Genomic DNA, 72089 nt, shown 5'->3' with positions numbered 1-72089 from the left:
GTTATCCGGAAATCGTAATACATGTGTGAATACATAGACCACAACATGTCCCTAGTGAGCCTCTAGTTGACTAGCTCATTGATCAATAGATGGTTACGATTTCCTAACCATGGACATTGGATTTTATTGATAACGGGATCACATCATTAGGATAATGATGTGATGGACAAGACCCAATCCTAAGCATAGCAAAAGATCGTGTAGTTCGTCCGCTAAAGCTTTTCTAATGTCAAGTATCATTTCCTTAGACCATGAGATTGTGCAACTCCCGGATACCATAGGAATGCTTTCGGTGTGCCAAACGTCACAACGTAACTGGGTGGCTATAAAGGTGCACTACGGGTATCTCTGAAAGTGTCTGTTGGGTTGGCACGAATCGAGACTGGGATTTGTCACTCCATGTGACGGAGAGGTATCTCTGGGCCCACTCGGTAGGACATCATCATAATGAGCTCAATGTGATCAAGGAGTTGATCACGTGATGATGTGTTACAGACGAGTAAAGAGACTTGCCGGTAACTAGATTGAACAAGGTATAGGGATACCGACGATCGAATCTCGAGCAAGTATCATACCGATAGACAAAGGGAATTGTGTACGGGATTGATTGAATCCCCGACATCATGGTTCATCCGATGAGATCATCGTGGAGCATGTGGGAGCCAACATGGGTATCCAGATCCCGCTGTTGGTTATTGGCCGGAGAGATGTCTCGGTCATGTCTACATGCCTCCCGAACCCGTAGGGTCTACACACTTAAGGTTCGATGATGCTAGGGTTATAGGGAAAGTTTGTACGTGGTTACCGAATGTTGTTCGGAGTCCCGGATAAGATCCCGGATGTCATGAGGAGTTCCGGAATGGTCCGGAGGTGAAGATTTATATATGGGAAGTCATCATACGGTCACCGGAAGTATTCGGGGGTTTGCCGATATTGTACCGGGACCACCGAAGGGGTTCCGGGGGTCCACCGGGAGGGTCCACCTGCCCCGGAGGGCCCTATGGGCTGTATGTGGAAGGGAACCAGCCCCTAAGTGGGCTGGGCGTCATCCCCCCTAGGGCCCATGCGCCTAGGGTTGGGGGGAACCCTAAAGGGGGCGCCCCCCTTGGCTTGGGGGGCAAGCCCCCTGCCCTTGGCCGCCGCCCCCCTCTAGATCTCATCTAGAGGGGCCGGCCCCCTTCCCCCTTCGCCCTATAAATAGAGGGGGTGGAGGGAGGGCAGCCGCACCACATCCAAGGCACAACCCTCCCCCTCTCCAACACCTCCTCCTCCTTCCGCGGTGCTTGGCGAAGCCCTGCTGGAGTACCACGCTGCTCCAACACCACCACGCCGTCGTGCTGCTGCTGGAGTTGTCTTCCCCAACCTCTCCCTCTCTCCTTGCTGAATCAAGGCGTGGGAGACGTCACCGGGCTGCACGTGTGTTGAGCGCGGAGGCGCCGTTGTTCGGCGCTTAGATCAGAATCAACCGCGATTTGAATCGCTACGAGTACGAATCCTTCATCCGCGTTCTTGTAACGCTTCCACATCGCGATCTTCAAGGGTATGAAGATGCACTCCCCTCTCTCTCGTTGCTAGTCTCTCCATAGATTGATCTTGGTGATGCGTAGAATTTTTTTAAATTTCTGCAACAATCCCCAACACCAATTTCCGTTAAGGAAAGGCATGGAACACTTTCCTAGAAAGAAAATTAAATTGCCTTATGAATCAATTATGAGAGCCCCTTATGGATTGCATACCAAACATGACAATACTTAGATCTATTCTTGCTTTATGCCTAGCTAGGGGCGTTAAACGATAGCGCTTGTTGGGAGGCAACCCAATTTTATTTTAGTTCTTTGCTTTTTGTTCCTGTTTAGTAATAAATAATTCATCTAGCCTCTGTTTAGATGTGGTTTTATGTTTTAATTAGTGTTTGTGCCAAATAGGATCTTTGGGAAGACATGGGTGAAGTCTTTGCAATCTTGCTGTAAAAAACAGAAACTTTTGCGCTCGCGAGATTAGATGCCATTTTTTACTGGAGAATGCTTTAGGTTGATTCTTTTTGCAGATGATTAATAGAAAAATTAATCACGTCCACCAATTTATTTCAGAATTTTTGGAGTTCCAGAAGTATTCGTTTGATACAGATTGCTACAGACTGTTCTGTTTTGACAGATTCTGTTTTTCGTGTGTTGTTTGCTTATTTTAATGAATCTATGAGTAGTATCGGGGGGTATGAACCATAGGGAAGTTGGAATACAGTAGGTTTAACACCAATACAAATAAATAATGAGTTCATTACAGTACCTTAAAGTGGTGGTTTATTTTCTTATACTAACGGAGCTCATGAGATTTTCTGTTAAGTTTTGTGTTGTGAAGTTTTCAAGTTTTTGGGTAACGTTGATGGATTTTGGAATAAGGAGTGGCAAGAGCCTAAGCTTGGGGATGCCCAAGGCACCCAGGTTAAATTCAAGGACAACCAAAAGCCTAAGCTTGGGTATGCCCCGGAAGGCATCCCCTCTTTCGTCTTCGTCTATCGGTAACTTTACTTGAGGCTATATTTCTATTCACCACGTGATATATGTTTTTCTTGGAGCGTCTTGTATGATTTGAGTCTTTGATTTTTAGTTTACCACAATCATCCTTTCTGTACACACCTTTTGGAGAGACACGCATGAATCGGAATTTATTAGAATACTCTATGTGCTTCACTTATATCTTTTGAGCTAGATAATTTTGCTCTAGTGCTTCACTTATATCTTTTTAAGAGCACGGTGGTGGTTTTATTTTATAGAAATTATTGATCTCTCATGCTTCACTTATATTATTTTGAGAGTCTTTTAGAACAGCATGGTAATTTGCTTTGGCTATAAAATTAGTCCTAATATGATCAACATCCAAGATGGGTATAATAAAAACTATCACATAAAGTGCATTGAATACTATGAGAAGTTTGATTCCTTATGATTGTTTTGAGATATGAAGATGGTGATATTAGAGTCATGCTAGTTGAGTAGTTGTGAATTTGAGAGATAATTGTGTTAAAGTTTGTGATTCTCGTAGCATGCACGTATGGTGAACCGTTATGTGATGAAGTCGGAGCATGATTTATTTATTGATTGTCTTATGAGTGGCGGTCGGGGACGAGCGATGGTCTTTTCCTACCAATCTATCCCCCTAGGAGCATGCACGTAGTACTTCGTTTCGATAACTAATAGATTTTTGCAATAAGTATGTGAGTTCTTTATGACTAATGTTGAGTCCATGGATTATACGCACTCTCACCCTTCCACCATTGCTAGCCTCTCTAATACCGCGCACCTTTCGCCGGTATCATACACCCACCATATACCTTCCTCAAAACAGCCACCATACCTACCTATTATGGCATTTCCATAGCCATTCCGAGATATATTGCCATGCAACTTTCCACCGTTCCGTTTATTATGACACGCTCCATCATTGTCATATTACTTTGCATGATCATGTAGTTGACATCGTATTTGTGGCAAAGCCACCGTTCATGATTTTCATACATGTCACTCTTGATTCATTGCACATCCCGGTACACCGCCGGAGGCATTCACATAGAGTCATGTTTTATTCTAAGTATTGAGTTGTAATTCTTGAGTTGTAAGTAAATAAAAGTGTGATGATCATCATTATTAGAGCATTGTCCCAGTGAGGAAAGGATGATGGAGACTATGATTCCCCCACAAGTCGGGATGAGACTCCGGACAAAAAAAGAGGCCATAAAAAAAGAGAAAGGCCCAAGTAAAAAAATAAAAAATGAGAGAAAAAGAGAGAAGGGACAATGCTACTATCCTTTTACCACACTTGTGCTTCAAAGTAGCACCATGATCTTCATGATAGAGAGTCTCCTATGTTATCACTTTTATACTAGTGGGAATTTTGCATTATAGAACTTGGCTTGTATATTCCAATGATGGGATTCCTCAAATTTCCCTAGGTCTTCGTGAGCAAGGAAGTTGGATGCACACCCACTTAGTTTCTTTTGTTGAGCTTTCATACACTTATAGCTCTAGTGCATCCGTTGCATGGCAATCCCTACTCACTCGCATTGATATCTATTGATGGGAATCTCCATAGCCCGTTGATACACATAGTTGATGTGAGACTATCTTCTCCTTTTTTCTTCTCCACAACCACCATTCTATTCCACCTATAGTGCTATGTCCATGGCTCACGCTCATCAAAAGTATGAAACAATTGCTTGGCCTGTCATCAGGGTTGTGCATGATTTTAAATATTTTGTGTGATGAAGATAGAGCATAGCTAGACTATATGATTTTGTATGGATAACTTTCTTTGGCCATGTTATTTTGAGAAGACATGATTGCTTTATTAGTATGCTTGAAGTATTATTGTTTTTATGTCAATATTAAACTTTTGTCCTGAATCTTATGGATCTGAACATTCATACCACAATAAAGAGAATTACATTGAAAATTATGTTAGGTAGCATTCCACATCAAAAATTCTGTTTGATCATTTACCTACTCGAGGACGAGCAGAAATTAAGCTTGGGGATGCCTGATAAGTCTCCAACGTATCTATAATTTTTTATTGTTCCATGCTATTATATTATCTGTTTTGGATGTTTAATGGGCTTTAATATGCTCTTTTATGTTATTTTTGGGACTAACCTATTAACCGAAGGCCCAGTGCCAGTTTCTGTTTTTTTGCCTATTTCAGTGTTTTGCAGAAAAGGAATACCAAACGGAATGAAACCTTCGCGATGATCTTTCTTGGAACAAACGCAATCCAGAAGACTTGGAGTTTAAGTCTGGAACTCCGCGAGGCGGCTACAGGGCAGGAGGGCGCGCCCAGGGGGTAGGCGCGCCCCCACCCTCATGGGCCCCACGGAGCTCCACCGACGTACTTCTTTTGCCTATATATACTCTTATACCCTAAAAACATCAGGGGGAGCCACGAAACCACTTTTCCACCGCCACAACCTTCTGTACCCATGAGATCCCATCTTGGGGCCTTTTCCGGCGATCTGCCGAGGGGAATCGATCATGGAGGGCTTCTACATCAACACCATAGCCTCTCCCATGAGTAGTTTACCACAGACCTTCGGATCCATAGTTATTAGCTAGATGGCTTCTTCTCTCTCTTTGATCCTCAATACAAAGTTCTCCTCGATGTTCTTGGAGATCTATTCGATGTAATACTCTTTTGTGATGTGTTTGCCGAGATCCGATGAATTGTGGATTTATGATCAAGATTATCTATGAATAATATTTGGTTCTTCTCTGAATTCTTATATGCATGATTTGATATCTTTGCAAGTCTGTTCGAATTATCGGTTTAGTTTGGCCTACTAGATTGATCTTTCTTGCAAGGGGAGAAGTGCTTAGCTTTGGGTTCAATCTTGCGGTGTCCTTTCCCAGTGACAGTAGGGGCAGCAAGGCACATATTGTATTGTTGCCATCGAGGATAAAATGATGGTTTTTTTATCACATTGCTTGAGTTTATCCCTCTACATCATGTCATCTTGCCTAATGCGTTACTCTGTTCATATGTACTTAATACTCTAGATGCATCCTGGATAGCGGTCGATGTGTGGAGTGATAGTAGTAGATGCAGAATCGTTTCGGTCTACTTGACACGGACGTGATGCCTATATTCATGATCATTGCCTAGATATTCTCATAACTATGCGCTTTTCTAGCAATTGCTCGGCAGTAATTTGTTCACCCACCGTAATATATGCTATCTTGAGAGAAGCCACTAGTGAAACCTATGGCCCCCGGGTCTCTTTTTTATTATATTGCATCTCTTTTATTTACATCACATCTCGTTTTACTATTTTGCAATATTTACTTTTCAATCTATACAACAAAAATACCAAAAATATTTATCTTACTATCTTTATTAGATCTCACTTTTGCGAGTGACCGTGAAGGGATTGACAACCCCTTTATCGCGTTGGTTACAAGGTTCTTGATTGTTTGTGCAGGTACTAAGTGGCTTGCGTGTTATCTCCTACTGGATTGATACCTTGGTTCTCAAAAACTAAGGGAAATACTTACGCTACTTTGTTGCATCACCCTTTCCTCTTCAAGGAAAAACCAACGCATGCTCAAGAGGTAGCGAGAGCTTGTCTATCGATGTAGGAAGCAATAATAGATCGTGCATAGGATATCACAGGTTTGACAATAATGATGGCAATGCAATATGCGAATAGATGCAGTAGCATGAGAGAAAACAAGGTTAGAACTACGAAGGAAAAGCACAAGACAATGGTGACGAGGTGAAAGAAAGCGACAGAGGGAAATCACGCCAGCCTAAAAAAGATAAGTGAGAAGAGAAATTTATACAACTTGGACGACTAAACTGAAGGATGAGAATGCAACAAGGTTAGCTATGAACTAAAATAGATAGGAACGACAGAGATGACATAAACGAATGATATGCAACAGTCAAATATTGATCAGATAAACTATCGTCACAGAGCACGAAAGTAAATTGCTGAAGGTAATACAGCAAGGTAAAGTGAACCAGTGGTGCTCGATGGCGACACATGGATTTGGTAGACCAGTTCGCCCTTCTGCCAAAGGACTACGTTTGGTTGGAGGGGTTGTGATTTAACACATAAGATAAACTCTCTTAGCCCTATTCTCCTTCAACTCAGAGCTGATCAAACTCTAGTTGATTTCACTCATGGTAGATACTCGTCGGTGACCTCCAAACCTTCGACAGACCTCTTCGCGAACCACAGTGACTCTTGGTTGCTGAAGATCTTGCTCGATGAAGACAATAACTCTTCAACACTCGAGCCGACACCTATCCATCTAGAGAGTGCACAACTCTCAAGAGTAATAGGTACAAGAACTCTAAACTCAAAACTACTATGATTCTCAACCACTGTCTAAGTTTCGGCTCTTGATTTTTCTCTCGGTAGATTTTAAACTCAAATCACTCGGAGAGGGATGCTCAATCAATCTTCTCAGGAATCTTAAGCGGAGCAGCCACCAGACAATGCCGGTGCAGGGTGGCTATATATAGCCGCAGCCTTCCCTGAAGGGAAAATGACCAAATTGGACATGTGGAGCAGCCAATGGACGAAAGACACGAGTCCAATGGTCGGAAATTGAGCACAACGGTAATATTCCTTGCGGAGCAAGTAATGTTAACTCCTCAGTTCGAAAGATAGATCCTGTAGCACGAAGAACAACGTCTACTGCTGGCAGGTAATCGTTCAAAACATGAAGAGATTTCTCTCACTCTTGCATAGGTTTTGGGCTAAGCATCACAACGAATCTAAGCTTTGAGAACCTATACCCCTCTTAATCGTACGGAGGTCCTATGACTCAAATGGATGAAAGAAGAACAACGAAATGAATACTACGTCTTCACTTGCATTCGCTGCAGTCAATTTTCTCGGGACAGAATCTCTGAACTAATTGCGTCACATCAGCAATAAATTCTCGAGGGGTTAACTCCTTCACATCAATATTCTCTTCTACATGTTTCCAATAGATGTAGCTCATTCTTCTCTGCAACGCAGATATTCTTCGGTGAAGCTCCTCGAACTTGGCACCAGAGACAACATTCTCTTTGGTTCTGCATGGATTATTTCTCTCTGTGTGCACTAGTAAACAAATCAGTTCATGCTTGTTTCTGTCAGCAATCTCCAAAATACAAGAGGGCAAATATTGCACCAACACGGTGTTTATGCGGTTGGATCAGGTGGTTAAAGAGGGTTTTCCGAACATGGATGGCATGATAACCTCTGGATTGATCTACCACTTCCTTCTGGTTAAGCCGGGTTTTTCCTTTAGTTACTTGGGTTAGAATAGTTGTGTTGGTTGTGTGCATCCTAGTTATGTAGAGGCCGGGTGCTGGTCATTATGTGTTATATTCGCTTGATGCTATATTTTAAGTTAATAAATGTGTCTTAGAAAAACAGATATAGCAGTTGCTCCAAAGTCCAAACTGATGAAGAGGCAGACGATATATTTCAACACTCCATGTCTAGACTATTTTAGTTCTTGGATGTGGGATCAATGTAGACCGCAAAATCTTTTATGTTTGATACTATGTCGGTAGGGCCTTGAACTTGAGACCTCTTAGCTCAGATACCATATTGAATTTATGCTCCAACCAGTTGCTCCAAAAGTTCGAACTGATGGAGAGAGGCGAACAATATATTTCAACATTTTGCTACTCTCTCCTATCCATAATATTTGTCTTAGATTCGCCTAGATATGGATGTATCCAGACACGTTTTAGTGTTAGATACATCTGTATCTAGACAAATCTAAGACAAGTAATATGGATCGAAAAGAGAGTGCGGCGTTTCTGCTCCCGAGCTCATCTGCACCCCCCCTAACAAAAAAATTCAAAACAAATACTACAAAAATTCAAAAAAAACTATTTTTTTGTGTGGTAGATAAGTTTATGTGTGAGGTGCGCTCCAAGTTTCAACTCATTTGGACATTTGAACAACTATCAGCAAAAAAGACAAATTCAGGGTCTGTAAAAAAGTTTACTGTTCACACACTGTTCTGACCCAATTTTATTTTTTGCTGAGCTGCTCAAATGTCCAAATAAGTTCAAATTTGGAGCGAACCTCACGCATACAATTATCTATCACACAAAAAATGGATTTTTTTTGAATTTTTTAGTATTTGTTTTGATTTGTTTTCTGACCAAGTGCAGATGAGCCTGGGCACCGAATTGAGTTTTCCTCGAAGAGAGTACTTTTTGTTGGCGGAAATCATCATGGAGTTCTATCATATTAGGTTGTGCTCTTCTGTCCATTGAAGAGAGTGAGACTTTTGTTTGGTTATTTAAACACTGGCTATGTTGTATGTCAAGCAAACGACCAAATGCTATAATCATCGACTAGTGCAGATCAATGGAGAATGGTATTGAAGAAGTCTTCCCTCAAACTCATCATAGATGGTTATGTAGCCCCTTATGAAATTTCCGCATCCTAGGACAAGAGAACTATGGTGTTTCTTGTGAAATTTCTGAGGTCCAAACATGCCAAGTAGAGCAGTACATGTTAGGTTGATCTCTCTCCCGTTCGAACCCAACGGGTCGAACGGGCCCCTGACTCGCGCCCTGATCGGGGGCGCCCAACCAAACCATGGTTGGTGGGCCCCTGTGACCCGCGCTATATAAACAGAGGTGGGGGCCGGGGCATGACTTACGAGGTCAATCGCTGCCACAATCCCTACCTACAATCCCTACCGATCTAGGGTTAGCGCGGTGCTCACGGGAAGCTCCACCACCGCCGCCATCCACTCTCTGCCATCACCGGCTACCGTCACCGTGGTCGGCACCGGGAGTTCCTCGTCTGGACATGCAGAAGGTAGGTTCACCGGATCTAATCCTACCCTACACGATCCCATGGATCTATCAATGGTATCAGACAGGTTGGGTATAGGATTTTTTCGGTTGAAATAGATCACAAAGAAAAAAGTTCCCCTCCCCAAAGAACCCTAACAGCAAAACGAGGGCAAAGAAATCTCAAAGAATGAATCCTTAAGGGAAAAAGTAGCACCGCCGCAATGGCCGCGCCGTTCCTCTCGATCCCCACACGCATCGGCAAGCAGAGGTGCGGGGAAGAAGAACACAGCCTCTCCAAGGGGGCAAAAGGGCACCACCACCGCACCGCTTGACGGCGGCGCGCTCTCCTTCGGGAGCTCGCGCGCACCGGCAAGGGGACGGGGGAGGCACCGCTGCATCGGATGCCGTCGACACAAGGGGAATAGAGGAGGGCTCGACCTCGGATCTCTCTTTCTCTCTGTCTAAAGAACAAGATGGACGGAGGAAAGGAGAAAGAAAAGCGCGTCGCGGCGTGGCGCGGTGGTCACCAGCGCCCTGGTCGCGGTGCGGTCCCACGGCGAGCAGGACAGAGGCAGAGAGGCGGGGGAGCAGAGGATCGCTCTCTCTCTCTCTCTCTCAAAAAGGGGAAGGGAAAGGAGGCGCGCGCGGCGCGGTGGCTTCCGCCGCCGGCGGCCGGACCGGGCGACCGGGGCGAAGCCCGTCTCTCCGCCGTCAGCGGAGTGCGCGAGAAAGGCGCGGGGGCTGGGGAGGAATGGCGCTAGGTTTTCGGTCGATGGGGATCGACCCCTGTTTTGTTCGGGCGAGATCGGCGTTGGACCGTCGGATCGCGACGGACGGCCCCGATCGAAAACCTAAAGCGGATGCGGGCCATTGGGCCGAAAGAGAAGGCGCAAGCTGGGCCGAGGCCGCCAGCTGCGGGCGCCGCCGCGCGCGCTGGGCCAAGGCGAGCAGCCACGCGAGCTGGGCCGAGGCCGGCTGTGCAGCAGTTTTCCTTTTTTCGTTTTTTAATAGTTCTAGTCCAGTTTCTGGGCAGATTTTAAATAGCTTCCCTATGCAATTTTTTCCAACGAAATTTTTGCCTAGAAAATAGAAAAGTGATAGAAAAAGTTTCTAAAAATGCAAACAGGAAATTTTCAGAAAAGAAATGTTCATGAATTTTATAAAGAAAATTAAAAAAAGTTCATGATTTCTTATTCGGTCAAAGAAAAGTTTCTGTAAAGCTTAAAAAGTTCATGAATTTTTATTCATGTTTTTCCGCTGCGTAAATAATTATTAGTGCTCTTTTACAAAGAAAATAAAAGTTTAGAAACAATTATGTTTTTAAGAGCATGTTAAAGTGATTATTAAAATGAATATGATTATGTTATTTTTTATGACCAACGTTGTTAATAACATGATCATGTTTTGTTATTGAAATTTAAAGGTGCATTTATTTCTAATTTTTGCCCAACGGTAATATAGATTTAATTGCATAGACAATTATATGTTTAATTTGACCTACGTTAGATTAATGCATATGATTGTTATATTGATGTCACTTAAATTGTGATTTCAGGAGGCTTTCACTTGATGAGTTGCCTAAAAGATGTTCCGACACTCAAAGGTGACAATCACACTGAGTGGAGGAAGAAAGTTGAACTGGCATTTGTCTGTGCTGATCTGGACTGGGTTCTGGATGAACCACAGCCGGTCAGACCTACAGAGCCAGTAAGAGAGGCCACTGATGATGATGCTGCGTGGACTAAAAAGAGGGGGATTATGCTCCTTTGGAGGTGTCCTACATCATAGAAAACCAAAAGTGGGTCAATGCAAACAAAAAGTGCAAGGCCTTTATAAAGAATACAATTGAGAGCGCCATTGTGGGCTCCATTGCAGAGTGCACTTCCGCAGGGGAGTTGCTTTCAAAGATAAAGAGCCAGTTCACTGGCTCTTCAAAGATATATGCCACCCAGGTGTTAGAGCAACTGGTGACAGAACGCTACACAGTGGTAGTCATGGAATAAGAGAGCACATCCTCAGGATGAGCAATATGGCAGCAAAGCTCAATCCCATGGATGCGGATCTGGAGATCAAACCAGCGCTCCTGGTCCACCTTGTCATGGCTTCACTGCCGAAGGAGTTTGAAGCTTTTGTTGTGAACTACAATATGTCACCTGGAATATGGGACATTGAAAAGACAATAGCAATGTGTGTCCAAGAAGAGGAAAGACTCAAAGCCTCACATGGTGGTACACTCAACTATGTGAAGGGTCACAAGAAAAAGAATTACAATCAAAACAACAAAAGTTCTCCTTCAAAGCCACAAGGAAAAGTTTCCTATCAGCATCAGCATCAGCAACAGCCTTTCCCAGTGGACAAAGACACTTTTCTCCACTGTAAGAAGACCGGGCATTACAAGAAAGACTGTCCTGATTGGCTAAAGTCAATCATGGCAAAAAGAGGTAACAATATAGTTTCATTTGTAAATGAATCCCTGTATGCACAGTTTTCTAAATCCACTTGGTGGATTGACTCAGGAGCAACTGTTCATGTTGCAAATTCCTTACAGGGATTCCATTCGACGCGGACTACTCTAAGAAGCGAAAGACACATTGAAGTGGCGAACGGAGTTGAAGCAGAAGTTGAAGTTGTCGGTGATATCTTCTTGGAGTTAGCTGATGGATTCAATCTTCTACTTAGAGATGTTTTATTTGTTCCATCATGTCATAGAAACTTAATAAGTGTTTCTTGTTTGGACAAAGATAATTATGAATGTTATTTTGGACATGGCAAGTGTGCCATTTGGTTAAATAATGCTTATGTGGGTGATGCTTTACTACATGATGAGCTTTATTTGTTATCACTTCATGAAAAAGTTTACTCCGTTTGCAATGTGAAAGAACATGTTTCCGCGTCGAATAAAGAACAAAAGAAAAGAAAAAGAACATTCGACTCATCAAAATTATGGCACTGTCGCTGTAGGAGATATGCCCTAGAGGCAATAATAAATGATATTATTTATCTCCGAGTTCATAATTATGTTTATGTCCCATGCTATAACTGCAATGATTCTCGAGTCTACAATATCCACGAGGCTTGGAGGAAGAATCATATGCATGTGTGGAATAATAAACGGTAAGAAGTATTCCTAGTCTGGCCTCTAAGACTAGCTCAAGTGTTGCATGATGGTTCTGTTTTCCTGATCATGGGCATGTCTATGCCAGCAATTTTGAGGGCACAATGTTAAGAGAACATTTGTGTTGAATCGACCCGGATTGATGTTATGCTATGAGATACATTCGTCACAAGTTAATGGTTTATAACACAGAGATAGTTAATGTTTGCATAATTCCTTAGACCATGAGAGTATCAAGTTTCTTCATGCTTGCTTCATGAACTTTGGGGTTTGTTAAACGTCATCCGTAACTGGATGGCTATTACGGCGGCTTACGGGTTCATGGGAAAGTATGTGAAGTAACTTGATAGCTCGAGATTGGGATTTGCTCCTCCGACGATGGAGAGATATACTCGGGCCCTCTCGGTGTTATGGTGTCCATCATCGTCTGGCCAGACACTTTGTGATTTGATCACAGCGATGCCGGAACACGAAACGAGAAAAGAGAACAAAACAGGTAACGAGGTAACTAGCATAGTGGACAAGTTGTTGATCCATGGGAATGCCAACATGTCTCACCTTGGGTATTTGTAACATATCGCGAAGCAACAGGAATAGCACACGGCAACTGGAGGTTCACTCGAATATTTATTCGTGTGGGTATAGGGGTCAATATGGGTGTCCACAGCTCCGATGTTGATCATTGATCGGAAGGGGTTCCGGGTCATGTCTATACTTCACCGAACCTATAGGGTCACACGCTTAAGGGTCATCTATCTGCTGAATACTAGACAGGGAGTCTGAGAGAAAATCACCGAAAAAGTTTCGGACACCGAAAAGTTTCGAACAGCGGAAAAGTTCCGCAGAGAGAGGTCACCGGATGAGTTTCGGTGAAACCAAAAAAGTTGTTTCGGGGTATGCCATTAAGTCAAAATGGTTTCGGCACATGCCTGATAATTCTTGGAGGGTGCGAGAATCATTCTGGAAACTTTTTGGAATTTTCAGAAATAAAAACCGAAAATGTTTCGGAGCTGCGGGTACCGCTTTGGCTGTTTTTCGCAGATGAAATTCACTAATCTGAAATTGTTTCAAATGAATCCAAAATCATTTTAGTGGGTACTGGAATTATTCTAAGACCCACAAAAATATTTTCGGAATTAGTGGACGCGAAAAATTGTCTTCATGAATAGTGAAAACGCATTCTTGTTTGCTTTTCGCAGATGAAAATCACTAAACCGAAATTGTTTCGGAACGCGTTGAAAATTATTTTAGTGGGTACTGGAAATGTTCTGGGCCCACATAAATATTTTTAGTTCGAACGGACGCTGAAAAATGTCGTCATGAATAGTGAAAGTGCTTTTTGCTTGGCTTCTTGGAGAAGCCACCTTGAGGGCCTTTTTGGTATTTCCCCCCTTGGCTTCTTGGAGAAGCCACCCTTCGGCTTGGCCTATAAATAGGGGTGGAGGGGGCTGCCTAAAGGATCATCCCTTCTCACATACAAGTGCCATGCATGATCTGGCTTCTCTCTCCCTCCCAGCGAAATAGTTTCGTAGAGCCGAAAGGCTGTCTGGGTTCCGGTGGGAACTAGTTCTGGACGGCGAAGCCCTGCCGGATAGATGACACCGTATGTGTGCAAATCTGTAGAGAGATCGTAGTTTCGGTCTTAGTTCGTGAGTGCCTCCCGAAGGGCTGTCCGTGTGACCGTCCGAGTTTCGAAGGTCCTCCTAAAGGGCTGTCCGAGTGACCGTTCGAGTTTCGAAGGTCCTCCCGAAGGGCTATCCGCGACACCGTCCGGGGGGCTGTTCGACCGCCTCCCGGAGGGCTGTCTGAGGAGCAGATGAGGGTATACATCCTCGCGGTTGGGAGGTTGTAAATCCTAGCTGCGGGGCTCTGCACCGCCGATCGTCATCGACTCTACTTCCCGCTGCGCTACGAGTCGGTAACGAAAAAGATCAAACCTTGTATGCAGTCTCCATAGTGGTCCTGGGTTGGTGCGTAGGTCGGAATTTTTTTTTTCTGCTGCGTTCCCCTACAGTCGCTTGGGCCATATTTCGAAGGGGAGAATAGAAAGATTAGTCAAAAGTGAAATTCTTCCTCCGTTAGAATTTTCAGACTTGGAACAATGCATAGATTGTGTTAAAGGAAAGTACGTAAGACAAATCAAAAAAGGTGCAATCCATAGCACAGGCACACTAGAAATCATTCACTGTGGACCATTTCCGGTGAAAAGTGTGGATGGATATGACTCGTTCATAACATTCACAGATGATTACTCTCGCTATGGTTATATTTATCCAATCAAAGAAAGATCGGAAGCGTTGGATAAATTAAAAATATTCAAAGCTGAAGTTGAAAATCAGCACGATAAAAGAATAAATATAGTAAGGTCCGACCGTGGGGGAGAGTACTACGGTCGACACACTCCATATGGCCAAGTCCCTGGACCTTTTGCGAAGTTCTTGCAGGAGACTGGCATAGTAGCCCAGTATTCAATGTCGGGCGAGCCTCAGCAAAATGGAGTAGCTGAAAGGCGCAACCGCACCCTTATGGATATGGTGCGCAGCATGATGAGTTATTCCAACTTGCCATTGGGATTATGGATGGAGGCGCTTAAAACCGCCATTCACATTCTCAATAGAGTACCAAGCAAGTCGGTGCCCAAAACACCGTACGAGCTATGGACAGGAAGGATGCCCTCCCTACAACACTTCAGGGTGTGGGGGTGCCCTGCTGAGGCCAAAATGTTTAATCCAAACATTGCAAAGTTAGATCCCAAAACAATAAGTTGCCACTTCATTGGCTATCCAGACAGATCAAAAGGTTTTCGTTTTTACTGCCCTGACAGATATACAAAGTTTGTAGAAACGAGACATGCAGTCCTCTTAGAGAACGAAATGATGAGGGGGAGCTTGGTAGCTCGGAAAATTGATCTTGAGGAGAAGAGGGTGCATGCACCTAATCCGATGATTCAGGAGCCATTTTTCTCCCTACCAGTTGCAACTCGACCCATGACAGCTATTGGGGAAGACCCGGAACCTGTCCGTCAGGAGCCGACTGAACCCGATGTTGAGTATGAAAGGGATGTAACGCCCACGATGCGGCTATATCTCCCACGTGTCGAGGCACGACTTAGAGGCATAACCGCATAGTGGTTTTGTCGCAAGAAGGGTCATCTTCACACAATCCCATGTAATGAACAGGAATGGGATAAAGAGTTGGCTTACAATCGCCACTTCACACAATACATAAATATAATCCATACATCATCCAAAATACAAACATATAGACCGACTACGGTCAAAATCCAAATGAAAAATAAGATAACCCCAAATGCTAGATTCCCGATCGTCCCAACTGGGCTCCACTACTGATCATCAGGAAAAGACACATAGTAACGACCACGTTTCTCGTCGAACTCCCACTTGAGATCGACCCCATCATCTGCACTGGCATCGTCGGCACCTGCAACTGTTTTGGTAGAATCTGTGAGTCACGAGGACTCAGCAATCTCACACCCGCGAGATCAAGACTATTTAAGCTTATAGGAAAGGATGGTGTAATGAGGTGGAGCTGCAGCGGCAATAAGCATATATGGTGGCTAACATACGCAAGAAAGAGCGAGAAGAGAAGCAACGGAACGGTCGTCTTCTAGAAATGATCAAGAAGTGATCCTGAACTCCTACTTACGTCATACATAACACAGACCGTGTTCACTTCCCGGACTCCGCCGAGAAGAGACCATCACGGCTACACACGCAGTTGATGTATTTTAATTGGGTCAAGTGACAAGTTCTCTACAACCGGACATTAACAAATTCCCATCTGCCTCATAACCGCGGGCATGGCTTTCGAAAGATAATACCCTGCAGGGGTGTCCCAACTTAGCCCATCATAAGCTCTCACGGTCAACGAAGGATAAACCTTCTCCCGGAAAAACCCGATCAGTCTCGGAATCCCGGTTTACAAGACATTTCGACAATGGTAAAACAAGACCAGCAAAGCCGCCCGAATGTGCCGACAAATCCTGATAGGAGCTGCACATATCTCGTTCTCAGCGCACACCGGATGAACACTACGTACAGCTAAAACCAATCCTTGGGGACAGCTAAAACCAATCCTCGGGTTTCCCCAAGGTGGCGCTGCAAGTGGCTCTAGTTTGGACCAGCACTCAGAGGAACACTGGCCCGGGGGTTTAAATAAAGATGACCCTCGGGCTCGCGAAAACCCAGGGGAAAAGGCTTAGGCGGCAAATGGTAAAACCAAAGTTGGGCCTTGCTGGAGGAGTTTTATTCAAGGCGAACTGTCAAGGGGGCCCATAAATCACCCGACCGTGTAAGGAATGCGAACTCAAGGAACATAATCCCGGTATCTCAGTAACTAGGGCGGCAAGAGTGGAACAAAACACCAGGCATAAGGCCGAGCCTTCCACCCTTTACCAAAATATATAGATGCATTAATTAAATAAGAGATATTGTGATATCCCAACATATCCATGTTCCAACATGGAACAAACTTCAACTTCACCTGCAACTAGCAACGCTATAAGAGGGGCTGAGCAAAAGCGGTAACATAGCCAAACAACGGTTTGCAAGGAAAGGATGGTTAGAGGCTGACATGGCAATATGGGAGACATGATATAGCAAGTGATAGGTAGCGTAGCATGGCAATAGAGCGAACAACTAGCAAAGCAAAGATAGAAGTGATTTCGAGGGGTGGTCATCTTGCCTGCAAGGTTCTCAGAGTTGTCGAAAGCTTGATCCTCGTAAGCGTACTCGACAGGTCCCTCGTTCATGAACTCGTCTCCCGGCTCTACCCAAGACAAGAACACAAGCAAACGGAACCACAATCAACCACGAGAAATGCACAGACAACATGATGCAAAACATGTATGATATGCAAGATATGATATGCGATGCATATGCGTGCTCCGGAAGGAAAATGATGAACAAGGCAGTAACTTGGCAAACCAAGCATGCCACTGAAAAGATGAGATGATTTCGGTCGAAATCGATATAAATTTCACCGGAAACGGATGCACGGTTTGCAAATGGCAAGCAAAACAAGAATGACATGAATCTGCGATAAACAGCATGATAGCACTTAAAATACAATAAGTAACAATGCTACAGCACTCCAACATAGCAACAAAGCACATTGCAGTAATCTATAGGAGATGCTTGACAAAAGATGAACACTGTGCTACGGCTAGATCACAACATATCAAGCTCAAACAAGCATGGCAAAAGTGCAAAAGATAACAGGGTCACAGACTTGGTGAAAATCTGGACATGGCAGAAAACAGCATCAGGTAGAAATATTCAGAGCACGAAAACAACATGCTACAGGAACTTAACATAGAAAAACAAGGCATGGCAGTGTTCTACTAAATGCATATGACAGAAGTCCCTTACTGACCATAAGCCAAAAAGGACCAGAAGATATGATGGCAAGCATGTAAACATAGCAAGTTTCGTTATCAGGTTTCAGACTTGGCAGAAAACAGAGCATGGCAGAAATAATAATATGTAGGCCTCTTTGTGAGCTTGATGCACTCACTACAGAGCAATGCCTGACAAACCAAGCATACCTACAGCAAGATGGCATGTTTAAGAAGCTATACATGGCAAGAACAAATGCATAGCATGTATGTATCAACTACAATAAGCTTGGCAAAATTGCATATCATGTTAAGAATCTGCCAGAAATATTTTATAGCAAAAGTAGAGCAAGATTGAGTCATGCTATGCACTCCATAATTGCAAACAAGGGCAGGAATGGATCAATTACAACTATAGCTACAAAACATCCTTACTGAACATCTCCAAAATATGCATGGATCTCTCTGTAGCATCAAGTTAACATGGCAACAAAATAACAGCAGGCAAGAAATTACTGTCTACGGAGCCTACTTTGCATGCTTGTGCTAGTCACCACAGAGATCACAAAAATACATGGCATACACCCTTGGAAAGATGGCATGGCATACAACAAAACACATATAGAGCTCATGCTCATAAGATGCACAGCTTAAATGATACAAAAATGACAAATCTCCAAGTTCTGATAAGAACCAGCAGATAACAGCAACTAGCCCTCTTGCAACAGAGATTTGGGCATCAAGATGACCTCTAATGAACATGGTGCAATTGAACAAAATGTAGAACATCACGAGAAGAACAATTTGACATATTACACGCGCAAATCGGAGCTACATGCAAGGAGTTATGGAGCTATGAACAGGAGCATATGCTGTAGAAAATTAATGACTTGGTGAAAAATTTAGGGGGTCGAGGGAAAGTCAACGCTACAGTGTTCACCAGATCGGATCGAGGCCGAGCCGAGGAAGCTCACCGGGGCAGCGGCGCGGCTCGCCGGCGGGAGGAGAGGAGAGGAAGGAGGCGGTGGCCGGAGGGGGAAGAAGAGGCCGGAGGGGACGCCGCGGGCACGGGCGGCGACGGGTGGCCGGGGCGGCGACCGGAGTGCGGCGGCGGAGCTGCGGAGGTTCGACCGGCGGCGAGGACGGCGGGGCCGGCCGGGGGTGGCGAGGACGGCCGGCGGCGGCAGGGCGAGGCGCCGGCGCGGAGGAGAGCGCGGGCCCGCGGGGGCCGGCTGCGGGCTCCCCAGGCCGCGGGCGGGCCGGCGGCGACGGCGAGTGGTGGCGCGACACGTGGCGGCGGCGGTGAATTCGGACGTGTCCGTCGGTGGCAATTTTGTCCGGCGGCGCGCGGTGGAGAAATTTTAGGGTTCGTCTGCGATTCGTATACAAGAGGGGATGCTCTTTTATAGCTAGAGGGAGCTAGGAGGCTCCAAATGAGGTGCGGTTTTCGCCCACACGATCGTGATCGAACAACCTAGAGTATGGAAGAGAGTTTGGTGGGTTTTGGGCTGGTTTTTAGGGGGGGTTTTGCTGGACACTCAAATGGACTTTGCGGATGCCCGGTTAACCGTTGGAGTACCAAACGACCTTCAAATGGAACGAAACTTGACCGGTGGTCTCCGGGTAGTGTAATAAGGCCACTTGACAAGCCTCTGTCCATTCCGAGAAAGTTTGACACCCGCACACGAAAGAAAACAAGAGGGGTGCACTGGAGGAGATAGGAGCGCCGGATTGCAAAACGGACAACGATGAAAATGTTCGGATGCATGAGACGAACACGTATGCAAATGCAATGCACATGATGACATGATATGAAAATGCATGACATGACAAAATGCAAAACGAAAGACAAAACCCGACCACGGAGGGAATATCATAACACATAGCCGGAAATGGCAAGAGTCGGAGTTACAAATATGGCAAGTTACATGCGGGGTGTTACAAGGGAGATGCAACAGCAAATTTTAGAAGAAGTGCCAGAAGTTGAGGCACAAAATGTGCCAGAAACTGAGGCCCTTAGAAGGTCTACAAGATCAAGAAAGTCAGCTATTTCTACTGACTTTAAAGTTTATAACACAGAAATGGTTCATATGGAAAAAGATCCCACCTCATATGAAGAAGCCATGAGAAGCCCTCATTCATCGAAGTGGATGAAGGCAATGGAAGATGAGATGAAATCGATGAGTTCCAAAGATGTTTGGGACTTAGAGGAAATTCCTAAAGGAGCCAAAATAGTAGGCTGTAAATGGGTCTACAAAATTAAGTATGACTTTAAAGGGAATATAGAAAAGTATAAAGCACGACTCGTGGCAAAAGGATTTACACAAAGAGAAGGGATAGATTACAATGAGACATTTTCTCCAATCTCATGTAAGGATTCCTTCAGAATCATAATGACATTAGTTGCTCATTTTGATTTAGAGTTACATCAAATGGATGTTAAGACGGCATTTCTGAATGGTGATTTAAAAGAAAAGGTCTACATGAAACAACCCAAGGATTTTATCATGGAAGGCAAGGAAAATATGGGATGCCGCCTAAAGAAATCCATTTATGGATTAAGACAAGCCTCTCGGCAGTGGTATCTAAAGTTTAATCAAACGATTAAAAGTTTTGGATTTAAAGAAAATATTGAGGATAATTGCATTTATGCAATGTTTAAAAATGGGAAATATATTTTCCTAATCTTGTATGTGGATGATATCCTGCTTGCTAGTAGTGATGTTAGTCTACTACAAGAAACAAAGAAATACTTATCCTCAAATTTCGACATAACAGATCTTGGTGAAGCATCATATGTTTTGGGCATAGAAATTCACCGAGATAGGAACAATGGAGTCTTAGGACTATCTCAGAAAGCATATTTAGAAAAGGTTCTTAAAAGGTATAATATGCATGCGAGTAAAGCCACACCTGCTCCAATAGTCAAGGGCGATAGTTTTGGGAAATTTCAATGTCCCAAGAACCAGTATGAGATCGATCAAATGAAAGCAGTACCATATGCTTCGGCAGTTGGCAGCTTACAGTATGCACAAGTGTGCACTCGCCCTGACTTAGCTTTTATCACCGGGGTACTCGGTAGATATCAAGAGAATCCAGGCCTAGAGCACTGGAAGATGGTAAAGAAAGCATTGCATTATGCGCAAGGCACGAAGGACTACATGCTAATATACAGGAGAAGTGATTCCCTAGAGATAAAAGGGTATTCAGATGCAGATTTTGCGGGGGACAGAGATGATAGAAAATCCACGTCAGGATACGTCTTCACTCTCGCTGGGGGAGCTATTTCGTGGAAAAGCTCCAAGCAGTCGATAGTTGCATCATCCACGATGTATGCAGAATTTATAGCATGCTTCGAAGCCACGGGGCAGGCGATATGGCTAAAGAAATTTGTACCCGACTTGAAAGTGGTAGATTGCATTCACAAACCACTAAAGATGTACTGTGATAACCAGCCCGCAGTATTCTATGCTCACAACAACAAGTCGAGTAATGTTGCCAAAACAATAGAGATAAGGTATTATGTTGTGAAAGATAAAATCCAGGATCAAACTATAAGTCTCGAGCATATAAGGACAAAGGATATGCTTGCGGATCCGCTAACAAAAGGCTTACCACCCCGTGTGTTCAAGGAACACTTAGCCGGCATGGGTTTTGTTGAGGATATAGACCTTAGAGTCACCCGCCAGGAGTGGCCGGGTTACTCGTATGGTCATTGCCAGAAGCCCGGAGCCAAGCTTGAAGACGATGGGCCAGAGATAGGCTAAGACCCGGATATGGCTTAAAGCCCGTAGTTACAATTAGTATTATGGTAGAACTTGTAGTGTAAGGCAAGTATAGTTGAGAGTCCGAGCCGGACACTCTTATGAACCGGCCGGGACTCTAAGGGCTGCTGGGCGTCGGCCTCCCTATATAAAGGGACGACCCGGCAGCGGTTTCAGGGCGACAACAAGATCATCGAGAGCCGGGCATAGCTGTTTAGCTCCCTGGCGATCGTAACCCTAATCAATATCACCTCAAACTAGACGTGGGCTTTTACCTTCACCGCAAGGGGCCGAACCAGTATAAACCCTCGTGTTCCTTGTCCCGCATAACCCCTTCAAGCTTCCTAGTTGCGATGGCTCCACGACTAAGTCCTAACCCTAGGACAACTGCCGTGACAATTCCACGACAGTTGGCGCCCACCGTGGGGCCAGCGCACGGCGGATTTGAGTTCTTGAAGGGCAGCTTCGAAGGGCTCAAGGGATACGCTGTGGGCCGGATGACCAAGAGTCGTCGCGGCAAGCTCTACATCGACGATGCGGACTGGGGCCCCAACGCCGGCTCAATTGAGTACGAGCACCGGGTCCCCTTTGGCGGAATTCATGTCTTCATTGGCAAGATTGGTGAGCCGGGCCCCGAGCCGGATCTCTGCGCCGACCTCATCGAAACGGCTCAGCGTGCATGACCCGCCCGGGCCCGGCCTGCCTTAAGGCGCGCCTTTGTGGGGTGCATCCATGGAGGGCCCTCTGATCCATCTGGGTCTGGTGATGAGGCGGCCGCCGGCTCTGACGGCGGGTCGGCCACCGATGAATCAAACTCGTTGTAACAACTTCAAGATGGCAGGCTCATGGGTGGTTCCGATGGTGACAGTATTCCGGACCTTTTTGAGCCGCCAAGTCAGGTTGGAGTTTTTATGGCTGGTGTGCAGCCTGTTCAAAACCCCGCTGCTGGATCGGGAAACCCGGTGCTTTCTCCGGCTCAGGTGCTGATGGATCTCACGGACAAGATGACGGCCCTGTTAACCGCCACGGTTGACCCGGCGAATCAAGCTCAGCACGATGCGGAGGTGGCACAGTTAAAATTGGATTTGATAAAAGCTAAAGAGGATCTTGCAGCGGAAGGGATCAGGCTGGCTGCGGAGCGGGCGGCTCTCGACGCCCGGACTCAGCTGATTCAGGCGCAGTCCTTCCAACTCACGATGGATCAGAACGCGGCCAACGAGGTCATGAGAAGGAGGCATCAGAAGGCCCAGTCTCTACTCCCGCCGGTTTACGATCCACGCAATCTCTTCAACACGCCAGGTGCAGGGTCCAGTAACCCGCCCGGGGTCATTGCGCCCGGGTCTGGACCCCTCATTCAGCCACGAGTAATGGGGCCTCCCCAGGTGCCCCCTGCCCCGCCTCAATACGTGCCAATACCCCCGGGTCATTATGATAACCCACTGGAGAACATGGTAGCTGCGGCAGCACGACTGGCGGCTCTCCCCGTTGACGGCGACTCTCCGGCGGCCATCAAAACCCGCCGGGTCAGGGAGCTCCTGCAGACGGCACTGGCACAGCAAGAGGCGTACTCCTACAGCCGGGACAGGATCCACTCGACCCCTCGTCCAGGCCAGAGCCCGAGTTACAGCCGGCACATGGTCTCGGCAACCGGCTCAAGTAATGTCCGACGCCATGACCCGCCCCCTGGCCATGGCCCGGCTCATAATGGAGCCTTTTACGCAGCAGACCAAGCACGGCAAGAGGCGGAGCAGGTGCCTCAATTGACGGTTCACCAGACCCCCCCCCCCCCGGCTTATCCGACGACTTCCGTTGATGTGGGTATCCCTACCAGGACCGGGGGTGTCCCTTGTTTGGTGCCAGCTATCCGTAATGAACGTCTACCTAAGGACTTCAAGGGCCCTAGGAAGGTACCTAACTATACAGCTGACTTACAGCCTGCAGCCTGGATTGAGAGTTATGAGATGGCTATGGAATTGCTGGAGGTCAGTGAGGCGGCCATGGCCAAATATTTCACCATGATGTTAGATGGAACTGCCCGCATGTGGTTGAAAGGGCTACCACCGAACTCCATTGGTTCTTGGGCTGAGCTGAAAGCCCGGTTCATTCAAAACTTCAAAGATACCTATAGGCAATCTATGTCAATTGTGGATCTGACTAACTGTAAGCAGCAGGAGGGTGAATCCACGACCCATTGGGTTCGCCGGGTCAAGGAGATCATACATTCATCGGATAAGATGGATGTCGTCTCTGCAGTCTTAATGTTGGAGCAAAACTGTCGCTTTGTGCCCCTAAAGATGAAACTCGGGCGGCTTAAACGTGACTGCACTGATATGGGTACACTAATGCGGCTCTTGTCAAGTACGCCGATTCCGATGGTACCAAGGATCCCCCTTCAGACGATGAAAGGACAGGGAAGGGAAAGAAGAACGGCAATGGCAAGGGTCCTCAGTTTAACCCGGGGAACCAAGGAGGAGGCAAGCGTAAGGCCGATGGCAGCCTAGAGTTTGTAGCCAACACCAACTCCCAAGGTAATAACCAGCGACGCAAGGGGAGGCCCCCTCCCCGAGGCGGCGGGTCAGGTCCAACGCTGGAGCAGCTGTTGAATGAACCCTGTCCAAGGCATGGCTCTAAGAGAAGCCGGCGACTCATCTGTGGAAGGATTGCGCGATCATGAAGGCCTTTAAGAGCTACAATGGCCCGGGCGGCGGCTCAGGCGCCGGCGGCTTTCATGGCCCGGGCGGCGGCTCAAATTCCGGTCCTCAGAATGGTCAAGGGGGCTTTAATCAACAGTCTGGCCAGGGTCATCAACAGCAGCAGGGGGGTTATCAGAACAATCCAAAGCAGCTTAGCGGTGGACAGTATCATGCGTTTACCACTAGTTTGTGCAAACGAGATCAGAAGCTTCACAAGAGGGCTGTGAATGCTATTGAGCCGGCAGTTCCACGCTACTTGCGGTGGTCTGAGCAGCCTATAGTATGGAGTAGGGAGGATCACCCTCCCCGGGTGGATAACCCGGGCCACTTGGCCTTAGTGGTAGCTCCTCAGGTGGGAGGTTACAAGTTCACAAAGGTACTCATGGATGGAGGCAGCAGCATCAACATCCTTTATTATGAGACTTTTCGCCGTATGGGGCTGGTTGATAAGAACCTCAGCCAGTCAAACACTATCTTCCATGGTGTGGTACCTGGTAAGTCGGCTTATCCAGTTGGCAAGATCGAGTTGGAAGTGGCTTTTGGTGATGAGAACAACTACAGGGTGGAAAAATTGACCTTTGAGGTGGTCAAGATAAGAAGTCCATACCATGCTATATTTGGACGGCCGGCTTACGCCAAGTTCATGGCACGGCCGTGTTATGTGTACTTACAGCTCAAGATGCCGGGTCACAATGGGACCATTACGGTTCACGGCAGCCGGAAGGTGGCTCTGGAGTGTGAGGGAGGTGATGCAGCTTATGCAGAGTCTGTTTGTGCTACAGAGGAGCTGAAGTTTTACAAAGACAATGTTGACCCAATAGACATGACCTCTCTGAAGAAGCCGACTACGGAGACCGAGCCGGCGATGAAATTTAAGTCGGCTGATGAAACTAAGCTTGTTGATTTTGTTCCAGGAGATTCATCTCAGCAGTTTAGCATCAGTGCCAATCTGGATCCAAAATAGGAAAGCGCGCTCATCGAGTTCATCCGTGAGAATAGGGACATCTTCGCATGGAAACCTTCTGACATGCCAGGTGTACCTAGAGAACTCGCTGAGCATACTCTCAATGTTGATCCAAAATTTAAGCCGGTCAGACAGTTCCTTCGACGGTTTAATGAGGAGAGGCGGAAAGCCATTGGTGAAGAAGTGGCCCGGCTCTTAGCGGCCGGGTTTATTGTTGAAGTTTTTCACCCAGAATGGTTGGCTAACCCGGTGCTCGTACTCAAGAAGAACGGCACCTGGCGGATGTGTGTGGACTACACGGATTTGAACAAGGCGTGTCCGGCTGATCCTTTTGCCCTCCCCCATATTGATCAAATCATTGATGCTACGGCAGATTGCGCACGCTTAAGTTTCTTGGATGCTTATTCTGGGTATCATCAGATTAAGATGGCAGTTAAGGACCAGGAGAAGACGGCGTTCATCACTCCCTTTGGAGCCTTCTGCTATGTGTCTATGCCCTTCGGACTCAAGTGTGCACAGGCGACTTACCAACGTTGTGTACAGAATTGTCTTCATAAACAGATCGGGCGCAATGTTCACGCTTACGTGGACGATATTGTGGTTAAATCCATCAAGGAAGAAACCCTGATAGATGACTTAAGGGAAACCTTTGATAATCTCCGGGTCTATAAGATGATGCTTAACCCGGCCAAGTGTGTTTTTGGTGTTCCGGCAGGCAAACTGTTGGGCTTCTTGGTTTCTGACAGAGGCATTGAGGCTAACCCGGAGAAGATCAAGGCCATCACCTCCCTAGCTAAGCCGGCGTGTATAAATGATGTTCAGCGTTTGGCGGGTCGCATCGCTGCTTTAAGCCGGTTTATAAGCCGTTTGGGTGAGAAGGCTATGCCCTTATATCAGTTGATGAAGAAAACTGATAACTTTGTCTGGAATGATGCAGCTAATACCGCTTTTGAGGATTTGAAAAAGCAGCTGGCAGAGCCCCCGGTCCTTGCTGCTCCGGTTGACAAGGAGCCCTTGCTACTATATGTGGCGGCAAACGCGCGGGCCGTCAGCGTGGCTATTGTGGTGAAGCGCAAGGAGGCGGGTAAGGAGCATCCGGTTCAGCGGCCGGTTTCTTATGTCAGCGAGGTACTCATTGAGTCCAAGCAACGGTACCCGCATTGGCAGAAGCTTGTATATGGTGTGTTCATGGCGAGCCGGAAGCTTAAGCATTATTTTCAGGGTCATCCCATCACTGTGGTCAGTTCTGCCCCTCTTGGCGATATTATTCAAAACAGAGAGGCCACAGGGAGAATTGCTAAGTGGGCTATAGAGCTTGGACCGCATGGCCTCAAATATGTGCCGCGCACTGCTGTTAAATCTCAGGCTTTGGTGGATTTCATCAATGATTGGACAGAGTCACAAGTACCCGAGCAAAAGCCGGATAATACATATTGGACCATTCACTTTGATGGGTCCAGGCAGTTGGAGGGCTCGGGGGCTAGCGTTGTATTGGCTTCCCCTAAGGGTGATAAGTTTCAGTATGTGCTACAGTTGATGTTTCCTTGCACTAACAATGCGGCTGAATACGAGGCTTTGCTCCACGGTCTTCGGGTGGCTAAGGAGATGAGCTTAAGCCGGGTAAGGTGCTTCGGTGACTCCGACTTGGTGGCTCAACAAGTGTCAGGCACGTGGGATTCTAAGGACCCTCTCATGGCGGCTTACCGCCGCGAGGTTGATGCCATTGCTGGGCATTTTCAGGGATACCAAGTGGAGCACATTGATCGCAGGAAGAACGAGGCGGCTGATGCCTTAAGCCGGTTAGGCTCTCAACGAAAGCCGGTGCCGCCTAACACTTTCTTGGATGTCCTGTATAACCCTTCGGTTAAGTTGCCTACGGAGGAGGACTTGGCTATCCCTGACCCAGAGGCACGACTGGTGGCGGCTCTTCATGTCATACCAGATTGGACAATGCCATATCTGGCTTATATAACCCGGGGAGAGTTGCCTGAGGATGAAACTTTGGCCAGGCAAATAACCCGGCGGGCTAAGTCAATGATCGTCATCGATGGCGAGTTATATCATCGCAGTGTTTCAGGGGCATTTCAACGTTGTATCTCCCCTGAGGAAGGCCAAGAGATCTTGCGGGAGATTCATGAAGGGGATTGTGGCCATCATGCCGGCTCAAAATCCCTTGTAGCTAAAGCTTTCCGTCATGGTTTTTATTGGCTGACGGCTCATGCTGATGCAGAGGACTTGGTCAGTAAATGTGATGGTTGCCAAAGGTTCTCACGACGAGCTCATGTGCCGGCTCAGGAGTTGAGGATGATCCCAATTACTTGGCCCTTTGCGGTCTGGGGGCTTGATATGGTTGGGCCTTTTAAACGGTCCAAGGATAAGAAGACCCACCTCTTGGTGGCAGTTGACAAATTCACAAAGTGGGTGGAAGCTGAGCCAGTTAGCAAGTGCGATGCAGCCACGGCGGTTCAATTTATGAAAAAGGTGATTTTCCGCTTTGGTTTTCCGCACAGCATTATAACTGACAATGGCACCAATCTCTCCAAAGGCGCCATGGAAGAGTTTTGTCAGCGAGAGCATATCCGGCTTGATGTTTCTTCAGTGGCTCATCCTCAATCCAATGGTCAAGCTGAGAGAGCTAACCAGGAAATTCTGAAGGGCATCAAGCCCCGGCTTTTGGTCCCTTTGCAACGGACGCCGGGTTGTTGGGTGGAGGAGTTGCCCTCCGTCTTATGGAGCATCAACACTACTCCTAACAAGTCTACAGGCTTCACGCCTTTCTTCATGGTTTATGGAGCAGAAGCAGTCCTACCCAGCGACATCCGTCACGATTCACCTCGCGTGGCGGCTTATGTTGAGACGGGTAATGAACAGGCGTGCCAAGATGCTCTGGACTTGTTTGACGAACAGCGTGATGTGGCAGCAGCCCGTTCAGCGATTTACCAACAAGACATGCGCCGTTATCATAGCCGCCGGGTCAAATCCCGGGTCTTCCAGGAAGGCGACCTTGTGCTCCGGCTCATCCAGGATCAAACAGATGCACATAAGTTATCCCCACCTTGGGAAGGGCCCTTTGTGGTCAGCAAGAACTTGCACAACGGGTCATATTACCTCATTGATATTCGGGAGCACAAAGATTCGCGTAAGTCTGAGGAAGAGACCCATCGGCCGTGGAACATAGCTCAGCTTCGGCCTTACTACACTTGAGCTACCGGCTCTCGTGGTGTACATATCTATCTCAACCATGTATATATTACGATAAGCAATAAAGCAGGACCTCTGTCCTTTTTTCTCCTCCAAATATGCGTGTGTTGTTTTTTACAAGATTACATGCTAACTTAAAGGAGGATCCGGCTTATGATCGTATTCGAATCTAGCCGTAAGCAGTAAAGTCACTTGGGGGCTTCCTGTTCAAACATGGGTCGTATTCGAACCAAAGAGAACATAGCTGTCGATACCCATTTGATTGGCAAAGTGCCGAGCTCATTGGGCGGTTGCCTTTGGTCATATTTGAATCATAGTTTAACCCCTTTGAGAACCGACGTGGATCGTATTCGAATCAGCGTCGTTAAACAATTTTAAGAATCACTTGGGGGCTTCCTGTTCAAACATGGGTCGTATTCGAACCAAAGAGAACATAGCTGTCGGTACCCTCTTGATTGGCATCGCCACACCCACTGGGGGCTATATGGTCGTATCCGAATCTTAGCTTAACCCCTTGGGGCCGGGTCTCTGGTCGTATTCGAACCGGAAGCCCCTAAGTTCTTCTGCTTCTTCACAAGTTTGCTCTGAGGTATGCAAGGCCGGGTTTCACGTGCCGGCTTAATTTTGGTATCAACTTACTGCACCGGGTTATTTAAATCGGAAGTATACTTACAGGCTGTTAAGTGTGATTGTTACAGCTATGTTCAGAGTATAATTCAAGACCAGTGTTTTTTGATTCATATCCCGGGTTATTTATCTCAAACACCTGAATCTCAGGGCGGTAAGCCATCTCGAGACTTGTGATTTGCCTTTATACACAGATACTTAAAGGCACCTTTTGAGGATAAGAAAATCAATGGAATAATTATGACCCGGAGAAACATCAAAGAGACAAATTCAAAGGGCTTTCGCATTCAAAACGTGCACGATGGCACGGCAGAGATAAATTGTTGCACCTACTCTATTACAATAACTCTTCAAGTCTAAAAGGTGGAACAATGTTTGGTAACCCGCCAGCTAAACTATGATGCCTGCTGGGTTGAAGTCCCCGGCTCATTCCTGTCTTCTCCGCCGGCTGATCCCAAGACCTCGAAGGTGGATGATTTCCAGTCGATGCCGCTGAGAGCTTCGAACTGGGCTTCTTCGTCAATTAACCCGGCCGGGTCAATCTCCGGGGCGAAGGTGTGCTGACGAGCCGGAGGAATCAGGTTGAGAGCTTCATAGCGAGGGGTTGGAATCCTCTGATTCTCCGCATTGTAACCCGGCTGGTACTTGGTTAAATCGGTGTCGTTCCCGATGATGGTGGCCACCGGGCGTACAGCCTTCACACACGCCGCGAAGTCCCTCTGGTCGAAAGCTGAACCGTCTTCTTTCAGGCTTGGGTAACCCAGGGCGATGTCTGCCGGGTCTAGCTCCGGCAGGAATGCTTTGGCCCGGCTCAGCGCGGCGATTGCTCCGGCTCTCGCGGAGGCTCGTCGTAGCTCCTGGATCCGCTGCGGCAGAACAGCGAGCCGGCGCAGGACTTCGGCCAGATGAGTTGGCACCTCGTTGGATAAGGCCACCACAGCTAAGGCACGCTGTGACCCGGTGTAGAGCTGTTCCACCAGGGTGTACACGGCCTTTAACTTGGTGACCACGCTCTGGTTGAGATTGGCGCTCCTGGGACCTATTTAACAGAGTCAGATAAGCCGGGAACAAGGATGAATCATGATATATATAGACTTGATGAAAGCCGGTAAGGCGACTTACCGAAGATAGCAGCCACCATTTGGGAAACCTGGCGCTTTAGGCCGGAGAGCTCGGCGGTCTTCTCAGCGAGAGCCTTCTCCGCCTGTTCCGCCCGGGTCACCAGTGCGGCCTTCTCTTTGACCCAGGCTTCCCTCTCAGCATCAAACTCGGTCTTCAATTTTTCGTGAGTGGCGATGCTGGAGACAAACTTGGCGTTTGCCTTCCGGGTCTCCATCTCCTGCATTTTCAGTCGGCTCTTGAGATCCGCAAGATCCGCCTCTAATTTCTTGCCAACAGCCTGCATATATTTCCGGGTTATTACAGTCATTATATAAGTCCCAAGCGCTTTCCAAGTAAAGACACTTGGCACTTGGGGGCTAATGCATATTGAACGTATCTATCTACATATTGCCGGCTCAGTTGAGTAAGCCGGAACCTAAGTCTACAACATATTCAGGCATAAGTCGTCGACTTGGGGGCTAGCATGGCAAAGGTAACTATGCAGTAAGGTAAGAAGACAGCAGAAGGGTACCTCGGATTTTTGTTGGATCTGGTTGACCATGGCAACCTCGGCGTCCCGGCTCTTGTGGACTTGGCTAATGTAGCCAGAGACGAGCTCTCCAATGCTCAAGTCGGTATAGCCGGAGAGGTCCAGGTTCACCCGGTGGGGCTGCAGTAACTCCCCCTTCGCGGAGCATTTGGCCAACGCGGTCGGTCTCCCCGGCTCAACGAATTCCGTCCGGGTGATTACCACGTCCGGGTCGTCTGCTGGTGGAGCTGAGCCGGAGGCCTCCGGGTTAACCGAAGCTTCGGTCGTTGTCTTGGTAGTCGGGGCAGGGGCCTCAGGCGCCGTGTCCATTGGAGTGGTGGCTTCGGGGGCGGAGGTAGCTGGCGGCTCTTGAGCCGTCACCTCCGGGTCAGGTAAGTCTGGCACTCCGGCTGACCTGGTCTTCTTCGCTCTTTTGGTGAGCTTTGCCTGGGCACTGAAAAGACAGAAGTGTTAGGCACACAAAGAGTAAGTACAGACAAGATAATGTAAGGAGATTGTTATTACCCGGGTGCAGTCTTGAAGGCCGGCAGACTTGACTGCATGGAATCACCCGAAGAGGGGGAGGTCTCCTGATAATTGGAGTCAGAAGAGTTGAGTGGCTGACGGATAACACCCGCCAACGGATGAAAAGGGTACAAGTGAGAAAAAACCTCAGTCGACGCTTCCTTGTTGCGTCGGGTAACCCGGCGGAGAGGTCGGTGTCCTTGCGGGCCCGGGTGTGACGCCGGCTTTCGTGAACCTGCTGCTTCAAAAGAAATTGAGGGTCTTGATGAGCTAAAGGATGTGAAAAGCTTACTTTCCGGGTTACCCTTCGGACTTTCAGCTGTGGCAAGGGCTCCGAGCCGGAGGAAAGTGATGTTACCTCTTCAACCACCGGGTTACTGGCGCCGGTGTCATCCTGTCAATGAGCAAGGTGTTGATAAGGAGGACAGCAACAAACAACAAATATAACAAAAATTTAAAGGTTTAAGATTTACCTCTGACTCGTAGCTGTCGCTTAATTGCATTAGCTCCGAAGCAGTGGGTCTGCTTCCCTTTTTGCGAGGGGCGGCTTTCTTGGCGGCTTTCTTCGCCTTCCTGGCCTTCTTGGCCGCTTCATGGTCATATTTGACCCGCCAGAATTTGTCATCAGCCTGAAAGATACAATGATCGATTCTTAAAACAGTTCAGATCAAGGTTACATGTAGAAGAAATTGAAAGGTTAAAGTCAGCGGCTTACCGCTGGGGCTGGATTGGTCTTACAGAAGGGCGCTAGCCCGGTCCTTCCACAGTCTGCCAGACTCTCGTTTAATAGAGCCTTGGTCTCTTCCTCAGCAACGTCTTCTGGAAGATCATTGCGACTGTGCCTCTGCGGGTCATCTTTTCGCCCGGTGTACTCACACATTAAGCCGGGGCGGCGGCTCAATGGGATCACCCGCCATGAGATCCAGACCCGGACCAGGTCAATCCCGTTCAGACCGTTGCCTAGCAGGGCCTTGATCTTATTGATGGTTGGAAGCAGAGGCTGGCGTTCTGCTGCAGTCAGTTTGTCCGACAGCGGATGAGTCGGCTCTAGACGTGTTGGGCGAAAGCCGGGCAGCGGATTCTCGTCAGCCGGGGACGTATCTTGGCAGTAGAACCAAGTCATATTCCAGTCCTTAGGGTGGCTTGGCGGCTCTACGTAAGGGAACAGACAGTCCCTACGCCGCTGGATGGAGATGCCGCCTAACTCCAGACTTGGCCCATTGGCGCACTCATTTTGGCGGTTTAAGTAGAACAGTTCTCTGAACAGCAGCAAACTGGGCTTTTCTCCAAGGTACACTTCGCAAAAGACTTGGAAGTTGCAGATGTTGGATACAGAGTTGGGTCCTATGTCCTGAGGCCGTAGGTCAAAGAAGTTGAGCACGTCCCTGAAAAACTTTGAGCCGGGCGGTGCGAAGCCCCGGCTCATATGGTCTGCGAAGATCACTACCTCCCCGTCCCTTGGCTGTGGTCTCTCTTCCGACGGGTCAGGGGCACGGTAGGACATGATTTCTTTCTTAGGCAGATATCCGGACTTAACGAAATTGGCCAGGGTCTCGTCAGTGACGTTGGATCTCATCCAGTTGCAAGTGATGGGGGCCTTGGGAGGCATGGTGAAGGTTGGTGGTCTATGATAAAGAGAAAAGTGTCCGGGTTAATTATAAGCCGGAGATCTATCTTTCAAGCTAAGATGGCGGCTTATGAAGGGGACTAATGATATATATATTCAGGTACGGTTGATTGTTTAAGCCGCAGGGGGATTCAGAGTAAATTGGTTATTTACTACAGTTAAGCCGGAGGATTCTACAGAGCATGGTTTTCTTTAAACCGGAAAGTTCTACGGCGTGTGTTTTCTTTAAGCCGGAAATGTAAGCCGCCAAGATTCAATAGTTGCAGTTTTTACTAAGTGTGGTAAAACAGGTTTCACATATGGCAGTAATTTTTTTGGATCAAAATGGTCGGGTGAAATGAAAACTTTCTAGACCTAGAAACAGAGGAGCGGATATTCTTGAGTTCGAACGAAGCATCTATACAGTGGAAGGAGATCTACTGGTACTTGAAATGAGGCCTAAACAACTACCGCACTAGTTCTATGCAAGGCTAAAGATCAACCGAGTGCAGTGACTACGAGAACTACCGAGGCTTGTGGCAATGGCGATGAACGCGAAGAACACAGATGAACCCTACGGTAGATCTATCTGACAGGGCAAAGGAGACTCACCGGAGTTGAAGAAGAGCGGAAGTCGCCGCCGTTTATCTGGTCCGAGTCAGGGTGATGCAGCGGCCGGGTTGATGAAGACCAGGGGCGCGACGGCGGCGGCAGTGGCAGAGCTCGGGCAGAGGAGCGACGGCGCGAGGAGGAAGAAGAGAGCGTGAGAAGAACCTGTTGGGCCGGCCTATTTATAAGGCAAGGTCATAAGTGGGCGCGAGATTCAAGGAGACCACGGCGTGGTTATCCCCCCCCCCCCCCACGACGCCTAGATTTTCGGAATGACAGTAAAAGCAAAGATCCGTTGCGGATCTGGCGGAGTAAAAAACGGACTTAATGGAGGATGACGTCACGGCGGATTATCCGGAGTCCAGAGGATGACGTCACTCCGGGTTATGGCCTTCACATGAATGGTAAGCCGGAGATCTTTCCTGTCGGCAGAGTTGAAGATTGACATGAGCCGGCTCAAATCAATCTGGGGCCCAATGTTGAGGATATAGACCTTAGAGTCACCCGCCAGGAGTGGCCGGGTTACTCGTATGGTCATTGCCAGAAGCCCGGAGCCAAGCTTGAAGACGATGGGCCAAAGATGGGCTAAGACCCGGATATGGCTTAAAGCCCGTAGTTACAATTAGTATTATGGTAGAACTTGTAGTGTAAGGCAAGTATAGTTGAGAGTCCGAGCCGGACACTCTTATGAACCGGCTAGGACTCTAAGGACTGCTGGGCGTCGGCCTCCCTATATAAAGGGACGACCCGGCAGCGGTTTCAGGGCGACAACAAGATCATCGAGAGCCGGGCATAGCTGTTTAGCTCCCTGGCGATCGTAACCCTAATCAATATCACCTCAAACTGGACGTGGGCTTTTACCTTCACCGCAAGGGGCCGAACCAGTATAAACCCTCGTGTTCCTTGTCCCGCATAACCCCTTCAAGCTTCCTAGTTGCGATGGCTCCACGACTAAGTCCTAACCCTAGGACAACTGCCGTGACAATTCCACGACAGGTTTAAGGGAAAGCCTTATGATTCCTGAATAGGCCCAAAAGGAACAGAATTTGTTTCTGAACATAACGTATGTTGTAACTGTATGATTCTAACGGCAATTAAGCCGTGACGATGAAACATGCTCTATGTACCAATATGTGATGAAACAGATAAACTAGAAAGTATAAAGTTAAAAGTAAAGTTGAGATCTAGGGGGAGAATGTTAGGTTGATCTCTCTCCCGTTCAAACCCAACGGGTCAAACGGGCCCCTGACTCGCGCCCTGATCGAGGGCGCCAACCAAACCATGGTTGGTGGGCCCCTGTGACCCGCGCTATATAAACAGAGGTGGGAGCCGGGGCACGACTTACGAGGTTAATCGCTGCCACAATCCCCACCTACAATCCCTACCGATCTAGGGTTAGCGCGGTGCTCACGGGAAGCTCCACCACAGCCGCCATCCACTCTCTGCCATCACCGGCCACCGTCACCATGGCCGGCACCGGGAGTTCCTCGTCTAGACAAGCAGAAGGTAGGTTCACCGGATCTAATCCTACCCTACACGATCCCATGGATCTATCAGTACACACTAACAAGAATGTGTTAGGAAAAGGAAAGCACATTTTGTTTCCTCTATTGAAACTGTCTGTCATCTTTAGATACATCGTACAACACACGGTGACTAGACCAAAGTTGACACGGACGGGGGATCAAGCAACGCAAAAGCGTTCGCTGAGCTTTCCTCCATCTGCACATGCAGCAACTCCCTTGTCGCCATCAAAATTTCACGAGGCAAGCTCAGGCCTATCAATGGTATGGAGCTGAGTGATTTCCGTGTAATAGATCAGATCGCCAGATCACGGCTGCAGAGGGCTCCCGAGTTCAAACTCAAAACAGGGCTGCTACTCGGCTGGTGGTTGGAGCGCAGAGTTCCCGTTCCCGATTTGTTTGGCTGCAAGAACCCTGTCCAAGGTCTCATCCAGGACCTTAATTCCATTTGTCTCCATTTCTGCGACCACGGCGATGGCCGCATCCATCTCCTCCAGATCAAGGCACAGCAAGATTACCTCGTCGTACAATGGGCTGATTCCAGTACAAAAAAAGTAACGGAAGTTATATTAGTACACCTTGCCACATATACACAAAATATTTCAGAGCTGCAGTTCACTGGATTATGTGTGTTTTGCAGTCCATGAGATAGTAATGTCCTTGAAATGAAAATACTCCCTCCGTCCCATAATATAAGAGCGTTTTTTACACTATGAACGGAGGGAGTATTAAACTACATGCACGGTGCAAAGGTGCAGTGGCCTATACACTTATTTCTGGACGGCGAGAAAAAAAGCTGTAGTGCTCGTCGGACAGATACAGAGCTAAAATTCCAACATGAAATGGGCAAGAAAATCATGGATGTAACCTGTTTAATGCAGCAATAGCCATAACAATTTAACATTTACCTTCCAAATTTATGGCCCAGGCTATGTGTTGTTTGCAATATTGTAATAAAAGCAGAGGGGACTGGAGCTCTCATTGCTGCGCGCAGTATAATGGCACAATCTCCAATAGTCGGACTACCACCCAGCTCTATTACCTGAAATTCAACAAAACAGTAATATGGCACAGTTTGAATGTCAGGCCTCTTTAACTTTTGTGCAAGCCCAAAGCACCAACACAACGCCACATCACTAATCAGGCTAACCTAGAAACCAACAAAAGCAATGTATAATTAAAAGGAAACTATGTATCCAACTGGAAAATATTCAAGTAAAACAAAGCATATGTGTTTGGCGTCTTTTAGTCTGCAAAACAGTGGAGATCCACAGCTTTGTGAGAGAAAATGGTTAACCAAAGAAAGCAATAGTCAACGAGACAACATCATACCAGGAAAACAACTCTTAAGAATTTGGCTAGAGAACTAAGAATACCTTATTCATTATCTTGATAGCTAACTCAACCTCCCATTCCTGTGACCATCTGCGTGGCATCTTTTTCTTTAGCTCTCTCTCCCATGTCCATCCCCAGGCATCCGCGGTAGTATACATATCTGCCACGTTAAACATTCTTGTCTCGCGCATAACCTTGAAAGCTTCAATTGGATCTTCAGGAAACCAATCTTCGTCATCATCAATCTGCAGATACAGCAAGAAATATGCTTCAAAATCTGTAAGAATCTTACAAACTTAGCTCTTATCGCTATATCCACCTGACATAACGACTGGACACAATTTATATCTAACAAAGGTCACTAACATGAATTTTCAAATTAGAGGAAACAACGAACATAGTTTTGCTACGATCTGCTAACTAAAGCCTACAGATTCCTCAAGAATATATTCCAAACCTTATCTTAATTCTCGACAATTTAAACAAGAATACAGATACAAAATTTAACACCTATGCAATTTGTTGCCATGGTAGTCATTTGATGCTATTTAGATGATTGGAAAGTTTCAATTCACTAGCCAACAAAAAATAATTAATTGCGTTGGAAGGTCCAGGAAAGTCTTAAATTTCCTAGAATGAAAGCATATGCTCTATATAGATAGACAAAGATATCAAAAGCTTTAACGGACTTATAGTGAAAACAAGTTAAGCATCTCTTAGAGCACACCGTCAGATTAGTTCCATACCTCAGGTATTTTTTTTAATTTCTTTGTTGAACCAGATGTCTTCTCTAGATCCTTCAATAACTGGACTCCTATCATTTGAAGATGCTGATTGGGTCCTTTCGCTGGTTTGTCCTTGGTCTCGTCATCACCAGCTTGATTTTCCGTTCGGTCAATGACCTCATCATCTATCTCATCTTCATCTGCTTCTTTGGCGGAATCGTCGTCATCATCATCGTCGTCGTCCTCATCTAACTCATCATCAAAATCTGGGTCTTCTTTGCTATCTTCTTCACAAAGATGGTTTCGAGTTTCTCCCAGAAAACGCCGTTTCCAGAACTCTGTATTTCCATCTTCTAGCTTGATTCGTGAGATCATTTCATCTAACTCTTCGTCGACCTATCAAGAGTGTTGTGTGTGATATTAAGGAACTGTATATAAAAAGTAACACAATTTACTGATAACATTGTTACCTGTCACATGGTAAAGTAACAGATGAAAAACAATTATAGGAAGTATTGTCACATTGCATACCACTTCGTCATCTTCCACAGGAGGAACCCAAAGCGGTATACCACGTGAGCGATTAATTCGCCTGGCCTTTTGAACTCGCTGGTAAAGTACTTGTCTAGTTCCATCTGTAGGTAACCCTTGCGCCTCCAGCTCGATTTTCAATTCAGCTACTACCATTTTGCTCGCTGCCTTGGGCTTAACAACATTCTTCTTTGGCCCTACAACTAATTTCTTTAATCTTTCGACTACTCTTCGTACATCATCTTCAGATACATCACCTAAAATACCAGGGCCTTCATTCCGCAGTGTAATTAAGAGTCTTCGGTGATATAACTTCAATTCCTCAAAACACCGCAGTTTAAAAGATGTCTCTATTGGATTTGAATAGGCAAAACCAAATTCATCTGGATCTAGAGGAGTTTTCCCTCTACGAGGCACCCAACGTTTGCGCTCACCTGTAAGACCTCCTTCTTCAATATACCTGCAAAACCAACACAGGTGGAACAAATATTGTAAACAATAATACTATGGAGGAACAAAACTTGCAGTTGCATGTACGAGATCTCTCTAGAGTTGCAATACTTATTATTAAAGTTTTGAACCGCTATTCGATCATCTTGTGTTCTCACTCATTGGCCCAAGGCTTAGTTTTCCATCAACATGGGGCTGTTTGGTTGCTACCCTGAGCGAAATTTGCCTGGCCAGGAGCAAGCCGGGCATGCACATGCGTCTTGTTTGGTTGGTGCCTGAGTGCTATTTGGACCAGTCTGACCAGAGCTGTCCGGCAAGTAATTAGCCTGACTCAGGCCACCGAATTTGCAGGCCTGACTCAGGCAGAAGCAATCAGGTGCGTCCATGCATGTACTCTATGATGCTTGATATTATTTTAATATTTCTCAGGCACAGGGAAAGCTCAAGGACTGAACCAAACAACACCTATCTAGGCTGCCTGAGCAGGCCAAAGTCATGCGAGCCGCGGCGGCCTGTCAGGCGCCCATTTTTTTCAGGCAGAGTGCTCAGGGCACCATCCAAACAGCCCCATACTTTGTTACTCATGCAGAGTGAACTTTGGAACCGTTAGAACACGAAGGCACACTCCATGGGTACACTTGGACTTGACATTCTGGCGTCAAGCAAGTATTCAGTATGGGCAAATTTAGAGTCTCATATTGGTTTATGAGACCACAGTGAATGGTTTTTTAACCGAAGACTGTAGGGCGGGCCCTGACAACAAATTTATTAGAAGAGAACAATTCGTGCTGTCAATACCAGTGTAGTTTCTTCTGATTAGCAATGTCACTGGTGTTGAGACGATCCTGTAGCATCAGCCAGATGAAAGTTTAAGCTTGCTTGGGTATGCTTTTGCATTTCCAGATAATTTAAGGCGATTAGGGGCATATGTTACTCTTTTTTCGAACCATGCAGGAGAACTGCATGTAGATTAAAAAGAGAAAAGAGGAGGACAAAGAGCCCATACAAGGTCCTAGTACACAACATCAAGTGTCGAATCTTTTGGCATGGTATGTATTGCTGCCTCAGGTGTAACTCCAGATATCAATGTTATTCTCATCACACTGGAAGTTCTAGAGGCTGTATCAGATCTTGAAGCTCGCGGAAAGCTTGTCATCCCACAGTGAATGGTATATGTATTTTATATACCAATAGGGTACGAAAATATATCAATAAGGTTTTTGTATTTTCTATATATCAACAGAACACGATAGTCAACCAGCAAAAAGCGAGCATTCAGCCATTGATCTGGCAGATCCTCTTGTAATTAACGGACCACAACTGATAAATCTTGATAAGGGGGCTAGGCTGGAAAAAAATAATAAGAACCAAAATACTAGCCCACGAGTTTGGCACATAAATAAACTAATGTTGCATGTTAGGACCCGAAGCCGCAATGTCACTATGTGCACCAAACCCTTCACAACCCAAACCCTTCACAAAAACTATGTACAAGCCCATCACCAAAAAAGAAGAAAATAGTTGACAATTAGGCATATCATGACTGGTTAATCATCCTGAATTGTAAGAACCTAAGACCACTTAATGTTTTCCTCAAAACAAAAACTTTTCAAGGTCATACCTGGCTACATAATCAATGTCGAAGCCAACATCAGCTTCTTCTTGTAATGGTTCTATCCAGGAGCTCACCAATGTGCGGTATTTTCGGTTTAAAATCATTGCTCGAGGTGCAATAGTCTGGTTATCGTCAGCCATTGCTTCTAAGGCCTCAAGCAACTCATCAGCTCTTCCTGGTTATAAAAATAAGTTACCTGCTCAGGAAAGTACTAAATGTTCACAATAATGCAAAAGCTCCTAAAAGTATAAAAGACAAATGCTAGTTGATATTTTGAGCACAGAATACATAGGGGTGAAACAATGTTGTGTAAAACTAATCAACAGAAGGGTGAAAGCTCACCGTCGAGGCACAGTGAACGTAGATAGAGAGAAAGTGGATCGCCGCAATTCCCTGCATTGTACAGAACTTTTGTTCCTCCAGGAATTCTCCGTAAAGCACGAAAATGCCTGATTGCTTCATTGACCATACAGTACTTTGTAAAGCATTCCACTAACAACCTGGGAACAGTAGCTGGGTCATCCATCGTTGCTTTAGAAAAACACATATTACAAGAAAAATGAGAGTTGGCAAACTAGAAACAAGAACATTTCTATTGATTTTCAGAAATCAAACATAGACACAGCATACTCGATCCCTTTGAGAATCATAAGCTCTTCAAATAGTGACTACTCTACAAGGGAAGTTCTTACGCATAAGTTCTTGCATTAGGCTGAACACGTTTGTAGTCTTCCACCATCATCCCGAGTAGCTCTGCCACATCTGGTGCCCTGCAGACAATAAAACACCATAAATGAAGACAAGATATAACTCAAACATGGATCATAGTGTAACATGTTCTCACACAAAAAAAAAAGAGTTATTATTTCCAGGTTCCATTCTCAAAAAGGAAACATGGAAAATTAATTGAAGAACTAGGTGAAAAATCCACAAAAGCAGCAGACGCAAAGGCCGCAAAAACATTTTTTTTGTCAAGAATACGAAGGAGACTTGCATATATTTTCATTGAAAAGAAGAGAATACAAACTGCCTCTCGCCGCTACAATGGCAGCCAGAACATGAAACATTTTTTTCGATAAAGGGCGCTTTTATTAACTCAAAATGTAGCATCAAGGCCAGAACATGAAGCATGGAAGCAGAATCCTATATTTACACTACTATTGATGGCAGCGAAGTTAGATGTTCCCTCAGTTCTCCAGTCAACATAGCATGCTTCTTTCCAATGTTTTTCCATGTTTAAGAAACAGTAGCTATCACAGAGCAAGGTGAGATGCCGTTCCAAAATTTTGAGCTTTCCCTACATATGCCATGGAGCTACAACTACCATTTGTTCTTTTACATCGAACTGTTCCAAACATTCAGGTTTGATACAAATACACATGCTTGTGTTAACAAGCTAACTATGATAAATATGAAAAATAGAACAAAGTAACACATATGGCAGAAAATCTGGAAGTAAATATTAGGCATACCTATCATGGGACGTAGCTCTAGTAAATGCCTGTATAACCCAATTATAAGACTCGGTATCAGGTTTCATGTAATCTACAATGAGAGGGAAAGGAAGTCAGCATCAAATTTAATTCAATTTCAAAATTAGGGGAGAATCAGTATCTAGATTACATGAAAACATCATGATTGCACATGTGATATAAGTTAGCCAGATATTTCTGTTTTCCTTGTACAAGAAAGCTAGTATTACTACTGCTGAGATACATTAAATATTGTAGTAACAGGGGGAGAATTCTGTTGGAAAACCAGTGAACTAAAGGTCAACAATCCAAAAAGAACATTTGGTGCATTTGTTTGCACATAAGCTACATTGGCTATAAAGTTGAACACTCAGACCTTGATGTCACCTTGTATAATTGTAACTTTCTTACAGATTCGTATTGAGGTCAATAATATTTATACTTCATAGGAAGCGGAGCAGCGAGGCTCAAGGACGGCACAGGTACATAACAATGTATGCAGTTGGAGGATTATCTTTTGGTTGGTGTTGGAGGAGTGAGGAATCGAGTTAGTATATTGAGTCATTGTCTTAGGAGCCAAGTCATGTTAGTTCTGTAAAAGGGAGTCCACTGGGATATAAAAAAGGCTCTTAGGCAAGAATAACAAACTTCTTCCTAAAACGTATTCCAATCCTCTGTGCTTTCCAGCACAGCACCAACGGCCTCAGTCACAGGTGAACCACCTGGGGAATTTCCACCACCACTAAGCCTACGTCGACCTTACAATCCATAATCCGATTTCAGTAACTACTAACTACAGACTAGTTCAAGTAGACAAATACTCCCTCCGGTCCTTTGTAGTCTGCATATAAATTTTGTCTGAAGTCAAAGTATCTCTACTTTGACCAAATTTATAGAAATAAGTATCAACATTCACAATGTCAAATCTACATTGTTAGATTCATTATGAAATGTAGTTTCATAGTATATATATTTGGTATTGTATATGTTGATATTTTTTTATATAAATTTGGTCAAACTTTGTAAAGTTTGACTTGACACAAATCTAATACGCGGAGTAAAAAGGACCAGAGGGAGTAACAACTAGTTCAAGTAGACAAATAACAAAATAGCAAAACACTACCTGCAATAAATGGAGAATATAGACATAATGTCCTAGCAATGGTTAAACATGCACACCGAATGCTAAACGAACCGCCTACCCGAATGATGCTTATCAATACCACTCATGTAACACCCCAGCCTCTCGCCCAGACCGGCAGTCGTTACTCCTGGTGGGATCTAGACAGGCCCCACAAACCAACATCGGTCACACTTTGTCCTCACTCGTGCGCACCTGAGAAGAACTTCCCGGTCGGTCAACCATCCCCAAATTGCACCAAGCCAACCCCACTTAACCCAGAGGTTCTTCGGAGACGAGCTTTCGGAAAAGAAGGTGCACCTTGTTGATACGAGTAGTCTATCATTCCTTTTTAGCTAGGATGGCGAGTTGTACGGACTATACATGTGAACACAATATTTTGACGTCTTAAGTTTAAATTGTTAGCATAAAACCATTAATTATATGAACAAACAATATTTGGTAAAACAAATATGGTTAAGACTTCCCAAATGTCTGGCAAGAAAACAGGAACAACGATAAAATGAAAGCAAAAGGCATAGCAGATTCGGTGGACGTGTTGGGCATACCTTCACCTCCATATTCCATGTTTTCATAAGTTGAAAATGCAATTTCAGGAATTCCACACGTAGCCTGAACAAAAGGAATTTTTATTTTAAAACATTGAACATATTCGTATAGAATCTAAAACATAAACACCCATGCAATGAACCATGTTCCTAAAGCAGATGATATATTGTCTGAAAAATTTCTAATCTAATGGTAGCTTAAACAGCTGATGCATCAGGATTAGTTCACAACACCTAAGACTAACCAAACCCAGCTCACTTACAATTTATGAACTGCACATATGCTACTACCACCATGTGATGTGTTAGAGATACATCCATGTAAAAACAAGATACATCCATGTAAAAACAAATCCAGCTAGAATCAACTAATGTGTAAACAGTTCATAAATCCACTTGATAGTTAATATACATGGATACTAAATGACTGCCAATGTCACAGTGTCCGGCAGTTAGATAGACAGACCTAGAACACCATTGGTGTAGGTAAAGTAAAACTCACACCTGTAGTGGAAATTTAGAAAACAGTCCAAGCATTAGCATTAACCCCTATATCATGAATCACATTACTATGCTGCATAAGCTGCTTGCTGTTCTGGGAGCAGAAGTCATATTATTTTCACAAATTAATCCCGATAGGATTTTTTTTACCTGGATGAAGTATTGGTAGAAAATAATCCCTATATATATTCCTCTACTAGGCCAACTGAACAAATAGATGGCAGAAGGAAATAGCAAACTATGGTGTAAATCAAGGTCACACCTGCACACTGAGAAGGCAATTAAAATGGAATGTGGTTGCCATTCTTCCAGCAGCCTCCATTTGGTATGCAACTGTTAGCGCATTGGAGTGGTCTCCAGCTTTACAATCTTCTTCAATCAAAAGATCGTAAAGATCATCAGTTCCTTGTAAACCACCTTTTGCTCCTTTCAGAAATACTGTATTGGCGTCCTCCAGATAATGGTTCCTGACTAGCTCCTCTGTTCACAGAAGGAAGACTACAATAACCATTCAATGAACAAATCAAACATTCAAGGCAAGCCAATTTCCATACCTACAAGAACTAGCCAAGCCTTGCGAATATCATACTTATATCTCTCCATAGCAGCAAGAATCTCCATCGCCCTGGTAGAAAGACCCTTCTTGGCAAAGACACGGACTAGAGCCACAAAAGTTTCATGTAAAGGACGCACACCGGAACTTAGCTCCCTCCTAAGAGTTTGCATCTGCATACAAAATGTAACATTGCATTCTGTAAATTCAACACATGTGATTATTTGAAAAAAAAACATGTAAGTTTTTACATTCAAAATACATTCATCAAAGCAATGTGCAAGCGTCCCACAAAAATAATTAAGCATCATAAACATAATTAGGACACAAGTCCAGAATAACCTGATTATCACTGAAATAAACTTAGGATCACAGAATCAACATATCTATGCATGTATAATTACTCTGAAGCCTCCATAGAGAAGCCAGAGGCAGAGGTGACAACCTCTGGCCTTAAAAATCTTAAGAGGTTCTACCCTCGAATATATTTGAGAACTGACCTTGCGCTGATAACTCATTTAAGTTTGATGTTGATCAAATCAATTTACATGGTGTTCAATTTGTTGACAGAGATCTTAGGTCAGTAAGGCACGGGCACGCGCACACACAACACAACTTTTTCTTTTCGCAGAAAATGAGATGCCGTGCCTGCATATATATCTTACTCCTCACCAGAATTCCAAAACACCATTGGTCAGCCCCGCAGCATCTAAATACCTCCACACCTTTCATCTACTTTTATATACATCATGGCTGACTACTGCAGACTGGATTGTCCCTGAAGAAGAAGCCCGACATGTATTTTGTTCGCTGGAGATATAATGCTTTTCTAAACAATATATGGTTGGGTTACTACTTGTTTGACAGTTACCCTACTTGCCTTCTTGGGTTTTGATGTCATAATTCATATGTTACCATCAGATTCCTGTGTGGCACCGCTGCTTTTCGTTTTCCATTTAGCTTGCAGGATCAACAGAATTTTAAATCCACTTATGGTGCACCAAACAACAAATCACCAGAGCACTACATACCGCCTGAAAGTCTTCAAGGCGGTAAGGACAAAGCTACCAAACCTTGAGCTTTGCCTCCGAGAACCTCCTGTTCACTCGACAATTGCACATTTACGACCACAGAAACCCAACCAAAGCAAACGCTCATGCACTCATAACTTGGTGAAACAACTCCAGCCAAGCACCCAGCCGCCTTAATTACCTACCAAGCACAGACACCCCAAAGGGGCGCGCGCATTTCATCAAACACCTCACGCGAACTTCTGTGGTCTCACACCGGTGCAATAGACGAAGCTAGAAAAAATTTCCTATGGGGTCATCATTATATTATCTCTGCTACATTGGTGTCATCTTCTACAAATACACATTAGTTTGTGCTAACTAATGAAGTGTTTTCAAACATTCATTGGGGTCAGTTGACCCCAATGCCACTACACCAGCTCCGTCAAATCAAAACTTAACATCTGTGTACACTTACAGCGCCTTCGGCGTCGCCAGCGAGGGCGTGTGCGGCGACGAGCCCGTGGAAGGAACGGGGCCCGGGCGAGAGGCCTGCGGCGACCATGTCGTAGATGGTGTCCGCGACGCCGAGGGCGTCGGCGGCGCGGGCGCGCTCTGCGAGCTGCTCCAAGAAGGCCAGGCGCAGGCCCTTCTCCACTGCCCCCGCGGCCGCCGAGCGGTCGCCGCCGCTCCCTTCGGGTAGTCGCCGCCGCCGCGTACGGCGCCGCTCAGCGAGGGCGGGGATGCGGGTGCCGGAGGTGGAGGCGCGAGGGAAGCGCGCAGCAGTAGTGAGGGGGAATGCGGAGGAGGCGGCCGTGGAGGCGGAGGTGGAAGGGGTGGCCATCGTGGCCGGGGTTTAGTGGAGAAGACGAGAGTGAGGGTTTTGGATAAGATAGGCAGGTTTTCAAGTTTTGGAGGGAGAGGGAGAGGGCCGGCGCAGCCGTTCGCCCTTTTTCTTTTTTCTTTCGACAGTTGCTACACCATGTTTTCAAATAATAAGTGTCACACTATGGCATGAAACAACATGGTTGAAATGCCTTCATTATCATCTGTTTTGACACATCTAACAGATGACGTCAACGATTTTTTTTTGGTTTTTCGGACTTCAAAATGTGTTATCTCTTAAATAAAAAATCCGATTAAAAATCCATTTTCATTATTAAATCTATCTCAGAGAGATCTTTAAAAGTAGATCATGTATTGATATGTATCGACGATTTTTTCGGCCAAAAGTTGTCATGATGTTACACAAAAGTTGTCATAGTGTTTAGACTAAAGTTGCCATTGAAGCAAATATGTCATAGAGGCAATAATAAAGTTATTATTATTTTATTTCCTTATATCATGATAAATGTTTATTATTCATGTTAGAATTGTATTAACCGGAAACTTAGTACATGTGTGAATACATAGACAAAACAAAGTGTCCCTAGTATGCCTCTACTAGACTAGCTCGTTAATCAAAGATGGTTAAGTTTCCTGACCATAGACATGTGTTGTCATTTGATGAACGGGATCACATCATTAGAGAATGATGTGATTGACTTGACCCATCCGTTAGCTTAGCATTATGATCGTTAAGTTTTATTGCTATTGCTTTCTTCATGACTTATACATGTTCCTTTGACTATGAGATTATGCAACTCCCGAATACCGGAGGAACACCTTGTGTGCTATCAAACGTCACAATGTAACTGGGTGATTATAAAGATGCTCTACAGGTGTCTCCAAAGGTGTTTATTGGGTTGGCATAGATCGAGATTAGGATTTGTCACTCCGTGTATCGGAGAGGTATCTCTGGGCCCTCTCGGTAATGAACATCACTATAAGCCTTGCAAGCAATGTGAATAATGAGTTAGTTGCGAGATGATGCATTACGGAACGAGTAAAGAGACTTGCCGATAACGGGATCGAACTAGGTATGATGATACCGACGATGGAATCTCGGGAAAGTAACATACCGATGACAAAAGGAATAACGTATGTTGTTATGCGGTTTGACCGATAAAGATCTTCGTAGAATATGTAGGAGCCAGTATGAGCATCCAGGTTCTGCTATTGGTTATTGACCGGAGATGTCTTGGTCATGTCTACATAGTTCTCGAACCCGTAGGGTCCGCACGCTTAACGTTCGATGCCGATTTGTATTATGAGTTATGTGATTTGATTACCGAAGTTTGTTCGGAGTCCCGGATGAGATCACGGACATGACGAGGAGTCTCGAAATGGTCGAGAGGTAAAGACTCATATATTGGAAGGTTACATTCGAACACCGGAATGGTTCGGGTTGTTTCGGATGAGTTTCGGAGTACCGGGGTTACCGGAACCCCCCCCCCCCCCCCCGAAAGTTCATGGGCCTTAGTGGAAAGGAGAGGAGGGCCACAAGGGAGGCCGCCCCCCATGGCCAGTCCGAATTGGACTAGGGGGGGCGGCGCCCCCTCTTTCCTTCTCCCCTCTTCCTCCTTCCCTCTCTCTCCCTCTCCTGGAAGGAAGGGGACTCCAACTAGGATTGGGAATACTAGTTGGACTCCCCATGGCGGGCGCCCCCTTGGCCGGCCTCCTCCTCCTCCCCTCCTTTACATACGTGGGAGGGGGCACCCCAAAGAGACACCAAGTCTTCTCTTAGCCGTGTGCGGTGCCCCTGATACGTCTCCAACGTATCTATAATTTTTTATTGTTCCATGCTATATTATATTCTGTTTTGGATGTTTAATGGGCTTTATTATACACTTTTATATTATTTTTGGGACTAACCTATTAACCGGAGGCCCAGTCCGAATTGCTGTTTTTTTGCCTATTTTAGTGTTTCGAAGGAAAAGGATATCAAACGGAGTCCAAACGAAATGAAACCTTCGGGAACGTGATTTTTGGAACAAACGTGATCCAGAGGACTTGGAGTCTACGTAAAGCAATCAACGAGGAGAGCATGAGGCAGGGGCGCGCCTACCCCCCCCCCCCCAGGCGCGCCCTCCACCCTCGTGGGGCCCACGTTGCTCCACCGACATACTTCTTCCTCCTATATATACCTACGTACCCCGAAAACATCATATACAGAGCCAAAACCCTATTTCCACCGCCGCAACCTTCCGTACCCGTGAGATCCCATCTTGGGGCCTTTTCCGGCGCTCCGCCGGAGGGGGCATTGATCACGGAGGGCTTCTACATCAACACCATAGCCTCCCTGATGATGTGTGAGTAGTTTACCTCAGACCTTCGGGTCCATAGTTATTAGCTAGATGGCTTCTTCTCTCTCTTTGGATCTCAATACAAAGTTCTCCTCGATCTTCTTGGAGATCTATTCGATGTAATCTTCTTTTGCGGTGTGTTTGTCGAGATCCGATGAATTGTGGGTTTATGATCAAGATTATCTATGAACAATATTTGAATCTCCTCTGAATTCTTTTATGTATGATTGGTTATCTTTGCAAGTCTCTTCGAATTGTCAGTTTGGTTTGGCCTACTAGATTGATCTTTCTTGCAATGGGAGAAGTGCTTAGCTTTGGGTTCAATCTTGCGGTGCTCGATCCCAGTGACAGAAAGGGAAATGACACGTATTGTATTATTGCCATCGAGGATAAAAAGATGGGGTTTATATCATATTGCATGAGTTTATCCCTCTACATCATGTCATCTTACTTAAAGCATTACTCTGTTCTTATGAACTTAATACTCTAGATGCATGCTGGATAGCGGTCGATGTGTGGAGTAATAGTAGTAGATGCAGAATCGTTTCGGTCTACTTGTCGCGGACGTGATGCCTATATACATGATCATACCTAGATATTCTCATAACTATGCTCAATTCTATCAATTGCTCGACAGTAATTCGTTTACCCACCGTAATATTTATGCTCTTGAGAGAAGCCAGTAGTGAAACCTATGGCCCCGGGTCTATTTTCCATCATATTAATCTCCCAACAACTAGCTATTTCTGGCGCCGTTTATTTTACTTTGCATCTTTATTTACTCTTTATCATAAAATTACCAAGAATATTATCTTATCATCTCTATCAGATCTCACTCTCGTAAGTGACCGTGAAGGGATTGACAATCCCTTTATCGCGTTGGTTGCGAGGTTCTTATTTGTTTGTGTAGGTGCGTGGGACTCGAGCGTGGTCTCCTACTGGATTGATACCTTGGTTCTCAAAAACTGAGGGAAATACTTACGCTACTTTACTGCATCACCCTTTCCTCTTCAAGGGAAAACCAACGCAGTGCTCAAGAGGTAGCAAGAAGGATTTCTGGCGCCGTTACCGGGGAGTCTACGCACAAGTCAAGACATACCAAGTACCCATCACAAACTCTTATCCCTCGCATTACATTATTTGCCATTTGCCTCTCGTTTTCCTCTCCCCCACTCCACCCTTGCCATTTTATTTGCCCTCTCTTTTCTGTTCGCCTCCCTCTTTCTTTTGCTCCTCGCACTTTCTGCCGTTATGTCTGAAATTGGGGAAATTATTGTCGATATGGGCAATAATAATAACATGGAAAATTCTGATGCTCTTGCTGAAGAACCCCCTACCTTACATACAAAAAAATTCCGAATTGGTGGTGGTAATATTATTGGAAAAGGAGTTATCCAAGATTTCTTTACTTGTGCCGGTGCTTTGCCTTCTATGGGTAGTTCTATTCTTCATAGAACTAGTAATCTTGCGGACTCTATCGCCATGCTTGTAGTTGAACTTGAAAGGCAATTTATGCACATGCATCCTTGCATACAAAGGATTTTCCTAGAATTTTCTAATATTGAGCATTCTTCTGTTAAGCGTGCCGCTACTATCTTTTTGGCTCATGAGTTCAGATTTATAATAAAAGAGGCCAAAGAAATCTTTGCACACTATAGGGTGGACGCTGGCCGTCCTCCCATAGAGGCTATCCTCTTTGATCAAGAGGAAATAATGCGTTTTCAATCTCTAGACTATGTTGCTTTTAATGAAAACCTTAGAAAAAGGGTTCCTACCAATGTTCTAGTTGATAGAATTTCTAAACTTAATAATGATTTTGCTATTCGAAATAATGAGCTAGGATATTCTCTCGAGTTTAGGCTCACGAAGTTCTGTCAGAAGAATGCTCATAATGATGAATTGGTTGTGCAATACGAAGGGCCGAAGGAGGAACCTATACCTCCCAAAGTTGGTCTTGGGGACTTCTGTCCCATTAAATTTAGCCCTTTTGATTAATTTTGCTTGCCTCAAAGAAAACTTGCTGCTGAACGTAGAGAATATGAAATGAGTTTTCGTGATCTATCCTATTATTATGGCAATACCTAGATCTATCTTTGCTTTTATGCCTAGCTAGGGGCGTTAAACGATAGCGCTTGTTGGGAGGCAACCCAATTTTATTTTTAGTTTTTTTTCTTTTTGCTTCTGTTTAGGAATAAATATTTGATCTAGCCTCTGGTTAGTTTTTTTTATGTTTTAATTAGTGTTTGTGCCAAGTTAAACCTATAGGATCTTCTTGGATGATAGTTATTTGATCTTGCTGAAAATTCCAAAAACTTTCTGTTCACGAAAACAATTGTTAAAAATCACCAGAACGTGATAAAATACTGATTCCAATAGTATCAATAAACAAATTGTCTAGGTCGTCCTATTTTGGTAGATTTTTCTGAGTTCCAGAAGTTTGCGTTAGTTACAGATTACTACAGACTGTTCTGTTTTTGACAGATTCTGTTTTTCGCGTGTTGTTTGCTTATTTTGATGAATCTATGGCTAGTAAAAGAGTTTATAAACCATAGAGAAGTTGGAATACAGTAGGTTTAACACCAATATAAATAAAAGAATGAGTTCAATACATTACCTTGAAGTGGTGTTTTGCTTTCTTTCGCTAACGGAGCTCACGAGATTTTCTGTTAAGTTTTGTGTTGTGAAGTTTTCAAGTTTTGGGTAAAAGATTTGATGGATTATGGAATAAGGAGTGGCAAGAGCCTAAGCTTGGGGATGCCCATGGCACCCCAAGATAATCTAAGGACACCAAAAAGCCAAAGCTTGGGGATACCCCGGAAGGCATCCCCTCTTTCGTCTTCGTCCATCGGTAACTTTACTTGGAGCTATATGTTTATTCACCACATGATATGTGTTTTGCTTGGAGCTTCTTGTATGATTTGAGTCTTTGCTTTTAGTTTACCACAATCATCCTTGCTGTACACACCTTTTGAGAGAGACACACATGATTCGGAATTTATTAGAATACTCTATGTGCTTCACTTATATCTTTTGAGTTATATAGTTTTTGCTCTAGTGCTTCACTTATATCTTTTAGAGCACGGTGGTGGATTTGTTTTATAGAAACTATTGTTCTCTCATGCTTCACTTATATTATTTTGAGAGTCCTACAAAACAGCATGGTAATTTGCTTTAATTATGATAGGCATCCAAGATTAGTAAAAAAAATCTTATGAGTGTGTTGAATACTATGAGAAGTTTGATGCTTGATAATTGTTTTGAGATATGAAGATGGTGATATTAGAGTCATGCTAGTTGAGTAGTTGTGAATTTGAGGAATACTTGTGTTAAAGTTTGTGATTCCCGTAGCATGCACGTATGGTGAACCGTTATGTGATGAAGTCGGAGCATGATTTATTTATTGATTGTCTTCCTTATGAGTGGCGGTCGGGGACGAGCGATGGTATTTTCCTACCAATCTACCCCCCTAGGAGCATGCGCGTAATACTTTGCTTTGATAACTTGTAGATTTTTGCAACAAGTATATGAGTTCTTTATGACTAATGTTGAGTCCATGGATTATACACACTCTCTTCCTTCCACCATTGCTAGCCTCTCTAATACCGCACACTTTTCGCCGGTATCATACACCCACCATATACCTTCTCAAAACAGCCACCATACCTACCTATCATGGCATTTCCATAGCCATTCCGAGATATATTGCCATGCAACTTACCACCGTTCCGTTTACTATGACACGCTTCATCATTGTCATAATTGCTTTGCATGATCATGTAGTTGACATCGTATTTGTGGCAAAGCCACCGTTCATAATTCTTTCATACATGTCACTCTTGATTCATTGCATATCCCGGTACACCGCCGGAGGCATCCACATAGAGTCATATTTTATTCTAAGTATTGAGTTGTAATTCTTGAGTTGTAAGTAAATAAAAGTGTGATGATCATCATTATTAGAGCATTGTCCCAAGTGAGGAAAGGATGATGGAGACTATGATTCCCCCACAAGTCGGGATGAGACTCCGGACAGAAAAAAGAAAAGAAAAAAGAGGCCATAAAAAAGAGAAAAGGCCCAAAGAAAAAAATGAATGAGAGAAAAAGAGAGAAGGGACAATGCTACTATCCTTTTTCCACACTTGTGCTTCAAAGTAGCACCATGATCTTCATGATAGAGAGTCTCCTATGTTGTCACTTTCATATACTAGTGGGAATTTTACATTATAGAACTTGGCTTGTATATTCCAATGATGGGCTTCCTCAAAATGCCCTAGGTCTTCGTGAGCAAGCGAGTTGGATGCACACCCACTTAGTTTCTTTTGTTGAGCTTTCATATACTTATAGCTCTAGTGCATCCATTGCATGGCAATCCCTACTCACTCACATTGATATCTATTGATGGGCATCTCCATAGCCCGTTGATATGCCTAGTTGATGTGAGACTATCTTCTCCTTTTTTGTCTTCTCCACAACCACCATTCTATTCCACATATAGTGCTATGTCCATGGCTCACGCTCATGTATTTCGTAAAGATTGAAAAAGTTTGAGAACACCAAAAGTATGAAACAATTGCTTGGCTTGTCATCGGAGTTGTGCATGACTAAATACTTTGTGTGATGAAGATAGAGCATATCCAGACTATATGATTTTGTAGGGATAACTTTCTTTGGCCATGTTATTTTGAGAAGACATAATTGCTTAGTTAGTATGCTTGAAGTATTATTATTTTTATGTCAATATTAAACTATATATTATCTTGAATCTTTCGGATCTGAATATTCATACCACAAATAAGAGAATTACATTGAAAATTATGCTAAGTAGCATTCTAATCAAAAATTCTATTTTTATCATTTACCTACTCGAGGACGAGCAGGAATTAAGCTTGGGGATGCTTGATACTTCTCCAACGTATCTATAATTTTTTATTGTTCCATTCTATATTATATTCTGTTTTGGATGTTTAATGGGATTTATTATACACTTTTATATTATTTTTGGGACTAACCTATTAACCTGAGGCCCAGCCCGAATTGCTGTTTTTTGCCTATTTAAGTGTTTCGAAGGAAAAGGATATCAAACGGAGTCCAAATGGAATGAAACCTTCGGGAACGTGATTTTCGGAACAAACGTGATCCAGAGGACTTGGATTGTACGTAAAGCAATCAACGAGGAGAGCACGAGGCAGGGGCGCGCCTACCCCCCCCAGGCGCGCCCTCCACCCTCGTGGGGCCCACATTGCTCCACCGACGCACCTCTTCCTCCTATATATACCTACGTACCCCAAAAACATCATATACAGAGCCAAAACCCTATTTCCACCGCCGCAACCTTCTGTACCCATGAGATCCCATCTCGGGGCCTTTTTCGGCGCTCCGCCTGAGGGGGCATTGATCACGGAGGGCTTCTACATCAACACCATAGCCTCTCTGATGATGTGTGGGTAGTTTACCTCAGACCTTCAGGTCCATAGTTATTAGCTAGATGGCTTCTTCTCTCTCTTTGGATCTCAATACAAAGTTCTCCTCGATCTTCTTGGAGATCTATTCGATGTAATCTTCTTTTGCGGTGTGTTTGTCGAGATCCGATGAATTGTGGGTTTATGATCAAGATTATCTATGAACAATATTTGAATCTCCTCTGAATTCTTTTATGTATGATTGGTTATCTTTGCAAGTCTCTTCGAATTGTCAGTTTGGTTTGGCCTACTAGATTGATCTTTCTTGCAATGGGAGAAGTGCTTAGCTTTGGGTTCAATCTTGCGGTGCTCGATCCCAGTGACAGAAAGGGAAATGACACGTATTGTATTATTGCCATCGAGGATAAAAAGATGGGGTTTATATCATATTGCATGAGTTTATCCCTCTACATCATGTCATCTTACTTAAAGCATTACTCTGTTCTTATGAACTTAATACTCTAGATGCATGCTGGATAGCGGTCGATGTGTGGAGTAATAGTAGTAGATGGAGAATCGTTTCGGTCTACTTGTCGCGGACGTGATGCCTATATACATGATCATACCTAGATATTCTCATAACTATGCTCAATTCTATCAATTGCTCGACAGTAATTCGTTTACCCACCGTAATATTTATGCTCTTGAGAGAAGCCAGTAGTGAAACCTATGGCCCCGGGTCTATTTTCCATCATATTAATCTCCCAACAACTAGCTATTTCTGGCGCCGTTTATTTTACTTTGCATCTTTATTTACTCTTTATCATAAAATTACCAAAAATATTATCTTATCATCTCTATCAGATCTCACTCTCGTAAGTGACCGTGAAGGGATTGACAACCCCTTTATCGCGTTGGTTGCGAGGTTCTTATTTGTTTGTGTAGGTGCGTGGGACTCGAGCATGGTCTCCTACTGGATTGATACCTTGGTTCTCAAAAACTGAGGGAAATACTTATGCTACTTTACTGCATCACCCTTTCCTCTTCACGGGAAAACCAACGCAGTGCTCAAGAGGTAGCAGCCCCCCTCCACAGTTACACACCTCGGTCATATCGTCGTAGTGCTTAGGCGAAGCCCTGCGCCGGTAACTTCATCATCAGCGTCGCCACGCCGTCGTACTGACGGAACTCTCCCTCGGCCTCAACTGGATCAAGAGCTCAAGGGACGTCATCGAGCTCAACATGTGCTGAACGTGGAGGTATCGTACGTTCGGTGCTTGTATCGGTTGGATCGCGAAGACGTTCGACTACATCAACCGTGTTACTAAGCGCTTCCGCTTTCGGTCTACGAGGGTACGTGGACACACTCTCCCCACTCGTTGCTATGCTTCTCCTAGATAGATCTTGCGTGATTGTAGGAATTTTTTTGAAATACTACATTCCCTAACAGCCATGATATGTTTCATCTATTTTTTCTTCTAAATTTAAAGCTATCATTGTATTTCAACTAATTTTCACGGCAAAATTTATTAATGGACCATGGCAATTTTTAGTAATTAACCACGGCAAATTTAATTCATGGATCATGGCAATTTTTAGTAATTCATCATGGCAAATTTAGTTTATATATCATGGCAATCCACATGTACAATTCAACAAGAATGTCCCAAACTAAGTGGATCGAAACTTGAACTCAAGATCTTAAGCTCTTATACCATGTTAAACTTCATGCACAAGTCAATGCAATCGAAAGTTTGAACTGGTGAAAAGAGTTAGGTAATCCACATATACACTTCAACAAGAATGTCCCAAACTAAGTGGATGGATATCACCTTTGTAAGCAAGATAAAACTTGGTGTGAATATCAACATAGATCTTTTTGCTTCTTAGTTATGTAAAACTAAATTATTGTCAAGGCAAACTTGTAAACCTAGAATTCAAATAAAAATCACCTAAGTGAAATCTTGGACCATATAATATTTCTTTCCAAGATTATCCATGGCCCAAGACTAGCCCTTAAAATTAGTGGCACCTAAACCCTAAAACAAGAGTTTAGCCTAAGTGCAAAAGCTTATGAAGTAAAATTTCTTGAAAGTCAAACTAAGACTTTACAACACCCTATGGCCTCACTTGCAGCAATTGTTTTCTGAAGTGGTCCCAAGTTTTTCTTTTCGTGCCATTTTAAAAATCAGCATTTTAGCATTTAATTAGTAAAAATAAGTTCTGGTTTTCGCAAAATCCATAGAAGTTCAACTTAGTTTTTTTGGACTTTCCAAGCGCGTCTAGGTCAAAAACCTATCTAGCCCCTTTTCAAAAAGTTTGAAATATGGTTAAACCCGATTTGGTTCAAACTTTGGTCAAGATAAGATTTGGAGCAAACCACTTCAAAAAATGTGAGGAAAACCATTGAGGTGACCTATTCCACCCCAACCCTCTAGACACCGGATTTATTCCATGGACTTGTAACATTGAACTCTAGCTCAATTCAAACTTATGTTTTGAATTTGAATTCAAACACATTATGTCCGAATCTTCACCAAAACTTCTAGAAGCCCAAGCCTGGCATGTGGGACCCCAAGGGTCAGTACGACCCATGGGAGCCACCAAATCCTCCTCGATCAACGAGCCAACAACCCATCAAGGAATAAGACACAAAAAGTCCAAGAGTATCTACATCAACCATACTCATGAACCAAGCTCCATTGTGGGTACTGATGGGTGGCTTGCCGATGATAAGGCAAATTATCTGTGACATGCCTTCATTGTCACTCCAATGGTCCTCGCTACAGAATGTAGGTTATTTTGTGACGACCCACTTATGTCACGTAAAACTGATTTTTGTCGTCGGAAATGGTCTAGTGATGGCTTACGCCCGTCACCCCCACCGCCAGCTAAGCACTGTTACAAAAACAAAACCTTGATAGTACCACTTCTTTTACCACGTAAGATCGTGTCTTAGTTGATGAACCCATTTTTGTCATGAATCGTCATCTTCGGTGACGGCTCAAACAGTCACCTATGATATGTCGATTTGTCACCTAAGTTGTTTTTTGTGATGATAATCTGTCACCAGTAATCAGGTCGTCAGTTTGACCGGTCATAGATTCTGACATATGGGCACAATAGTTGCTGACGTGGTTGCTTCCATGTGGGTCCGACTATGGTTTTTTCACCGACGGGGCCCGTCGGTGATAAGTCGGGCACTAGTTTTGACCGGTCAATGGTGCAAACATATGAGCCCATAAGGCTTTGACATGGCTGTTGCAAAGTGGGTCAAAACGTTGAGTCATGTGGCTTCTTACATGTGGGTCCATACGCCGGTGACAGCATGCATAGACTACATAGTTTTTAGACGTGATGAATTTGTTTTATATTGCAGTTAGCGGGCAATTTTGAACAAAATTCATAATTTTGAAAATCTAATATGAATTTGTGCAAAATTTGAATTTGAATGCAAATTCAGCTCTCACTGTTGTGATTAAATCGCAAACTTGAGAATTGGCACACATACTAAGACATTACAATAACCAACCATGGAAAAGAGTCACAAAATAAAAGTAGGCACATGAAACGGTTTCATGACCAGCAAAGAACGCAGCAGTATGAATGGGGTGTTTGTTCAGCTGCATCAATGGGATGGTGGCGACGCAATCCTGGCGATTAACTTAAACATTCAATCAAGATCATTAAGGCTCTTTTCAAAATCCAAAGTTTTCTCTTCCTTGGCATGTTTTTTCCTGCTAGTCTACAAGGGTAGTGTTGATAGATTCAAGACGATTGTGCAGGTCTAATGGTACCATTTTTTGACCTTCAATTTCATCATGTTATTCTGGCAGGGCCTTCTTGAAACCTTCAAGTACTTTTTGCTGCTCTACAAGGGTGATCTTCACACAATGAAGATCATGCTTCGCATATGGAAGGACATGCTTCATAGCTTCATATTGTTGTTGTTGCTCTGTCAGGGCCTTCTTGACAGCTTCAATTTCTATTTGTTGCTTCGCTAGGGCCTTCTTCGTAGTTCGTCCTGCTGCTTTGCCAGGGCATGCTCGATAGTTTCTAGTTCTTCCTGCTGCACTACCGAGCATTTTTTATTGCATCTGTTTGTTTTTTCTTGGGCCCCAAGACTTGCAGTAAGGTCATCATTTGAGAGCCCTAACTTTCCCTACACAAAAAAATATACCCAGGTTACAACATGTGGAAGAATTCCAAAATGTAGATGCATTTGCCGCAATATACGGTGGTAGGGTACAGGGACAATCATACAATTTAAAGAAGTGTTTACAGAAAATAGTACGCCGACTCACCACTTGAATCCTCTTTCTCTTTGATGTACTTGAGATTGGCAGTACATCTAAATTAAGAGACATGAGTCGTTTGAACTCTTGATGTACCATCTGTATATCCTTAGTGCGTACTTGAAGTTGATGATGATAAGATTCCTACCATAATGTAGTTGAAGATATTAGATTTTAGTTTACAATTTATATTACATGTGCATGTTAGAGAGAGTAAACATATTCTAACTATAGATGAAGAGTTGCAATAACACTGTCCTATACATCTTTAGACATGGCCAAATTTGCATTATTTGGTTCACTTTCAGTGTCACGGTCTATCAAGTCTTCTTGATGGTGTGTGCCGTTTATGTTAAGGAACATGAGTTCCTATATCTGAACCAATGTTCAAAATATCATCCGATTCACCAATTTATCGGCCCATTTATCGCTTATCAGTGGGTGGCCACTAAGGTTATACCTTATCTTTGCTATTTATTAGTTGGGTTGATTTATCGCTCTGACAAGCTATTAATCAGGAATCTAGTGATTAACCCTTGTAGCCAGAAACCCGAAAATAGGGCCTCCCCTTAAATAGCATTCCGCACATCACCTAAAACTCTAAGCTCCCTTGTCAGGAGCTCTCCTGGTGAATCGTGGGGTGTGGAAAGTGTGTGGAACCCCAGTGATAGTGGGATGGACGTTTTGTGAGGGCAGCTGGTTCCTTGCCTGTTCATTTTTTCTTTGGTACGTCTGCTCCATGTAGTGTGGAAGATAGCTGGGCTCCAGGAGAGGTCACATGTCGAAGCGGCAGGTCGATTTAAAAATGTTGTGAATTAAATCGCTGAGAGTTACTTGTGAACCTTTTAAAATATTTGAAATTTATTTTAAATTTGAATTTTTAAATCCATGAATATTTTCTAAATTCCTGTGCATTTAATAAAGTCATGGTTTAGAAAAATCTTTTGATTAACAAAAAAATAAAAAAATTAGCGGCTTTTTATAAGATTGAAGTAGAGTGGGCGCTAAAATATATTACTAAGCGAGCAAGTCGAGCTGAGCGAGTGGGAGATTTGTGGACTGACCCACGTGAACATTGTATCAGCAATTATACAATTTCATCGTGGAATATAAGCTCCCAAGGGGCTCACACAATGACCACCTGCTAACATCAAGATCAAAATATGTAAGGATATCACAATCATGCACCAAACAACTCCAGTTTCCTCACAAAACAAATATCATCTTTATGGGCACCCTGGCACGATATACAGATTAAAAAACCATTAGAACATAATTAAATCCAAGCCAATGCAGTAAAAAAATCAACCACAATAATCATCTCCTCCTTTGGTCCAAGTTTGCCAAGTTTCCTCACGAGGAGGAGGGACGCGCGCTGCGCCACCGGCACCTTGGATGCCGTTGCGGTCTGCCGCACACTCTGGAGACGGGGGGTTGAGGACGCTCTGGTCTTGGGAGGTGCAGAGGGCCTGCACGATGGAGCACTGACGATGAGGGGAGCCTGGACGTCCTGGAAGAGATGGCGCGGTCCTCCGATCTGCAACTGTTGCACCTGCTGGGTCACCGCACCCAGCTGCAGGCCCATGGCCACCGCGGGCGCGGGAGTGTGGCAGGCCAGGATCAGGTCGGGCTGCATGCAGCTAGATAGTGTCTCGTCGATGGTGCCATGCGAGTCGGTGTGGACCCCACTGGCCTGGCCTTTAGCATCCTTGAAGGATAGCGGGGCGGCCAGGACATCGGCGATGGAAGACTCCGGCGCGATTTGCAGGCGATCCGGAGGTGGCGGTGGAGGCAGGGCCGCGCCCTCCGCGTCGAAGAAGCCGTCGAACCCATCAGCAGTTGCCGCCGTAGGGGGAGGCGGCGGTGGTGGGAGCGCGATCGCCGCCGGGGAAGGCATGGACGGCTGGAGCAGCGGAAGCGGAGGAGTGGCCTTGAGTGCGCCTCCCCTGGGGTGGTCGCGCCCGGCTCCGTTGCGACGGCTCACCGGGGTACGGCTTCGCCATCTAGAGGGGGGGTTTCCTTCCGAGGCTGCTGCGTGCCAGACTGGCCATGGCGGAGAGAGTGTCTTTCCAAGAGCGGTGGCCGTCCCGCCGCCGTCACGGTTGTCGTCGTCGCGGCGCACCCCCAGCTGCAGCCCTCCACAACCTGAAGGGTCCACAACCGCGGGGCAGTGCCGGGGCTGGCCCTACCCGTTCTCGACATGCATGACCCACGTGTCGGTCCAGACAGCGGGCACGAGCCGGCCCTAGTCGGAGTCGGAGGAAGGCAGACCGCTCTGCACGGAGCGAGAGGAACGCGGCGAGGGCGGCGACCAGTCCTTGACTTGGTCCACGTGGATCAGCATGTCGTGTCGCCAGACGCGCGGCCGCGGCGCCACCTCGCGGCTCGGCGGCGAGAAGCCGAGCATGGCATCGACGCGCCTGGCACCACGAGGCGCCCTCCAGAACGTGTGCCTGATCGGGATGTGGGCGGCTGAAGGAAATATGCCTAGAGGCAATAATAAAGTTGTTATTTATATTTCCTTATATCATGATAAATGTTTATTATTCATGCTAGAATTGTATTAACCGGAAACTTAGTACATGTGTGAATACATAGACAAACAAAGTGTCACTAGTATGCCTCTACTTGACTAGCTCGTTAATCAAAGATGGTTAAGTTTCCTAGCCATGGACAAAGAGTTGTCATTTGATAAGCGGGATCACATCATTAAATAATGATGTGATTGACTTGACCCATCCGTTAGCTTAGCACGATGATCGTTTAGTTTGTTGCTATTGCTTTCTTCATAACTTATACATGTTCCTATGACTATGAGATTATGCAACTCCCGAATACCAGAGGAACACTTAGTGTGCTATCAAACGTCACAACGTAACTGGGTGATTATAAAGATGCTCTACAGGTGTCTCCCATGGTGTTTGTTGAGTTGGCATGGATCAAGATTAGGATTTGTCACTCCGAGTATCGGAGAGGTATCTCTGGGCCCTCTCGGTAATGCACATCACTATAAGCCTTGCAAGCATTGTGACTAATGAGTTAGTTGCAGGATGATGCATTACAGAACGAGTAAAGAGACTTGCCGGTAACGAGATTGAACTAGGTATTGAGATACCGACGATCGAATCTCGGGCAAGTAACATACCGATGACAAAGCGAACTACTTATTTTGTTGTGCGGTTTGACCGATAAAGATCTTCGTAGAATATGTAGGAACCAATATGAGCATCCAGGTTCCGCTATTGGTTATTGACCGGAGAGGAGTCTCGGTCATGTCTACATAGTTCTTGAACCCGTAGGGTCCGCACGCTTAACATTCGGTGACGATCAGTATTATGAGTTTATGTGCTTTGATGTACCGAAGGTTGTTCCGAGTCCCGGATATGATCACGGACATGACGAGGAGTCTCGAAATGGTCGAGATATAAAGATCGATATATTGGATGACTATGTTTGGACATCGGAATGGTTCCGGGTGGGTTCGGGCATTTACCGGAGTATCGGGAGGTTATCGGAACCCCCCGGGAAGTATATGGGCCTTATTGGGCCATAGTGGGAGAGAGGAGAAGGGAGCCTAGGAGGGCCCCCCCAAGCCCAATCCGAATTGGGCGGGGGGCCGGCCCCCCTTTCCTTCCTCCTTCCTTCTTCTCCTAGTCCAACTAGGGAAGGGGGGGGGGGAATCCTACTCCTGGTGGGAGTAGGACTCCTCCAGGGCGCGCCATAGAGGGCCGGCCCTCCCCCCTCCTCCACTCCTTTATGTACAGGGGAGGGGGCACCCCATAGACACACAAGTTGATCATTGTCTTAGCCGTGTGCGGTGCCCCCCTCCACCATAATCCACCTCGGTCATATCGTCGTAGTGCTTAGGCGAAGCTCTGCACCGGTAGCTTCATCATCACCGTCATCACGCCGTCGTGCTGACGAAGCTCTCCCTCGACACTCAGCTGGATCAAGAGTTCGTGGGACGTCACCGAGCCGAACGTGTGCAGATCGCGGAAGTGTCGTACTTTCGGTGCTAGGATCGGTCGTATCGTGAAGACGTACGACTACATCAACCGCGTTGTCATAACGCTTCCGCTTACGGTCTATGAGGGTACGTGGACTACACTCTCCCCTCTCGTTGCTATGTGATACGTCTCTGTCGTATCTATAATTTTTTATTGTTCCATGCCAATATTATACAACTTCCATATACTTTTGGCAACTTTTTATACTATTTTTGGGACTAACATATTGATCCAGTGCCTAGTGCTAGTTCCTGTTTGTTGCATGCTTTATGTTTCGCAGAAACCCCATATCAAACAGAATGCAAACGGGATAAAAACGGATGGACAATATTTTTGGAATATTTGGAAAATTCGGGAAGAAGAATCAACGCGAGACGGTGCCCGAGGGGGGCACGAGGCAGGGGCGCGCCTGCCCCCCTCGTGGGCCCCCCGTAAGGCGGTTGCTACTCTTATTTGGCCGCAAGAAAGCTAATTTTCGGAGAAAAATCTGGGCGAAGGTTTCAATCCAATCGGAGTTACGGATCTCCATGTATATACGAAACGCTGAAAGGGCAGAAGACAGGAACGCGGAAACAGAGAGAGGCAGAGAGAGAGATCCAATCTCGGAGGGGCTCTCGCCCCTCCCATGCCATGGAGGCCAAGGACCAGAGGGGAAACCCTTCTCCCATCTAGGGAGGAGGTCAAGGAAGAATAAGAAGAAGAAGGGCCCCCTCTCCCCTTCTCTTCCGGTGGCGCCGGAACGCTGTCGTGGCCACCATCATCATCACCGCGATCTTCACCAACACCTCCGCCATCTTCACCAACATCTCCATCACCTGCCCCCCTCTATCTACAGTGGTCCACTCTCCCGCAACCCGTTGTACCCTCTACTTGAACATGGTGCTTTATGCTTCATATTATTATCCAATGATGTGTCGCCATCCTATGATGTCTGAGTAGATTTTCATTGTCCTATCGGCGGTTGATGAATTGCTATGATTGATTTAATTTGCTTGTGGTTATGTTGCTGTCCTTTGGTGCCCATCATATGAGCGCGCGCGTGGATCACACCATAGGGTTAGTTGTATGTTGATAGGACTACATATTGGAGGGCAAGAGTGACAAAAGCTTCTACCTAGCATAGAAATTGATGCATACGGGATTGAAGGGGGACCAATATATCTTAATGCTATGGTTGGGTTTTACCTTAATGAACGTTAGTAGTTGCGGATGCTTGCTAATAGTTCCAATCATAAGTGCATAGAATTCCAAGTCAGGGATGACATGCTAGCAGTGGCCTCTCCCACATAAAACTTGCTATCGGTCTAGTAAAGTAGTCAATTGCTTAGGGACAATTTCGCAACTCCTAACACCACTTTTCCACACTCGCTATACTAACTTTATTTCTTCTTTATCTAAACAGCCCCTAGTTTATATTTACGTGCTCTTTATATTCTTGCAAACCTATCCAACAACACCTATAAAGTACTTCTAGTTTCATACTTGTCCTAGGTAAAGCGAACGTCAAGTGTGCGTAGAGTTGTATCGGTGGTCGTTAGAACTTGAGGGAATATTTGTTCTACCTTTAGCTCCTCGTTGGGTTTGACACTCTTACTTATCGAAAGAGGCTACAATTGATCCCTGATACGTCTCCGTCGTATCTACTTTTCCAAACACTTTTGCCCTTGTTTTGGACTCTAGCTTGCATGATTTGAATGGAACTAACCCGGACTGATGCTGTTTTCAGCAGAATTGCCATGGTGTTATTTATGTGCAGAAACAAAAGTTCTCGGAATGACCTGAAACTCCACGGAACGTATTTTTGGAAAATATTAAAAATACTGGAAGAAGAATCCACGTCAGGGGGCCCACACCCTGTCCACGAGGGTGGGGGGCGCGCCCCCCTGCCTCGTGGGCCCCCTGACGCTCCACCGACCTCAACTCCAACTCCATATATTCGTGTTCGGGGAGAAAACAATCAGAGAGAAGGATTCATTGCGTTTTACGATACGAAGCCGCCGCCAAACCCTAAAACCTCTCGGGAGGGCTGATCTGGAGTCCGTTCGGGGCTCCAGAGAGGGGGATTCGTCGCCATCGTCATCATCAACCATCCTCCATCACCAATTTCATGATGCTCACCACCGTGCGTGAGTAATTCCATCGTAGGCTTGCTGGACGGTGATGGGTTGGATGAGATTTATCATGTAATCAAGTTAGTTTTGTTAGGGTTTGATCCCTAGTATCCACTATGTTCTGAGATTGATGTTGCTATGACTTTGCTATGCTTAATGCTTGTCACTAGGGCCCGAGTGCCATGATTTCAGATCTGAACCTATTATGTTTTCATGAATATATGTGAGTTCTTGATTCTATCTTGCAAGTCTATAGTCACCTACTATGTGTTATGATCCGGCAACCCCGAAGTGACAATAATCGGGACCACTCCCGGTGATGACCGTAGTTTGAGGAATTCATGTATTCACTATGTGTTAATGCTTTGTTCCGGTACTCTATTAAATGGAGGCCTTAATATCCCTTAGTTTCCATTAGGATCCCGCTGCCACGGGAGGGTAGGACAAAAGATGTCATGCAAGTTCTTCTCCATAAGCACGTATGACTATATTCGGAATACATGCCTACATTACATTGATGAATTGGAGCTAGTTCTGTGTCACCCTATGTTATGATTGTTACATGATGAACCGCATCTGGCATAATTCTCCATCACTGATCCAATGCCTACGAGCTTTTCACATATTGTTCTTCACTTATTTACTTTTCCGTTGCTACTGTTACAATCACTACAAAACCCAAAAATATTACTTTTGCTACCGTTACCATTACTTCCATACTACTTTGCTACTAAATAATTTGCTGCAGATACTAAGTTATCCAGGTGTGGTTGAATTGACAACTCAACTGCTAATACTTGAGAATATTCTTTGGCTCCCCTTGTGTCGAATCAATAAATTTGGGTTGAATACTCTACCCTCGAAAATTGTTGCGATCCCCTATACTTGTGGGTTATCAAGACTATTTTCTGGCGCCGTTGCCGAGGAGCATAGCTCTATTCTTTGAGTCACTTGGGATTTATATCTGCTGGTCACTATGAAGAACTTGAAAGACGAGAAAACAAAAATTTATCCCTCAACTACGAGGGGGGGGGGTAAGGAACTGCCATCTAGCTCTGCACTTGATTCACCTTCTGTTTTGAGTAAGCTTGCGACACCTAAACCTGCTTCTGCTATTCATTCTGATATGTCGCATGTTATTGATGATGCCACTTCTGCTATGCATGATACTTATGATGAAACTACTTCTATGCTTGATACTACTGTGCAACTTGGTGAATTTCTTGATGAACAACTTGCTAGGGCTAGAGAGAATGAAATTATTGAAACTGATAATATTGAAGATAGTGATGATGAAGACTCTCCCCCTAATAAATATGAATTACCTGTTGTTCCTGAGGGTTATGTTATGGATGAAAAAGCTGCTAGAGCTATTTTAGCTTGCAATGATAGATATGATCTAAAGAGCTTATTAGCTAAATGGAAGCAGCAATCTCTTAATGCTAGAATGAAACCTGACCCTGCTTTTGCTAATTCACCTATCTGTGTTACTGATAAGGATTATGAATTCTCTGTTGATCCTGATATAATTACTTTGGTTGAATCCGATCCTTTTTATGGCTATGAATCTGAAACTGTTGTGGCACATCTTACTAAATTAAATGATATAGCCACCCTGTTCACTAATGATGAGAGAACTCGCTACTTTTATATCCTTAAAATATTTCCGTTCTCATTAAAGGGTGATGCTAAGATATGGTTTAATTCTCTTGATCCTGGCTGTGTGCGTAGTCCCCAGGATATGATTTATTACTTCTCTGCTAAATATTTCCCTGCTCATAAGAAACAAGTTGCTTTGAGGGATATATATAATTTTGTGCAAATTGAAGAAGAGAGTCTCCCACAAGCTTGGGGGAGGCTTCTCCAATTACTTAATGCTTTGCCTGATCATCCTCTTAAGAAAAATGAAATACTCGATATCTTTAATAACGGACTAACCGATGCTTCCAAAGATTACCTGGATAGTTGTGCTGGTTCTGTTTTCAGGGAAAGAACACCAGATGAAGCTGAAATTCTATTGAATAATATGTTGACAAATGAAAATAATTGGACACTTCCTGAGCCAGCTCCTGAGCCGATTCCTGAGCCTATTCCTAAACCAACTCCGAAGAAAAGGGGTGTTCTATTTCTCAGTCCTGAAGATATGCAAGAGGCAAAGAAATCTATGAAAGAAAAAGGTATTAAAGCGGAAGATGTTAAGAATTTACCTCCTATTGAAGAAATACATGGTCTTAATTTACCGCCTATTGAAGAAATATATGATCCTAATCCATTACCTATTGAAGAAACTCATGGTCTTGATAACCCGACACAGGTAGTAAAGGTAAATTCTCTCTATAGATTTGATGAAGGTGATATTCCCCACTATAAGTTTGCTAGACAATGCTTAGAAGAGTTTGATAATTTTATTATCAAACAAGAAAACTTCAATGCTTATTTTGGTAGACAATTGAAATACAATTCCGATATGCTTGAACACTTGGGTGATTATATGTCTAGAGTTAAAGGTGAACTTAAACTCATTAGTAAACATGCTTCTATGGTTACCACTCAAGTAGAACAAGTACTCAAAGCTCAGAATGATTTGCTCAATGAATTGAATAGTAAGAATAATGACTATGCTGTTAGAGTGGCTACTAGAACTGGTAAAATGACTCAGGAACCTTTGTATCCTGAAGGCCACCCTAAGAGAATTGAACAAGATTCTCAGAGAAATAATATTGATACACATAGTCCTTCAAAAAAGAAGAAAAAGAAAAATGATAGGACTTTGCATGCTTCTAGTGAACCTATTACTGAACCACCTGAGAATCCAAACGATATTTCTATCTCTGATGCTGAAACACAATCTGGTAATGAACATGAACCTAGTGATAATGTTAATGATAATGTTCATGTTGATGCTCAACCTAGCAATGATAATGATGTAGAAATTGAACATGTTGTTGATCTTGATAACCCACAATCAAAGAATCAACGTTATGATAAGAGAGACTTTGTTGCTAGGAAACACGGTAAAGAAAGAGAACCTTGGGTTCAGAAACCCATGCCTTTTCCTCCCAAACCATCCAAGAAAAAGGATGATGAGGATTTTGAGCGCTTTGCTGAAATGATTAGACCTATCTTTTTGCGTATGCGATTAACTGATATGCTCAAAGTGAATCCTTATGCCAAGTATATGAAAGAAATTGTCACTAATAAAAGAAAGATACCGGAAGCTGAAATTTCCACCATGCTTGCTAATTACACTTTTAAGGGTGGAATACCAAAGAAACTTGGAGATCCAGGAGTACCCACTATACCATGCTCCATTAAAAGAAACCATGTTAAAACTGCTTTATGTGATCTTGGAGCCGGTGTTAGTGTTATGCCTCTCTCTTTATATCGCAGACTTGATTTGAATAAGTTGACACCTACTGAAATATCCTTGCAAATGGCTGATAAATCAACTGCTATACCCGTCGGTATTTGTGAGGATGCGCCTGTTGTAGTTGCAAACGTTACTATTTTAACGGACTTTGTTATTCTTGATATTCCCGAGGACGATAGTATGTCTATTATTCTTGGAAGACCCTTTTTGAATACTGCAGGGGCTGTTATTGATTGCAACAAAGGCAATGTCACTTTTCATGTTAATGGTAATGAGCATACGGTACACTTTCCGAGGAAACAACCTCAAGTTCATAGCATCAACTCTATTGAAAAAATTCCATCGATTATTTTTGGAGGTTTTGAATTTCCTCTTCCTACTGTCAAGAAGAAATATGATATTCTTATTATTGGGGATGTGCATATCCCCGTTGAGGTAACATAGTGTTATTCGAAATTTCTCCGGTTCCATGTTATTCGGAATGAGTTTGTTAACAAGACTTGATCACCTTGTTAGTGGATTCCTTTTGATGAGCATGATATGGATGAAACTAGAAGGCACAACCTTCTGTACCCTCCTTTTACTTTCTGTTATTTAGTTGAAATAAAGTAAAAAATAGTATTTTTCTGTCTGTTTTCTGATTTATCCGTGCAATATAAAAGTACCTCGAAAATAAAAGTTCTCCAAATGCCCTGCCAATTTAATATGATTTTTTCTGGAATATTTGAGAATATCTGGAACTGAGAACACAGCAGGGGGAGCAAGCACCTGGCCACGAGGGTCCAGGGTGCGCCCACCCCTACAAGGCGCGCCCCCTGCCTCGTGGGCCCATGCTGGTGAAGGAAATATGCCCTAGAGGCAATAATAAAGTATTATTTATTTCCTTGTATCATGATAAATGTTTATTATTCATGCTAGAATTGTATTAACCGGAAACATAATACATGTGTGAATATATAGACAAACAGAGTGTCACTAGTATGCCTCTACTTGACTAGCTCGTTAATCAAAGATGGTTATGTTTCCTAGCCATAGACATAAGTTGTCATTTGATTAACGAGATCACCTCATTAGGAGAATGACGTGATTGACTTGACCCATTCCGTTAGCTTAGCACTCGATCGTTTAGTATGTTGCTATTGCTTTCTTCATGACTTATACATGTTCCTATGACTATGAGATTATGCAACTCCCGTTTACCGGAGGAACACTTTGTGTGCTACCAAACGTCACAACGTAAATGGGTGATTATAAAGGTGCTCTACAGGTGTCTCCAAAGGTACTTGTTGGGTTGGCGTATTTCGAGATTAGGATTTGTCACTCCAATTGTCGGAGAGGTATCTCTGGGCCCACTCGGTAATGCACATCACTATAAGCCTTGCAAGCATTGTGACTAATGAGTTAGTTGCGGGATGATGTGTTACGGAACGAGTAAAGAGACTTGCCGGTAACGAGATTGAACTAGGTATCGAGATACCGACGATCAAATCTCGGGCAAGTAACATACCGGTGACAAAGGGAACAACGTATGTTGTTATGCGGTCTGACCGATAAAGATCTTCGTAGAATATGTGGGAGCCAATATGGGCATCCAGGTCCCGCTATTGGTTATTGACCGGAGACGTGTCTCGGTCATGTCTACATAGTTCTCGAACCCGTAGGGTCCGCACGCTTAACGTTACGATGACAGTTTTATTGAGTTTTGATGTACCGAAGGAGTTCGGAGTCCCGGATGAGATCGGGGATATGACGAGGAGTCTCGAAATGGTCGAGACGTCAAAATCGATATATTGGACGACTATATTCGGACTTCGGAAAGGTTCCGAGTGATTCGGCTATTTTTCGGAGTACCGGAGAGTTACGGGAATTCGTATTGGGCCTTAATGGGCCATACGGGAAAGGAGAGAAAGGCCTCAAAAGGTGGCCGCACCCCTCCCCATGGTCTGGTCCGAATTGGACTAGGGAAGGGGGCGCACCCTTCCTTCTTTCTCCTTCCCCCTTCCCTTCTCCTACTCCCACAAGGAAAGGAGGAGTCCTCCCCCCTATGGCGCGCCTCTCCCCTTGGCCGGCTGCCTCCCCCTTGCTCCTTTATATACGGGGGCAGGGGGGCACCCCAGAGACACAACAATTGATCCTTGAGATCTCTTAGCCGTGTGCGGTGCCCCCCTCCACCATATTACACCTCGATAATACCGTTGCGGAGCTTAGGCGAAGCCCTGCGTCGATGGAACATCATCATCGTCACCACGCCGTCGTGCTGACGAAACTCTCCCTCAACACTCGGCTGGATCGGAGTTCGAGGGACGTCATCGAGCTGAACGTGTGTAGAACTCGGAGGTGCCGTACGTTCGGTACTTGATCGGTCGGATCGTGAAGACGTACGACTACATCAACCGCGTTGTAATAACGCTTCCGCTGTCGGTCTACGAGGGTACGTGGACAACACTCTCCCCTCTCGTTGCTATGCATCACCATGATCTTGCGTGTGCGTAGGAATTTTTTTGAAATTACTACGTTCCCCAACAGTGGCATCCGAGCCTGGTTTTATGCGTTGATGCTATGCACGAGTAGAACACAAGTGAGTTATGGGCGATATAAGTCATACTGCTTACCAGCATGTCATACTTTGGTTCAGCGGTATTGTGAGATGAAGCGGCCCGGACCGACATTACGCGTACGCTTACGCGAGACTGGTTTCACCGTTGCGAGCACTCGTTGCTTAAAGTTGACCGGCGGGTGTCTGTCTCTCTCACTTTAGTTGAACCGAGTGTGGCTACGCCCGGTCCTTGCGAAGGCTAAAACATCACCAACTTGACAAACTATCGTTGTGGTTTTGATGCGTAGGTAAGAAAGGTTCTTGCTAAGCCCGTAGCAGCCACGTAAAATATGCAACAACAAAGTAGAGGACGTCTAACTTGTTTTTGCAGGGCATGTTGTGATGTGATATGGTCAAGACATGATGTGATATAATGTGTTGTGTGAGCTGATCATGTTTTGTAACCGAGTGATCGGCAACTGGCAGGAGCCATATGGTTGTCGCTTTATTGTATGAGATGCAATCGCCATGTAATAGTTTTACTTTATCACTAAGCGGTAGCGATAGTCGTAAAAGCAATAAGTTGGCGAGATGACAACAATGCTACGATGGAGATCAAGGTGTCGCGCCGGTGACGATGGTGATCATGACGGTGCTTCGGAGATGGAGATCACAAGCACGGTGCTTCGGAGATGGAGATCACAAGCACAAGATGATGATGGCCATATCATATCACTTATATTGATTGCATGTGATGTTAATCCTTTATGCATCTTATCTTGCTTTGTTTGACGGTAGCATTATAAGATGATCCTTCACTATATTATCAAAGTATAAGTGTTCTCCCTGAGTATGCACCGTTGCGAAAGTTCTTCGTGCTGAGGCACCACGTGATGATCGGGTGTGATAGGCTCTACGTTCAAATACAACTGGTGCAAAACAGTTGCACACGCGGAATACTCAGGTTAAACTTGACGAGCCTAGCATATAACAGATATGGCCTCGGAACACGGAGACCGAAAGGTCGAGCGTGAATCATATAGTAGATATGATCAACATAGTGATGTTCACCATTGAAACTACTCCATCTCACGTGATGATCGGACATGGTTTAGTTGATATGGATCATGCGATCACTTAGAGGATTAGAGGGATGTCTATCTAAGTGGGAGTTCTTAAGTAATATGATTAATTGAACTTGAATTTATCATGAACTTAGTACCTGATAGTATTTTGCTTGTCTATGTTAATTGTAGATAGATGGCCCGTGCTGTTGTTCCGTTGAATTTTAATGCGTTTCTTGAGAAAGCAAAGTTGAAAGATGATGGTAGAAATTACACGGACTGGGTCCGTAACTTGAGGATTATCCTCATTGCTGCACAGAAGAATTATGTCCTGGAAGCACCGCTGGGTGCCAGGCCTGCTGCAGGAGCAACACCAGATGTTATGAACGTCTGGCAGAGCAAAGCTGATGACTACTCGATAGTTCAGTGTGCCATGCTTTACGGCTTAGAACCAGGTCTTCAACGACGTTTTGAACGTCATGGAGCATATGAGATGTTCCAGGAGTTGAAGTTAATATTTCAAGCAAATGCCCGAATTGAGAGACATGAAGTCTCCAATAAGTTCTTCAGCTGCAAGATGGAAGAGAATAGTTCTGTCAGTGAGCATATACTCAAAATGTCTGGGTATAACAATCACTTAATTCAACTGGGAGTTAATCTTCCGGATGATAGCGTTATTGACAGAATTCTTCAATCACTGCCACCAAGCTACAAGAGCTTCGTGATGAACTATAATATGCAAGGGATGAGTAAGACAATTCCCGATCTCTTCGCAATGCTAAAGGCTGCGGAGGTAGAAATCAAAAAGGAGCATCAAGTGTTGATGGTCAATAAGACCACCAGTTTCAAGAAAAAGGGTAAAGGGAAGAAGAAAGGGAACTTCAAGAAGAACAACAAACAAGTTGCTGCTCAGGAGAAGAAACCCAAGTCTGGACCTAAGCCTGAAACTGAGTGCTTCTACTGCAAGCAAACTGGTCACTGGAAGCGGAACTGCCCAAAGTATTTGGCGGATAAGAAGGATGGCAAGGTGAACAAAGGTATATGTGATATACATGTTATTGATGTGTACCTTACTAATGCTCGCAGTAGCAACTGGGTATTTGATACTGGTTCTGTTGCTAATATTTGCAACTCGAAACAGGGGCTACGGATTAAGCGAAGATTGGCCAAGGACGAGGTGACGATGCGCGTGGGAAATGGTTCCAAAGTCGATGTGATCGCGGTCGGCACGCTACCTCTACATCTACCTTCAGGATTAGTTTTAGACCTAAATAATTGTTATTTGGTGCCAGCGTTGAGCATGAACATTATATCTGTTGGGG

At 44.8% G+C, this 72089-nt stretch overlaps 2 protein-coding genes across 4 annotated transcripts; both read right to left on the bottom strand.

Moving 5' to 3' along the window:
- Window positions 1–29284: 29284 nt before the first annotated feature.
- LOC141039319 (uncharacterized) lies at window positions 29285–34225 on the bottom strand. 3 transcript variants are annotated; one of them, XR_012200247.1, is made up of 7 exons: window positions 31897–34225; window positions 31655–31810; window positions 31540–31575; window positions 31182–31419; window positions 30660–31110; window positions 30149–30425; window positions 29285–30065 (listed from the first exon to the last, which is right to left on the bottom strand). XR_012200247.1 is itself a non-coding variant. In XM_073506679.1 (4 exons), the coding sequence occupies exons 1-4, from the start codon at window positions 31217–31219 to the stop codon at window positions 29422–29424; spliced, it is 1410 nt and encodes a 469-aa protein (XP_073362780.1). In that variant the 5' UTR covers window positions 31220–31410; the 3' UTR covers window positions 29285–29421. The 3 variants fall into 3 exon arrangements, 2 of the variants coding, with proteins under 2 accessions (XP_073362780.1, XP_073362779.1); XM_073506679.1 differs by lacking the exons at window positions 31540–31575; window positions 31655–31810; window positions 31897–34225 and having other exon boundaries at window positions 31182–31410; XM_073506678.1 differs by lacking the exons at window positions 29285–30065; window positions 30149–30425 and having other exon boundaries at window positions 30988–31419.
- Window positions 34226–34973: 748 nt separating this feature from the next.
- Window positions 34974–45691, bottom strand: LOC109750839 (uncharacterized). The gene is made up of 13 exons (XM_020309780.3): window positions 45279–45691; window positions 43792–43963; window positions 43500–43717; window positions 42737–42800; window positions 41048–41120; window positions 40268–40345; window positions 39918–40075; window positions 39582–39750; window positions 37511–37970; window positions 37001–37375; window positions 36296–36499; window positions 35828–35961; window positions 34974–35453 (listed from the first exon to the last, which is right to left on the bottom strand). The coding sequence occupies exons 1-13, from the start codon at window positions 45642–45644 to the stop codon at window positions 35273–35275; spliced, it is 2652 nt and encodes an 883-aa protein (XP_020165369.1). The 5' UTR covers window positions 45645–45691; the 3' UTR covers window positions 34974–35272.
- Between the last annotated feature and the right edge of the window lie 26398 nt (window positions 45692–72089).

Source organism: Aegilops tauschii, chromosome 1 (genome assembly GCF_002575655.3).
Source record: "Aegilops tauschii subsp. strangulata cultivar AL8/78 chromosome 1, Aet v6.0, whole genome shotgun sequence".
NCBI lineage: Eukaryota > Viridiplantae > Streptophyta > Magnoliopsida > Poales > Poaceae > Aegilops > Aegilops tauschii.
The sequence above is the reverse complement of the archived record's forward strand: the minus strand, read 5'-3'. Positions and strand labels throughout refer to the sequence as shown.

Excerpts from the sequence above, each read along its gene's own strand:
- LOC141039319 (XM_073506678.1), bottom strand. The coding sequence starts at position 32,790 with ATGCCTCCCAAGGCCCCCATCACTTGCAACTGGATGAGATCCAACGTC. Across the intron at positions 31,811-31,896 it reads AGACCAATCCAGCCCCAGCG|GCTGATGACAAATTCTGGCG; the intron begins GTAAGCCGCTGA and ends TGTATCTTTCAG. Across the intron at positions 31,576-31,654 it reads GCGACAGCTACGAGTCAGAG|GATGACACCGGCGCCAGTAA; the intron begins GTAAATCTTAAA and ends GCTCATTGACAG.
- LOC109750839 (XM_020309780.3), bottom strand. The coding sequence starts at position 45,644 with ATGGCCACCCCTTCCACCTCCGCCTCCACGGCCGCCTCCTCCGCATTC. Across the intron at positions 43,718-43,791 it reads GGCTTGGCTAGTTCTTGTAG|AGGAGCTAGTCAGGAACCAT; the intron begins GTATGGAAATTG and ends TTCTGTGAACAG. Across the intron at positions 36,500-37,000 it reads AATTAAAAAAAATACCTGAG|ATTGATGATGACGAAGATTG; the intron begins GTATGGAACTAA and ends CTGTATCTGCAG.